At 36.2% G+C, this 57,718-nt stretch overlaps 4 protein-coding genes across 9 annotated transcripts; 1 reads left to right on the top strand and 3 right to left on the bottom strand.

Annotated features, from left to right (window-relative positions):
* Window positions 1-1,928: 1,928 nt before the first annotated feature.
* LOC107790192 (multiple organellar RNA editing factor 2, chloroplastic) lies at window positions 1,929-6,635 on the bottom strand. Its single transcript, XM_016612095.2, has 4 exons — window positions 6,080-6,635; window positions 4,466-4,563; window positions 4,306-4,371; window positions 1,929-2,324 (listed from the first exon to the last, which is right to left on the bottom strand). Exons 1-4 carry the CDS (start codon window positions 6,496-6,498, stop codon window positions 2,194-2,196), a joined length of 714 nt encoding a protein of 237 aa, XP_016467581.1. The 5' UTR covers window positions 6,499-6,635; the 3' UTR covers window positions 1,929-2,193.
* Window positions 6,636-9,228: 2,593 nt separating this feature from the next.
* LOC107790191 (peroxisome biogenesis protein 12) lies at window positions 9,229-17,021 on the bottom strand. Its single transcript, XM_016612094.2, has 10 exons — window positions 16,730-17,021; window positions 15,419-15,524; window positions 14,885-15,033; window positions 13,225-13,474; window positions 12,273-12,382; window positions 11,537-11,611; window positions 11,220-11,306; window positions 10,996-11,082; window positions 10,101-10,238; window positions 9,229-9,578 (listed from the first exon to the last, which is right to left on the bottom strand). Exons 1-10 carry the CDS (start codon window positions 16,835-16,837, stop codon window positions 9,507-9,509), a joined length of 1,182 nt encoding a protein of 393 aa, XP_016467580.1. The 5' UTR covers window positions 16,838-17,021; the 3' UTR covers window positions 9,229-9,506.
* A 12,075-nt stretch (window positions 17,022-29,096) lies between these two features.
* LOC107790190 (deaminated glutathione amidase, chloroplastic/cytosolic) lies at window positions 29,097-40,145 on the top strand. Of its 3 annotated transcripts, XR_012697946.1 has the most exons (10): window positions 29,097-29,324; window positions 33,544-33,680; window positions 33,986-34,114; window positions 35,072-35,130; window positions 35,519-35,631; window positions 35,707-35,799; window positions 38,446-38,548; window positions 39,023-39,365; window positions 39,483-39,565; window positions 39,845-39,883. XR_012697946.1 is itself a non-coding variant. In XM_016612093.2 (9 exons), exons 1-9 carry the CDS (start codon window positions 29,160-29,162, stop codon window positions 39,881-39,883), a joined length of 921 nt encoding a protein of 306 aa, XP_016467579.1. In that variant the 5' UTR covers window positions 29,098-29,159; the 3' UTR covers window positions 39,884-40,145. The 3 variants fall into 3 exon arrangements, 1 of the variants encoding a protein (XP_016467579.1); XR_012697945.1 differs by having other exon boundaries at window positions 39,023-39,565; window positions 39,845-40,145; XM_016612093.2 differs by lacking the exon at window positions 39,023-39,365 and having other exon boundaries at window positions 29,098-29,324; window positions 39,845-40,145.
* A 9,544-nt stretch (window positions 40,146-49,689) lies between these two features.
* Window positions 49,690-55,427, bottom strand: LOC107790189 (uncharacterized). 4 transcript variants are annotated; one of them, XM_016612090.2, is made up of 5 exons: window positions 55,271-55,427; window positions 53,139-53,434; window positions 51,182-53,033; window positions 50,882-51,088; window positions 49,690-50,278 (listed from the first exon to the last, which is right to left on the bottom strand). In XM_016612090.2, the coding sequence occupies exons 2-5, from the start codon at window positions 53,405-53,407 to the stop codon at window positions 49,964-49,966; spliced, it is 2,643 nt and encodes an 880-aa protein (XP_016467576.2). In that variant the 5' UTR covers window positions 53,408-53,434; window positions 55,271-55,427; the 3' UTR covers window positions 49,690-49,963. The 4 variants fall into 4 exon arrangements, with proteins under 4 accessions (XP_016467576.2, XP_016467578.2, XP_016467575.2 ...); XM_016612092.2 differs by lacking the exon at window positions 55,271-55,427 and adding an exon at window positions 54,102-54,739; XM_016612089.2 differs by lacking the exon at window positions 55,271-55,427 and adding an exon at window positions 54,210-54,739.
* Between the last annotated feature and the right edge of the window lie 2,291 nt (window positions 55,428-57,718).

The following is a 57,718-nucleotide window of genomic DNA, read 5'->3' as shown; positions in this document are numbered from 1 at the left end:
AGGGTCAATTAGGGGACTTCCCAACTTCGAAGTTAGGGGATAGTTTTACTCCTACTTCCTAGAAGGTTATTCCATAATAGCTTGCATAAAGTGGTCAAATACCCACCTACAACCCCTGGGTCGTGGGTTCGAGTCAGGTTCTAGTCACTAAAGGAGCAAAAGCTCCAACAAAGGGGATCAAAGAGTAATTAATAAAAAAAGTGGTCAAATACTGGGCTCTTACAAACATTATCTACCTTAACCTCTAGAGGATAGGAGATCAACTTCGGGATGAGAAAATATCGCTGAGAAAGCATCTTGACGAAGATAAAAGAGGTGTCGAATATCGCTGAGAAAGCATCTTGACGAAGATAAAAGAGGTGTCGAATATCGCTGAGAAAGCATCTTAACGAAGATAAAAGAGGTGTCGAATATCGCTGAGAAAGCATCTTGACGAAGATAAAGAGTTCGACACCTGAAAGAATCCCGAAACAAAGTCTATATTCCTCCTATACCCCTTATTCTTAGCATCTAGGATATTGAATAAAGTAACAACTTAGGGGATACTGATTTGAGGGAAGCATAGGAAGACACCAAAAGATTATACTAATTGTAAGACACCTAAGTTACCATTACCTTAAAAAGTTGGGAAAACACTAAAGAAATAGATGAGAAAATTAAGAAAGTTAGCGTTTTCAATACTAGTCATTCTTAAACAAGAAAAGATAGGAGCGATATCATTACAAGATCTAAGATTTTAACTCTAGGAAGAACTACTAGTCATTATACCTACTGCTTCTTTGTGATAACAAATGCATACTTCATATAAAAAAACCTTTGTGCAAACGCATTCGCCCAAGCATATTACTTTTCTTGCCTTGCATATCTTTGCAACATATAATTGACGTTTGACACAACTATAATTTGCAACGATGACGAGTTGGCTGGCAGCGAGGACAATGGATCCCTTTTTATTGGAACCCAAAACCGTTTGAATAAACTCAACCTTCAGATTTCAGTCACAGTGGCAGATCCAATATAGAAGCCACTGGTTCGATAGAACTCACCCCTTCCAACTTATGCGAAAAAACGCATATAGATATGGTTAGACATGTATTTCAGAACGTACATTTTCAACCTAGAACCCATGGAGTCTAAATTATGGACATGCTAAACCTATTTAGCTTCGATGGCAGTCTTATATTAGTCTTGTATTAATCCCCATTCGCCACATACCTGAGCGCCTCATTACTGGAATAGATCAGTCACCATATAATCGAACCAGAAGCCAGAAGGTAAAGGAAAAAGAATAGAGCAGAGAACAATTTCTATTCTACCTCATTTGACAAAGTATTGCTCGATGCTTCACTAAAATGGCTAGAGAAGTACATTCCTTCCACCGACTCCTGCTTGGAATTATCTCTGGTTTATACTTCGCCTTGTTTTTCCACTATTTTTGCTAATTTGACTAAGCAATGGCTTGAATACTTTACTGAAATGGTAACTGTGACTTCTGCCATGCACACGTTAATAGTTAAGACACACAGGATGCCATTGCCATATTAACTAGGCCTTCAAAATGTTCACAATTATCTAATTATTGTTTTCAGGCAAGGTCAGGATTGGACCAACAATCTAAGGTCAAGACCCCTTTCTATTTCTTTCCCCGAGAAATTTAGAAGACTTATACACAGACAGTGCAACAATTTTACACCATCAATGTATTTTGAGCTGTTGCAACAAATAGCCTGCTTTATTTTATAGGTCACTAATCTCACTTTCATGGACAGTGACTCAACTGTGCAAAAATTCTTTTACACTGTCTACAAGTTGCTGTTTGCAGAAACTCCACTACGAATATGAACCATGCACTAACAAATGATCATAGGAATTTGTGGCTATACCAGGATACGTTCAACCTACAAAATGCAAAGCCTTCCACACAAAGGTTTTCCTCGACAAATGGCATTAGCAAAGAGCCAATCATACTAGATTCTTAAAATTATCTCATAGTAGTATATACATCAGACAAATTCAAGTTTTAGTAACTGAGAAGATGAAGGACTACTGGTTTGAAATGTGAAATAGAGCAAATACAGAAACATAGCTTGATTGAAGACATGTCCAAATGCGGAAACAAAGTTAATAAGTTTTCTCTAACACGCGAATTTCCACACAACCGTGCTTACAACTCCAAGCCACCTGAACCTTAATTCATCGCATGTTATCTCTGCGCCTGTTATATCTATTGGGTCTTATTCTGTCGTTACGCTGAGGGACAGGCTCTACTCTCCTCTGTCGTTCAGGTGATCTCTGAACTATCTCTCCATTGACAAAAAGTTCAGCTGCAAAGAATTAGATAAGATCAGTGCCAGAGAAAAATCACACACATCCTTCATCAAATATAATGGAGTGAAAGAGCCAATAGAGTTAAAACTAAATACATTCGACGCATGAATCTCAGACCTTAGCATGGAAGGCATAGGAAAAATAATACTATAACAAGACAAAATCAAGGTCATCTAACAGATACAATTTTCTCCTATGAACCAAAAAGCAGTTTTAGTGGGTTTACTTTGTGTGTGTGTGTGTGGGGGGGGGGGGGGGGAAGGAATTTTCTATTTTTCAGAAGCGAGTCTGAACTCTGTACTTGTCTGTTGAGAAGCTAGCCACCTCAGAAGAGGAAATCCTGAAGATAGAGAAAATACTGAGCTTGAACTCAATGAAAGTATCAATTTAAAAAAAACACCTTTAAAAGCAGCAATTACATGGAGCACTCCGTAAAATCTAAAAGCTTCAAAATCAGAATGTTTCCAGGTTTTCACAAAATACTATCAGTTCATTAGTAGGAATTAGGAAAAAAGCAAAATCTTTTTTGGCAAGTCCAAAAGAAATATCACGGTTTGTATCGGTTTAGAGCAAATTTGAAATTGTTCTGGATTTAGGTGAGCACACAGCAAGTTAATTAGGGGGGAATGCAAATGGGTAAAAGACAAGGTATCTTCGCAATAACACTAATGCAATAGGGGATACATTAGTCACCCGGTAGATCCATCCTTCTAAAGGCACGTTCTACAAAGCAGATGACTGAGTTAAAGCAGAGTCTGTATATGTTGAATTCACACATTCTTGGAATTCTTTATATCATAGTGGGTCACTTTCAGGTGATGATTAGGAACCTCATGCTCAGTGTACCCACCCCCCCCCCCCCCAAAAAAAAAAAAAAAAAAAAAAACTTTCCCTTGCAACCGGTGATGTCGGGTCAACTTGTGTGCATCTCGACTATGCCACGCGGTATCTACTACCTCCGACCAACACATGAATCGGGTAACTATGGGCTTGGACAGATTGGAAAAAATCACCTAATATTTGTATTCTATACTAGGATCTGAAATATGGTCTCCAAAATTTGCACCCACTTCATTGACCATTAGAGCACACCCTTGGGTACTCTCCTTATTCACTTCACCTATTCATCCTCTTAGGTTTATCACGAAAAGATTGACAACTTTTTATGAAAAGAAATTATATCATGTGAGGATTTAAATTCAAACAAGAGGGGGTTGCTCTAGTGGTGAGCACCCTCCACTTCCAACCAAGAGGTTGTGAGTTCGAGTCACCCCAAGAGCAAGGTGGGGAGTTCTTGGAGGGAGGGAACCGAGAATCTATCGGAAACAGCCTCTCTGCCCCATGGTAGGGGTAAGATCTGCCTACACACTACCCTCCCCAGACGCCACTAGTGGAATTATACTGGGTTGTTGTTGTTGTTGTTGATTTAAATTCACAATATGACATTTTCTTTATGTCTTGACTTAGTAAGACGTCTTTGAAATTTCTCCCCGCTACCAATTATTGTCTATATCTCAAAGCAACTCATACATCCTAACCAATAAAATGTATATTCCTCTAATTTCTTTTAACGTTGTCAATGCCATTTTCCCTTGCTTAGCTGTCTTCACTATATAAGAGAAACCATGGAATCTTCCAACCACATTCTTCATCTATTTTTTCTTCAAATAAGCCAACATTAATCTCAGTTTGTTACCTCTGAATGCTCATGCTGGTGAAACAAACTATAGATTTTACAATTCAAATTACTGTTTGGATTATATTTTGGAAACAGTTACACATAAAGGACAAAGACAAGAATTTTAAGAAACAACTAGCAAGAACAGACTTCTTTTATGCATTTCTTGATTCTAGCTATTGGGTCATACTCCTACCTTAAGAAAAATGACCTACAGCTCAGAATCTGCCAAACAAAGAGCAAACAATTGCTCAAAGAATGTTTTGTTTTAATCAGCAAATAGCTAAAAGAATGTTTACCTCCATAGTCCTTGTACTCAGGATCAACATAGGAATCAGGCAGCACAAAGAGGACACCAGGCAAACCTATAGCAGAAAACATTCGAAGTCAATTCTTTGATATAAACTGATGACTATCACAAAAAACAATTCAAATGAAAGTAAATCATTTTCAACAGACCTTCCATTTTATTTGCAGTCTCCTCGTCAACTTCACACCCAAAGCCAAAATACCTCTCACATGAGACATTGTAAATCTTCTTTTTTGCTTCCTCTTCGCTACACATTCAAATGAGAGGCTACATGAGTAGGTATAAAAAACTACTACTATTACAGATCAATCCTAAACTAGTCAGGGTAGGTTATATGAATCCTCAATAACAACTGTGCTTCACGCGGGCCTTTTTCATTCTAGTACTTAATACACTTGAATAGCTACATGAACAGAAAAGCACAAATGAGTTATCTAGACACATTTATACTCCTCCATCCAAAGAAAACTGAAAGTGTTACTATTTGAAAGTCAAAACGATTTTCTTTTTGGATCCGGTGGTGTCCGGCTAACTTGAGCGCACCTCGACATTTTCGCTGGGCACCTGCTGTCTCCCACCAACACATGTGCTGGGTAACTTTACCCACCAAGTCTTAGGCGGATAAGAAGAAAGCACCTAATGTTTTTTTGACTCAACTAAGATTGAACCTGAGATCTCATGATTCTCCTCCTACTGCAGTGACTATTAGGCCACGACCTTGGGTGCAAGTCAAACAACTTTTAAAAAATATATATATCTTAAGCATTTTCAAGTAAAACAGACTAAGGTATATCTACTTTTATATAGGCTGAATATGCAAGTTCTATTCGGAAAAAACTGGAAACTACATCAGCTAATCTTCATAATCAAAGCTCCGTCAGTTATTAAAGAGGGAGTATTTTCTTATCACCCTCGCAATTCCTTTCCAAAATTTTAAGAGTCAAAACAACTTTTTTAAAACATACTCCCTCTGTTCCAGTTTATGTGAACCTATTTCCTTTTTGGTTCATTCCAAAGAGAATGACTCCTTTCTAAATTTGGAAACAATTTAGCTTAAAGTTCCAATTCTACCCTTAATGAGAAGCTTTTATAACCACACAAATACTTTGGACCCCTTTTTGACTTGTTTAGGACCACAAATTCCAAAAGTCTTAATTTTTTCTTAAAATCCGTGCTCAGTCAAACAAGTTCACATAAATTGGAACAGAGAGAGTATATCTTTTAAACATATTCAAGTAAAAAATATTAAGTTACATCTACTTCTTTTTTTTTTTTTGATAAGGGTTATATCTACTTTTATATAGAGTGAATATGTAAGTTTTATTTGAAACAACTGTAAACTAGATTAGTTAATCGTCACAATCAAAACACAGACATTTACTACACAGGGAGTATTTTCTTATTTCCCTGCAATTCCTTTTCAAAATTTTAAGATGTTTCTAACATTAATAGTATATATTTACATAGTTTCTACATATGTAAGCTTTATTTTTTTTAGAACAACTAATTACTCAGGCTGAAAAATAATGTCTGTAATCTCTCATGCCCTAAGCCGACCATTTTTTCAGGACGATAGGACTATGCTATTTTTGCCTTTTAAGGACTTTAGCTAGGGTGTTTTTATTACCTTCCGAGGACTTTAGCTAGGGTTTCAATGTAACAATACATCATTTGCTACATTTATAGTATATTTTACATAGTTTCTACACATAACTTTTTTTATAATTTAACAATTAACTTAAAAAATTAGATGTTTTCATTACCTTCCGAGGACTTTAGAGAGGGTTTGAATGTAACAATCAATCATTTGCTGTTTATTAGCGCCTTCTCCACCAGGTTTATCCATAACAATGAGCCAGTGCTCGTAATCGCAGCCCGGAAAGAGCGGGGCCATCTCGGTGGGAACCCGGTCGCCGGTCCCCGGAGTATAAGGCGAGTTACCGGCCCGGTTCACTCGGAACCTAACAGAACTGAGACTGAACGGTTTGAGGAAATTAGGGTTTTTGGGTAGAAGGGAGTGGGAGAGGAGAAATGACGGTTGAGGTGAAGATCCGACGGCTGGAAGAGGTGGAGGATGTGTAATTGACGACGAAGAAAAAGCGGAGGAGGAGAGGAAGCGAGAGTAGTGGCGAGAAGTGTAGAGAGTTCGAGTAATGGATTTGGTGATTTTAGAGGACGCCATTTTTGATGAATTTTTTGAGAGTTAGGGATTGTTGGAGTTGGAGGGTTTATATGATGGAGAGAAGTGAGGTGAAGACGAGGGTTTATGGGAAGGGATAGTCGGCTTTATTGTTGTTCCCTTTTTTTCTTCTTCTTTTTGGGGTGGGGGCGGGGGGTGGGGGAACAGCACAGGTCTTGAACTTTCACCAACTTTATACTTTAAGGTCTGAAGTTTTGAACTGTCAAAATTAAACTTCCGAAAGTTTGAAATTTAACAACTTTAGATCCGACGTTTGAAGTTTGAAACTTTCATACCCGAGATTTAAAGTTTGATTATGAAATGACTAAACTTTAAATATTTTAAATTATGGTTATTCTTTAAATGTGGTCTTAAAACGACTATTTGTGGATTTGAGTCCTGAGATTGAAAAAATGTGTGCCCGCTATATGGTTATAACAAAAAGTAAAATAAAACCACTGAATAGTAACAATATTTTTTTCACTTCATGGAGTTAGGAAGAGACAACTATATAGGGATGACAATGAGGCGGTGCGGGTGCAGGACGGTACGGGTTTAGACATATGCGGGGCGGTACGGGTTTAGACATATGCGGGTGCGGAGCGGGGCGGGACGGGGCGGGTTAAACTAAAGAAAAATATTTTTTCGCGGGTACGAGTGTGAGTTTAAATACTAATTTTTCACACAACTGAAAAGGAGTAGAAAATGTTTAATTTTAACAAATCCAATCTCATACACTATAAATTAATGTTCTTCCATTATGACAAAAACAATGAGGTCACTTGACGAATAAGTATAATACAAATCTCTACGGTAACTATATGAAAATATAGACTAAAAACTTGAACAATAACAGAAAATGAGAAAATTACTCGCTATTTTTTATTGAAATAAATTAAGATGGTAAAATATTTATTCTGACTATGTGTGTGTACATGCTGATCCCGCGTTCATTGATCGCAAAAATAAAATAAGACAATTGAAAAGGAAAAAAAAGGTGCGGGGCGGGGCGGGTGGACGCGGGTGTGGTGCGGGGCGGGTGGATGCGGGTTAAAAGAGCTATGCGGGGGCGGAGCAAGTTAAAATTTTGCGGGTTAAGAGAGAACCCGCACTGCTTGCCATCCCTACAACTATACAAATAGTTGTTTCTTGGCCAAATACCTAGACGACACATTAAACTTGGCTCCAGTTTCCATTTTAGCACTTAAACTCAGCCTAGTCCCTATTAAACACTCTAATTCAAATAAAAGTATACATATTAAATACCTCGTGACTAACTAGTAAAAATGGGATAATACGTGCACTTCAGACACGGTGACATAGCAAAATTAACGAATGACAAACAACCATGTGGCTACTAAGTCCAGCTAACCAAAAAAAAGAAGAGAAAGAATAGAAACCTCCCACTCACCCTAGCAGATCATCTTCTCACCAATCGTCTCCTTTCTCTACACCCATCATCATCATCTTCCCCCCTCCCCCCACCCCACCCCACCCCACCCCACCCACATACACACCATCACTAAAAGAAATATTATCTCAAATACTTCACATTCCACTTCACTTATTATTCCACAGGTTTTAAAATTCTTCTGCAATCTATCTTAAATGTCTACCCAATTTCATGGCCTACAAGAATAATTTGAAAATCCACAACATGCTACCCACCACTGTGACGCCACAACAAGTCGATTAACGTTTGACTGCTTCCAAGTTTTATTTTGATTTCGTCGGGCATGTTGTGATTCACGAAATTAAGCTTGAACACTTTTGAAATTGTTTAATTTTGAGTTGAATCATCCATTTTGATTTTTGAGTAGACAGAATTATGGGGTTTCTCTGCTGGGTTTCTCTCTTTGTTCTTTAATATTGTGGTAGTTTTGCCTCTGATTTCTGGGATAAAGCAGGCAATTTTGAAAAATTTCAGATTCTAGCATTTTAAGCTTTGAAATCTTATGTTTGAACCATGGTGAGCGACGATAGATAGGTGGTGAGGAAGAAGACAGTGGGTTTTATTTAATCGGATCTCACATAGTTGTAGGCTTGCAACTGATCTTTGGGGAAAGACGGTGAATAGTGGCGGTAGTGGATGAAGAGTGGTGGTGATCGGGTGGTTACACGGTGGATATGAGTGGCTGTTTCTTTCTTTTCTTCTCCAACGTGGGTGGTCGTTATATGTGTGGGGGAAAAGAAATGTTTTGAAACAAAAAAAGGAAAAGAAATGATCATTTCACGCTTCTAACTTAGGTGCATGTCACAGAAATATACCATATCATCATCTGTGTTTAATAGGTACACCTTTATTTGAGTTAGAGTTTTCAATAGGTACTAGGTTGAGTTTAAGGGTTAAAATAGAAATTGAGGTCAAGTTTAAGGAACGTCCAGGTATTTGGTCTTGTTTCTTTAAATGTGGTCTTAATCCTTGCGATCTCTTGATTGTTGTCTGATCCTTCAGTAGATACAAAATAGCCGTTTAACGAAGGGAGTACTTTTTATATTTGTTTCTTCAACTGGTCAAATCAATTTTGATCCAACAAGACTATTTTGTTTTGTACTTAATTTAATGACTAGTAACTGTAACTTTCGTCATTTCCTCATCTATGTAGAGTCACAAATTCTTTCTTACTTACAAATTACATGTCCTAATTATATCATGTATGTTATTCTGTTTTTACAATTTCTCTGTTTTCTCCTTTTTCCTTTTAAGTTTTACTATCCACTTTACATTGTGGGACTCAAATGTTTTTAACACTTTTTGCAGATGCCACAGAAGGGCTGAAAGATAACGGGGAACCAAAGAATTCTGGGGTAAACACAGAGATATTTTTTCCCCGTAATTAATTGCATTCTAAATTTTGAACTACAACAATATGGCAAAAGTAGAATACACTCAAGATTATTCACTGTAGAGGCAATGTGATGGATTAGTGCCTTGGAAAAAAGATCCACTTATAATCTCAACGTTTTCTGTAACGGCACGGTTATTCATCCCTTCTGATCCTGGAGAGAAATTAAACATCATCAAAAAGTCTTCTTATCTGGTCCACAGTTGCAGGCATAAGTGTCACAGGGCAGCGCTTATACTGCACAAAAGGAAAACAGAACATGAATATACAAAAAGAAAAGATATTTAAAGAAAAAAGAAATAAGTAAACACCACACATTAACAAAAGCCGAAAATATTTGCACACAGACTTAAGTTATATACACATGCAGTATAAAATTTTCTTACACTATCTGTAATTTATACTGTGATAAATGATAGGTTAGTAACCAAGTTTACAAGGCTAACAGGAGGAATCACTGATAAGTATAGATGAATCAGCTCCATGATTTTACTAACAGCTACCAAAAAGTAAAAGCAGTAGATACTAGATAGTCATGGGAATAGCTGCTTAACAACAAAGCATCTGAACAGAAAAAATATATATAACGATATTTCCACAAAATTATATAATTGTATTTGTAGTTTTCTTTCCCGGGGTTCTTTTTGCAATTAGCAGGTCAAGAGATTATTGCAGTACTAAGTATAAAGAAGCCAATTTAACATTGCCATCATGCGATTTAGTTTCCGCGCATCGTATCAACTAACTCTGAAATTTCACCTGAGAAACATATCTGAAAATGCAGGAATAGCAGAAGACAAATCCTGAAACTGACACTACTGATGGATTTGCACGCTTTTGTGAGCATAAAGGACATAGCGTTCTGTCTGAAGGTAGTGGAATTCCCTCTTTTGCAACCTGCTTAAATTGAAAAATGTTATACATAAGCATTGTTGCGGGAATACAAGAAAAAACTACTTCACTTATGCATAATAAAACCAGTGTAAGACCAAAACCTAAAAGCTTTTTCCAGATCCATATTTCACCAAAACAGAAAAAGGTTAGTAGTTGTTGTCTTTCAGAGGAGGCTCACACTAAACTCACTAGCTGAAGATTTAGACAAACCATGAATTTTCACCATCGTGGTCGCTTCCAATTTTTATTTTTTTACAAGTATCTTGGTCGCTTCCAATTGGTAAGTGGCTTAAATACTCTGGCCTAATTTATCCAAACTTCTTTAAGAATGCCAAAGCAAGTGAGCTTTTACATAAAATAAAAACTTCAATGGCATTAGTGCAACCATATGTAGGGAGAATGATACTCTTTATACACACGTAACATATAATTCATATTCGTATTACATCGTTAGCTCCAGCTCCTGTCGACTGCTTAAATGGATTGATGTAACTGACAAGTCAGAACACATATTAAAGCTTCAGAAATTATGGTTGACTTGCAAAAGCCAAAATGCATGCACCAGATCGCAATTTACTGAGCAAAGCACATCTAATTGTTACCAAGTATCAAATGTATTTGCTCATCCAATATGAATCATAAACAAAGAAAAAACATTCTTCATCTCCATTGAGCTAAGCAAGGCGTCAAAGTTGGAGCAGTATGGCTGCCAAAAATATCTTTCACATGTTCCAAAATTGCCAGTTGGAAATGTACTCACCTTTGGAGGTGGAGGAGGAGGTGGGGGTGGATAAACAGTCGGAGCTGACATCCTTTCTTCTGCTGATTGGTACCACCACTCCATCATCTGAGTTCATTGAAGAACATAAAGGGAAATATAGCTATAGCGTTGATACATGAGCATAACAAAACGTGAGAAGAAAAATAATCTCTCCAAGGGAATTACTTAGAAAATCTGCAGAACTTGAGCTAAAGAACACTTACTTTAAAGAAAAACACTGCAGCAATCAGGCCAGTTTGAGCATAGTCAAGAACTCCATATGCACAACTTAGTAAACCACTTTGTACCGCCTGAAATGTTAATGGTTTATAAGTATTAAAGCTCAGAATATTGACTGTGATGATAACTTCACACGACACTACGAAAACATCAAAGAGAAGGGCACTTCCATTTTTTGTTTTTCTATTGTTTTAACTACCGGGGACTCAATAAAGAAGTAAAACTAATACCAAGAAAGATATACATAGTCCCATCTAGTACAACAGAAACATGGAAAAGAGATCACGGGATGAACACAGACCTTTAGCCAAGGGGGTCCTCGTAGTCTCTCGCGTTCACGGCTTCTTATTTTAGAAATCCTTGAAGAAGTATCCATCTACCTTGACATCACATAAATGAAAATCTTAAATAACAACATGGTAAAAGAGGAATTACACAGTAAATAAGATCAATTGGTTGATAGACTAAATTGGACCGATTCAGATCTAAATTGCAACTTTTCTTGGTACAGATCTAAATTGGATAGACACAGATCTAAATTGGAACTTATACCCACAGATTCAAGGTAATAGGAGGGGGTACCTCAAAGCTCTTTGTTTTTATCTTTTTTGGATAAGGTAAGTATGAGAACCATTAACAAACCAGCACAGAATTAAAATTTTCAACTGAATTATCCAGCGTTCTAATCGTCAAAATAAAACTTCCAAGAATCAGAAAATTACACTATCCAATTGATCATTCACATACAGATAGTTCATGTCACTTGTTACACATTTAGATGACCTAACACGGTAAAATTAGTCACCTACATATTGAGTCAACTAACATAGTACTATTAGTTCATTAATCTTTCGGAAGTTCATGCAAGGGTGCCTAAAAGTTCTTGGAGATCATTACTGATTCATAGTTATCTTACTTGTATTTGAATACTAAATAGTACAGGCGCTACAAAATTCTCTAAACAAATTCATACTTTTTCAGAACTAATAACTTCTTCCAGACCAGAGAGACTAACAAGAAACTGTCTGCAGACATACCAGCTCCTGCCCTGTAGCCCGGCAAACATGAATACCAAGAGCATGAAGTCCTAGAGAGTAAAATCCAGTTGCATCCAGCAAATACAGTAGCTGGTAAGCAAATGAAAAACCTGCAAGATTATCGGGCAGAAATAAGTGAAGGATGGTATCAGGACCTGCTAAAAGATCTCCATTGAAGAGGTGACAAGTTACTTTATACTTTTGAACTATGTTGCTCAGATCCTTCAAAAATATCGCCGGGTGTGTGTTAGATCCTCTAAAAGGTATTCATTTTTTGGAGGATCTGACACGGGTGCGGCGTCATTTTTAGAGGATCCGAGCAACATAGCTTTTAAACGTGAAGCCCAAAAAGATACAAGGTGCAATGATTCAAAGACGGAATTGCAAAGGTTTCACCATGAAGGTTAGGGTCCTTTTCACATTGTACAGGTGGTAAGACCATCTAGAGGTGTTACAAAATGAACCTAGACGTACTTCTTAGCCATGTACACAGGCCATATAAAGATAGCAGATTTACAGGATTCTTCTTTTGAGTATTTCCTTATTTGGACTCGAAGTACATGTATATATATCTTGTACTTCTTGCGAAGATATACAAGAGAAATTCCTCCATTACCTTGATACTTTATAAGAGGCAACATGAGTGATTAATGACCAGAACGAATAGGAAAATCTTCGCCATCTCATTTCAAAAAGTGAAACAGAATGAACAGTACACACACAAAAAATTAGTATATTCTTAATCACAAATGAGCCTCTGTTGCTATTTCAGTTTTATTGTCTCTTTTCATCTTCTTGTGCTGAGGGTCTATCAGAAACAACCTCTCTACCCCCACAGGGTACGGTAAGGTCTGCGTACACAGTACCCTCCCAAGACCCCACTTGTGGGATTATACTGGGTTGTTGTTGTTGTGGTTGAATAATCACAAATGAGGGATTAAGCCCTATTTACCTTCATTTCCAGCATGTATCCATGGGTAGAAAGCAGCTACAATCTTTCGAATTTTCTTTCTCAACCGATCTCTAACTGATTCTTCTGCATCTGAACTGCTCGTTGAAACTATGGAGTTCCCAGCTCCATCAAAATAGTCCGTGTCACCAAATCTCTCACCTTCATGGCCCCATAAAGTAGCTTGAAGCACAACCTCTCTTTCTTTATTGTAGATTGAATGCAATTTTGATCTAAGATATGGCAATATGACCTAAAACACATCCAAATTATGTCGTTGCATTTATCAAAAGCTGTAAATTTTAAAAGGCAAAAACTTGATACAGCAATCATTTTTGAAGTCATGGCTTTACACATATTGACATATATTAGATGCTAAATTCGTGGGTGAAGTTAGCAAATAAGAAAAAGAGCCAGAAGACTTCCGATTCCTACTAACAATTCTAGGCTTTTCCTCCATCCTATTAGATGTTTCAAAAAAGGGGATTGCAGTAAGTTTCTGCAAACGAGGTGGCGTGCGGAGAATCCTTCTTTTCTATAGTGATGGTATCCATGAACACACCTCGACTATTTCACTGTACTTGCTACCTCCCACCAGTACAGGTATTGGATAACTTTGCCCACCAAGACTAAGATAGATGGGGAAAAATCACCTAATATTTTTTCTCTAATGGGATTTGAACTATGGTTTTCATGATTTTCACCCACTTCATTGATTGTTATGTCACACCCTTGGTGATGGTATGGAGACAATCTTCTATGCGACATTCAGAACATCTCAATGTTTCTATTAAAAAATCAGCAAGTACTGCAGAAATATACAGGGAGCACGGAAAATTCAACCTAGTATTCAAATCTAAGGTCTTACAGCCAGGGAGATATGCATACTCTTATTTTTCAGATATGCAGATATTTCTGGCCTTCATGATTATAGAGATGGAAAGGAAAATACAGGAGTTTATTCACTGTTGTATCTTTTACAGAAGGCATAGCAGAATACGCTATTTCCACATTCTTCAAGTGGACTCGAATGCAACGGTTGAAGTGGCCTTTTGGTGCGGGGAGAAATTCTTCAGCAGAAATCCTGAGAAAGAAGAAAGAATTGAACACAGAGGAGGGTGTAAATCACTTATTCACTACCAACTGCCTTTCAATTGTGGACTGAACTCGCTTGGGGTGGAAGGGGTGACGCCTGTCACCGATAAACCCCTGATGCTGAGTTGGAGGCCTTTGTTGCTGAATTGGAGGATCAGACAGAATATGGGAGGGGTAATCGACATGAGAGTTGGCACCGTTGGTGCTTGTGTGGACAGCTTGGAAAGAAAGGAACAGAAAGGTTTTCAGGGGACTGAGAACTCTCCTAATAGATTCTTGGAACTTTCTTTTTTATGTGATTCTGGAGCACACATGAAATCCCTACATGAGTAGATGATCGACTGCTTTTCATCGACATGTCTGTGTTAGACTTTCTTTTTTTGCAAACAGCATTTGTACAAGATTTCCCTTTTTCGTTATCAATAACATTTATAAATGAAAAAGTGTTTCAACAAGAATAATCAAAGTTTAGTACAGCAAGATAACGGTGATTTTGCTCCACGAGATCAATCAGAATATGAGAAATTTATGTTACGATATAAGTGAGTTATCAAGTGCAACAAATTACCAGAAACACAACTGAAAGAACTTTTTGGCGCTTCTCCAGACCAGTGTGATTAATTTCCTCTCCCACATCTGAACCTTTGTTATCACCCTTAACTTTTATCTTAACTGCCCTTCTTCGCAGGCCATATAAAGATTCAGCAAAAGACCCATCTGAGGACAAGTAAAAAGTAATAAATGTTAAAGCTAAAGCAAATAATTAGTTCTACCATTTGACCAGAGACTGCAATCGTACCAGAGCATTTCACACACGACTGGATGAAAAAGAAAATGCATAGTCATATACGAATTACAAATACTCAGCATTACCCCTTGGGGAGTCAAAATTTTGTCATATATTTTTAAAAATATGTTTTAAACATAAAAAATGTGTAGTATTTGTATATAGTTCCTACATATGTAAAAAAAAAAAAATTATACAAACAATATTAAGAATAATGTCTAAATCAAGACAAAAATTAGAGAATTTGAGTCTCGTACTCCAAACTGGTCATTCTGTTTGGTACCACAGAGTATCTGGATAGATAAACACGCATACCTGTAGTTCGTAAGCTATGCGTTTCAAGAACTAGCATAAGCAAAGCGAAGCACTCATCCTCGTAATCTAGAATTTTGTGGATGAAAGGTCTTCTTAAAGCTAAAACCTGCAATCAAGCAAGCAATGATTAACATTACCCAACATACATCACATAACTACAGCTAAACAACAACAACAATAACAACAATGCTTAACAAAAAAAGTTCGATCTTGTGAAACTGTTGTGTAGGCGAAACTTGGCAGCCCGCCAAGAGTTTGCAATCAAGCAAGCAATGACTAACATTACCCAACATACATCACATAACTACAGCTAAACAACAACAATAACAACAATGCTGAACAAAAAAAGTTCGATCTTGTGAAATTGTTGCGTAGGCGAAACTTGGCAGCCCGCCAAGAGTTTGACCATCTCTGCTCCTGGAAGGAAGCCCCTGCTTTTCTTCCTTCCCCTAGGAGGCAGTAACAGTGTAACACTAGGAGGAAGTGGGGAAGATTAGAACTATTTTCATCTTGAATCTAGCACCCTCGCAAGTTACTATTCCTCATAAAAGAATATTATGAATGCTGGCACCCTTGGTGTGTGATAGCTACGTAATATCCTTGGTGTCATCCTTTTTAAAGATACCAATGATGCCTCAATTCCAAAGTAGCTGTCCATAGAGATAAATCTTCCATATCCATTCCGCTCAACATTAATAATTCGTCTTTCAAGACACATCCACTAAGTACATCCGCACAACAATAATAACAACTACGCCTCAATTCCAAACTAGTTTAATTCCACTAACCCTCCACTTTGAACCTTTTTATTTCAATACTTATAATTTTTCTTTTAAGGCACGTCTAATAAGCACAGTTGCACAACAATAACAAATACTAAGCCCCAATTCCAAACTAGTTGGATTCCGCTATATAAATCCTCAGTATTCATTACATTCCACTTGGACCTTCTCATTACAATACTTATTATTTGTCTTTAAGATACATCTAATAAGTACAGCAGAACAGTAATAATAAAAACATCACCTCAATGCCAAACTAGTAGAGTTCCGCAAAATAAATCCTCAATATTCATTACACTCCATTTTGACCCATTTCATTCCAATACTAATAATTTTTCTTTTAAGAACTAAAATACATCTACTAAGTAGAGCTGAACGGTATTAACAAAAACTACGCCTCAACTCCAAAATGGTTGAATTCCGCTATAAAAATACTAAATACTACCCATTACACAATCTATCTCTTATGAGTTATAAATACAGCTGAAATAGATGAATTAGAAATCAGAAACCCTAATTGGTTACTTACACCGAGGGAATAAGTTAAAGCGGCTCGGAGACTAGAAGGTAACTGCTGAGCAGCTGCCATTTCGAAGAAGGTGGGACGTGTCCCTTGTCCTCCCACTTGAAACAACATCTTTTCTTCTTCTCCAAACAATATTTCTGCTATTCTCTTCTCTTCTCTTCTGTTTTTTTTTTTTGTACTCAGTGAGTTTCAGTTTGTTGGGAAGAGGAAGATGATAAAAGCAGTTTTCTTCTCTTTCTTTCCTTTTTCTGCTCTTGCATACTCTTTCATTTATTTTTCACAAAGATAGATATATTAGAGGTTTCTTCATAAGTTTAATAAATAAATACCCAATGATTTGAATATAAGAATTTAAGTATTGATATTGCACTGCCACCAACAATGATTGTGGTGGAATGGTAAGTACTAATTCATCCTTAACCAGAGATCGGATTCGAGTCCCTAGGTATGAAGTCGCCTTTGTTAGGAATTAGAATTTCGTCGGGCCCCAATATGGATACCGGACACCGGATGAGAAACAAATAAAAGTATTGCACTGTGATTTTATACCATTGTTATAATTTAATTTAATTAATATTTATTAAATAAATTTAATTGTAATATTTTTTAATTTAATTTAATTGTGCGATTTTGTTTACGTCAATAGTGCATAAAAATACTCTATGATCATGTTTTACATGACATTAGTTCGTATTCTCGTACGATCCACAACATTTTGCATCATTAAATAATTTCAACTCATTATATAATTTAAATTTGAAACATTAATATGATTTGTTGTATCCAACTTCTTCAACAACTCATTTTTGTGTGTGGATAATACCACTAATGTAATGTATAAATCATGTTACTATATCAAAGTCGCATCAAATCAAATACCATTATGTAACATGAGATGATGAGTAGAAAACAAATACTCTCATATTTCGTCACCCTCGTGAGATGGAACCACCTCCACTAATATAAGCTCGAGTACTTTTGCCAAGTGTTCAACTAAAAATTTAAAGGCTTAAACTGCAAATAAATTGCACTGAATTGAGTAACAATTTTATTATGTCTTTTATCCCCATCCTCAAGTGTGTGTGTTACTTCTCAAAAATAATTTAGAATAAAAAATCCAATATAAAATAATTATTATTAGTACCGCAAAAACGAATATATTGATTGTATATTTAATTAATCACTAAACTCTTATATTTTTATTTAAAATATTAAAGATATAAAATTTTATTTTATAATGAGTTTAGGTGTTATTTTGGAATTAGTGTATTTGTGGCTAAATCATATTACATAGCTATTTATAATACTTGTGAGCACCTAATTTTTGACTATATTTAAATTTTTATCACCTTCTACTATGTAAATATTTTATGAAATTTAATAAATATTGTTTTAGCTTTGTTACACTATATATATATCTTTGTTACACTTATACATATATATATAGAAAAAATTATTAATAATTTAAAAGGTAAATTATTACTATTAGTATTATTTTTATTATTATTTTTATCTTTATTTTTAAATAAAATGAATTAAAAACCGAAAATAAATAAAAATTAATTTTTTTTCAAAAAAGAAAAAAGAAAATTCGGATGGGAATTAAAAAATAGGAAAAGTAGAAATATAAAATTAAAAAGTAAAAGTAAAAGTAGGTAGAAATTGTTTAATTAAAAAAATTAAAAGAAAGTGGAAAATTAAAAAAATAAAAGTAAAAGAATGTGGAAATTTAAAAAATAAAAAGTAAAATAAAGTTGGAATTAAAAAATAAAAGTAAGGGTATCTGATTTTTTTTTAAAAAAAAAAGTAAAAGTAAGTGGGAAATAAAAAAAGAAAAGTAAAATAAGTAGGAAATAAAAAAAGAAAAGTAAAAAAGTGGGATTTTAAATATATTAAAAGTAAAAAAAGTGAGAAATTAAAAAATAAAAGTAAAGGAAAGTGGGGAATTATTTTTAAAAAAAAATAAGAAAAATGGGAAGTGAAAATTCTTTTTAATTAAAAAAAAAAATCTGAAAATTTTAAAAAAAAAATTCTATAAATAGAAGAGAAATGTGATGAAAAAAAAGAGAGAGAGAAAGGAAAAAATAGGAGAGAAAGCAAAAAATAGGGAGGAAGGAATTGAGAAAAAATTATTTTCTTCTTCTAGGATAAGGAAATTTCTACTCGTGTCATTCTTTCTTCGGCTTTCTTTCAAAAAATCCAGCAATTCATCACCTAAACTCCAGCCCCAAACCAACTGGAAACCAAGCTAAAAAGCACCACAAAAACGAGCCGAAAATCCAGTGAAACAGTCCCTTTTTGTATAGAAAATAACAGCTCCAAAGTTGAGTCGTCGAGTTCGAGCTCCATTTGTCGATTTTGGTCGAGGCTCCATTTACATCCTTGTCCATTCTCCGAGCTTCAAAACAGTCTTGTAAATGTCCATTTATCTCATCATTGTTTTATTAAGACATTATGCTTGAATATAGATCTTATTTAGATTCATGAAGATTAAATTTTTATTTTTTTTGTATTAATTGTTAGGTCTCATTAGCTTTTGTTAAATTTTGCTACTTTCTTGATGATTAACATGAAGATTTATAAAAAAATAATTTTTGGACACATAGTGAATGTTTGAACTTTGGGGATAAAATCTATGTCTCCTAGTTGAAATTAAAAAAATGAGGGTTGGACTTAAAAAAAAAATGATTGGGCCTGGTGGTTGGGTTGTGCTTAATGAAACATATACTACTGCAATTGACTAGTTAATAAGGGAGTAACTTGATGAACTAGTATCTGGGCATACTCATTAATTGGCTTTAAAGGGCAAATTGTACAACGATCCAGTTTAATTTATCTGGTCCAAAATAGTTTCTGTCAGGCCCAATTTAGTAAGAGCAAAAGCTGACCCATTTTTCACAATTAATTTTCATAGCTCTTGACCTTACACAAATCTCAAACCCGTAAGGAAAAACAAATCATGAACATGTGCTAGTTGCTTTAGGCACGATTAATAAATCATCATGACTATGGGTATGCTTCCTGTGGCATGGTCACGATACGTACACCCCAACTCAAGTGCGCGTTTCACGCGACTTGACTTCAACTTCGAATAATAATAATAATAAATATGTTGTAAATCGCGGGTGCGTTTTCACGTGACGCGGTTCGCAATATATACAAAAACAAATGAGCTTGCGACATCGCGACTTGTTCAAATAAGTTCCATAAATATTAAAAAGCGATAAAAGACAAAAATGCACAATAGGTTTAAAACATGTAATAAATCAGATAATTACGCTAAATATTAATTGTTAAGCGACCGTGCTAAAATCACGGAACTTGGGAGTGCCTCACACCTTCTCCCAGGTTAACAGAATTTCTTACCCGATCTTCTGTGTTCGCGGACCAAAAATAAGAGTCAAATTTCCTCGATTTGGGATTCTAAAATAAACCGGTGACTTGGGACACCATAAATTATTTTAAGTGGCGACTCTGTATAAATAAATAATTTCATTTCGAATAATGTCACTTAAATTGAAAAAACTCCCCTATCCCCTCGGGAAAAAGGAGGTGTGACAGCTCTAGCGACTCTGCTGGGGAAACGAACCTAGAATCTCTGATTCAGGGTTCAGAATTCGAGCTTAGAATAACTGTTATGCTTGGCTTTCTTGTGATTCTTTAATATTACATGTTTGGGCCCAATGTGCTAAATGTCGCTTTTTACCGCTTTGATATTGATTGAACTGTATATAAACTATTACGAAACCCTATTCTCTCTGAGTCTTCTGAATCTTCTGGGAAGCGTGCGCTTCGCGTAGCTTTTTTTCTGTTAGAGTCATATCCTAATTTTAGAGCGAGGTACGGACAAGTTGCAAAGCCGGTGAAGCTTCTGTTGCCCCCCTCCCTCCCCCTCCGGCTCGAGTTGTCTGCTCGGGTAAGCCAAGTCTAGAACAATACACCCAGGATTTAAACTTAGAATGACATAACCTCATGCTGGATCCCTAGTAGGTATGCTTGTTTGCATCACGTGCATTTGACTTTGGGGACTCAACACATGGGTTGGGTCCGTCTAGGACAAGTGTACCCAAATCAAAAAATCATCCTGATGCATTGTTACGTGCTACTTGTACATTTATTTATTTCGGCTTGCATGTTGACCTTCTTCTATAAAAGGGAAAGAAAATCAAGAAAAACAAGAGTGATGCAAGAGAGAGAAATTTACCCGATTTCTAAAAATTCAGGTATTTGAAAATCCCCAAACTCTGCCAACATTTTGAAAAAAAAATCATTTCCTAATATGCCAAATATTTTTAAAATAAAAGGTCATGCTTTTCTTACCGAACTACGCGGGTCTGATTCTCACCGGATGTGAGATACGTAGGCAAACCTCATCGGTTCCGGCCCCAATTTTCAAAAATTCAAAAATATTTTCCTTTGATTCCTTCTTTATAAGTTTTTCTTTGACACATAAAATCCAAAACTTTTCCTTCTTTTGTAGAAGTTTTTCTTTTGGAAATTTTAAAAAAAAAGTCAAAATCCAAAAATATTTTTCTTTAATTCATTCTTTACAAGTTTTTCCTTAGAAAATCCCAAATGAAAAAAAATTAAAATCAAAAAAAAAAAAATCTTTATAGAAGTCTTTCATTTGAAAAAAGAAACAAATCAATTCAAAATCCAAAAATATTTTCTACCTTTTCTTTTTAGAAGTCTTTCTCCCAAAATATTAAAAACAAAATCCAAAATAATATTTTCTTTCTTTTCAAAAATTCTCAAAAAAAAAAAAGAAATCGAAATTAAAAAAAAAAACTTTCTTCTTTATAAGTCTTTCGAAAATTAAAAAAAAAATCAAAATCCAGAAGGAAAAAAAATAGTTAGTTTATTTAGTTTATTCCTAATCTTTCTGAACTACGCAAGATCTGATTCATGCGGCGTCATGATACATAGGCAATCCGCATCGGATTCGATCATTGACATCAAATAAGGTGAGTGAAAAAAAAAAGGAGAAGAAAGAAAAGAGTGACAAAAATAACCAAAAAAAAGCGAAAAAAAAGAGCAAAAAAAAAAGAAAGAAAGAAAGAAAAAAGCAAGAGTGAAAAATCCAAAAAGAGAACTCTATGTCCAGATTGACAAAGAAAACCGCGGAATATTTTTGTGAATATATTGTCATATGGCACGAGCAAGCCGCCAAGGGAAAGCCTCCAATGGACGAAACATAAATGGTTATGGTCTTCCTACAGGCCCAAGAGACGAACTACTTCCAGAACATGATGTCTGCAATGTGTAATCCGTTCGTCGAGGATATCAAAATTGGGGAGATGGTCGAAAATGATTTTAAAATGGGCCAAATCTTGAGTCATACTGCCTTTAAGGCCACATCACATGCCGTTCAGAGTGGTTCGGAGGGTTTGATGAACATAAATTGGAGAGATGAGGAATTTGATACGGCATTGAAGGCCCTTACAACCCTTTCCGAGACAGAGGAAAAGCCAAAAACGGTCGCCAAGCCTGAAAGTTCCCTATTAGACGGGAGTGTCAGTAGCCAGTCTTGCTTTCCTTTCTGCGTCCGGATTATCTCAGGGTGTGATCCAGATGTTTTACTTTATTGTCTTACTTTCCGGTGTAAACCCATCTATCTTTAAAATTCAAAAAAAAAAATCAATTGAAATCAAAAAAAAAAAAACAGAATCAAATGAAATTAATATTTCATTGTCCAGGAATGTCACTTTTGTCACTTCTCTTATTCTTTTTTCAGTTCAGTTAAATGCAGATTTCAATAACCTTACATGCTTGCGGATTTCATGCCCCGATCCTAAAACGCTGTCAGACTTCGAAATAATGAATCAAGAATCAAAATGCAATGAAGATAGGTTTAAGGAAATAAAATAAAGAATCAGAACAGCTAAAGAAAAATTGGCTTCAGGTTGGAAAGGTCCATACATTGCACAAGAGTATTGCCAAAAGAGAGCGGTGTACTTGGAACACATCGAAGAAAATGTCCCTGAAACAATTGTCAATACAGGTGCAGTCAAAAGGTACTATGTTGAGTCCTTTATATAGCATTAATGTTCTACGGTTGGGATAAAGAATGCTTTCTTTCTCACTATCCAAATATTTAACCCTTTGCAAACCCTTTTGAACCGGCTCCCATTCTTTGATTACCCTCATTGGAACCCGGAAGTCATTATTGAAAAATAAAATGAATGAAAAAAAAAAGAATAATACAAAAAAAAGGAAGAAAAGAAAAAGAAAATGAAATGAAAAATGAAAAAGAAAAGAGAAAAAAGGAAAGGAAAAAGAAAGAGAAGAAACTAAAACAGAAGAGAAAATCAAAACAAAAGAGAATCAAAAATAAAGTTCTCGTCCTTGAACTACGTTTGACTTGATTCCGAAAGGATAGGTAGGCAGCCTCTCTCTGGGGTTCAGTCACACCAAAACAAAAATCCAAATTCCCTCAAAACTGAAACGGGGGCAGATGTTATAATAGTTTGGCGATGGTTTTGTCTGAAAGGTTCTAAAGTTGTAATTCAATCCAAATTCTTTTCAAGTCCTTCCGATCAATCGGCAAAGAGATTCAAAATGGGAGGATACAGTTACTCGGATTTGATACAACAAAATAAGAGAAATAAAATGAGAGAGTCTTACTGGTGAAAACCTCACGAGCACCATAAGGCGATGATAAGCAGAGAAATTTGAAAATGAGAGAGTCTTGTTAGTGAAAACTCATAAAGAGCACTATAAGGCGATGGTGAGAAGAAATGAGAGAGGCCAGCTGGTGAAAACCCGCAAAGGGCGCCACTGATCGAAAAGAGGATCCTCACAGTCACTGGCATCGACACAGTCCTGGGCAAAGTTTCTCAGTCTCAAAGCAAGAGTTGTGATGAATTTATGAGAGTTGGACGGTTTACACAGATCAGGCATCTAGTCCAAGAGGCATGTCATGTTCATTGAAGTCTGTATACACTCCAGATAAGTCCTTCTTTCTTTTCCCCGAAAGGGATACCTGTTGTCTAAATTTATTTGTCCATTCCATTGTTTGCTTTTCTTTGAATCCTTTTCGGTTTAACTCTGTTCTGAAACTAAGACAAAGAAGGGAAGGCAGGACTGATTTACAGGGTTCTCACTTGATACAAGCCAATGTGCAAAAGAAAAGGCACCCAATCTCGGCAAGGGCATCAAGTTGACTCCAACTGGCTATGTTGGCCAATGTTTCGAAATCAAAAACTGTTGAAAGAGGAAATTCAAAGTCAAATGACCACAAAGGCAAAATAAAAGTTGAAAAGGTTAAGTCCCACGTGACTAACCATAATGGCAAAGTCCGGAAAAGCCAGAGGTTCTCCGAGGTTAGAAATGCAATCGATATTCAGGATACAACCAGTTGCAACTAAAAGGACCGAGACCAAGTGACTGAAACAATCAAGGCTACAAAACCAACCACCATTTCAAACTGACAAATTGTTCTTTGTTTGAAAAAAAAGAAAAGAAATGGAAATAGGTGCAATCCAAAAGCAACCTTGCAAGAATCAGGTGCAACCAAAACGAAATTACGCAAAGGCTAGAAACAGTTTTGCAGCAACTACTCCAAAAGGGAAGTCTTCTCCAAACTCTTTCCCGCATTTTACTCATTATCTTAAAAAATATATGAAATTAAAAAGAAAGAAAAAAAATCATGGTAGTATAGGGCTTCCACTCCCTAGTCTGCTTTTGCAACATAGGTTCTCCACTCCCTAGTTGATGATTATTTTAGACATAGGGTCTCCACTCCCTAGTCGCTTTTCCAACATATGGTCTCCACTCCCTAGTTGATTTTATTTTAGACATAGGGTCTCCACTCCCTAGTCGCCTTTTCCAACATAGGGTCTCCACTCCCTAGTTAATTTTATTTTAGACATAGGGTCTCCACTCCCTAGTCTCTTTTCCAACATAGGGCCTCCACTCCCTAATTGATAATTTTAGACATAGGGTCTCCATTCCCTAGCCTGCTTTTCCAACATAGGGTCTCCACTCCCTAGTTGAAGTTATTTTGGACATAGGGTCTCCACTCCCTAGTCGCTTTTCCAACATAGGGTCTCCACTCCCTAGTTGATGATTTTTAGACATAGGGTCTCCACTCCCTAGTCGCCTTTTCCAACATAGGGTCTCTACTCCCTAGTTGATTTTATTTTAGATATATGGTCTCCACTCTCTAGTCGCTTTTCCAACATAGGGTATTCACTCCCTAGTTGATTGATATTTTAGACATAGAGTCTCCACTCCCTAGTCTCTTTTCCAACATAGGGTCTCCACTCCCTAGTTAGTCGCTTTTCCAACATAGGGTTTCCACTCCCTAGTTGATGATTTTTAGGCATAGGGTATCCACTCCCTAGTCGCTTTTTCAACACAGGGTCTCCACCCTCTAGTTGATTTTATTTTTAGACATAGGGTCTCCACTCCCTAGTCGTCTTTTCCAACATAGGGTCTCCACTCCCTAGTTGATTTTATTTTAGACATAGGGTCTCCACTCCCTAGTCGCTTTTCCAACATAGGGTATCCATTCCCTAGTTGATTGATATTTTAGACATAGGGTCTCCACTCCCTAATCTCTTTTCCAACATAGGGTCTCCACTCCCTAGTCTCTTTTTCAACATAGGATCTCCACTCTCTAGTTGATGATTTTCCAACATAGGGTATCCACTCCCTAGTTGATGAAATTTTAGACATAGGGTCTCCACTCCCTAGTCTCTTTTCAAACATAGGGTCTCCACTCCATAGTTGATGATTTTCCAACATAGGGTCCCCACTCCCTAGTTGATGATTTTTAGATATAGGGTCTCCACTCCCTAGTTTATTTTCCAACATAGGGTCTCCACTCCCTAGTTTATTTTCGCAACATAGGGTCTCCACTCCCTAGTTGATGTTATTGTAGACATAGGGGCTCCACTCCCTAGTCGTCTTTTCTAACATAGGGTCTCCACTCCCTAGTTGATTTTATTTTTGATATAGGGTCTCCACTCCCTAGTCATTTTTTCCAACATAGGGTCTCTACTCCCTAGTTGATTTGATCTTAAATGCAGGGTACACCATTCCCCGATATCTTTGCCAATATAGGGTATCCCATTCCCTGGCCACATTTTTCCAACATAAGGTACATCAATCCTTAGTTGAGACATCCTTTTGACAATAAAAGAACACAATCCAAAAAAAAAGAAGAAGACATTTTCAGGGTACACCACTCCCGACCTTTTATTGCTTTCAATAAAGAAGTAGTTTATAATTTTGTTACAATAACTCACGAAATTTTCCTAGTGCAAATTGGGGCAGAAAAATTTTGTTCGATTGTTTGTTTTGGTGTCTGAGTAGGTTTTACCTCGAGGCACAGGGTTCGAGATGACCAAAAGAAGAAGTCTCAATTCAGAATAAAAGAAAAAAAAAAGTGAATCCAAAATGCAAAAGCAATTGAAAAGATGTGGAATGCTAATGCATGACCGAAGCCACGAGCATTGGAGTCCCAGTTTGATTAGAAGAAGCTATAGAACAATGAACTAGAACCTACAGCTAGCGAGCATCAAGGTTTAGATCAGAGTCTGCATGAAGAACCAGTCAAGACTCAAGATCAAGTTTCTGAAGACTCATACATAGGAATCTTGTAACTCATAATTGATAGGCTTGTTTAGTTTTTATTTTTATTTTTGATATAATAGCAGGACCGTGGACCGGAGCCTCGACGGAACCTCACTCGACTCCTTAACTCATCATTCCACTATTCTCCTTGAACTACACGCGACCTGATTCCCCTATAATCCGGGATATGTAGGCTGTCCAAAACCAGGACTCGGTTGAACCTTATCTTTTATTTCTTTTCCTTTTGAATAATGGTTTGGTCAAAAATTAGTCACGTGGCTCACTAGTCTTTGCCTGAAAACTCTTCATGTTTCCAAGCAAAGAGGGGCAGCTGTGAGCACCTAATTTTTGACTATATTTGAATTTTTATCACCTCCTACTATGTAAATATTTTAAGAATTTAATATTTTTTTTTAGCTTTGTTACACTTATACATATATATATAGAAAAAATTATTAATAATTTAAAAGGTAAATTATTACTATTAGTATTATTTTTATTATTATTTTTATCTTTATTTTTAAATAAAATAAATTAAAAACCGAAAATAAATAAAAATTATTTTTAAAAAAAAAAGAAAAGAAAATTCGAATGGGAATTAAAAAATAGGAAAAGTAGAAATATAAAATTAAAAAGTAAAAGTAAAAATAGGTAAAAATTGTTTAATTAAAAAAAGTAAAAGAAAGTGGAAAATTAAAAAAATAAAAGTAAAAGAATGGGGAAATTTAAAAAATAAAAAGTAAAATAAAGTTGGAATTAAAAAATAAAAGTAAGGGTATCTGATTTTTTTTTTAAAAAAAAGTAAAAGTAAGTGGGAAATAAAAAAAGAAAAATAAAATAAGTGAAAAATAAAAAAAGAAAAGTAAAAAAGTGGGATTTTAAATATATTAAAAGTAAAAAAAAGTGAGAAATTAAAAAATAAAAGTAAAGGAAAGTGGGGAATTATTTTTTTTAAAAAATAAGAAAAATAGGAAGTGGAAATTCTTTTTAATTAAAAATAAAAAAATAAATAAAAAATAAAAATCTGAAAATTTCGAATTTTTTTTTTCTATAAATAGAAGAGAAATGTGATTGAAAAAAAGAGAGAGAGAAAGGAAAAAATAGGAGAGAAAGGAAAAAATAGGAAAGAAGGAATTGAGAAAAAATTATTTTCTTCTTCTAGGATAAGGAAATTTTTACTCGTGTCATTCTTTCTTCGGCTTTCTTTCAAAAAATCCAGCAATTCATCACCTAAACTCCATCCCCGAACCAACTGAAAACCAAGCTAAAAAGCACCACAAAAACAAGCTGAAAACCCAGTGAAACAGTCCCTATTTGTATAGAAAACAACAGCTCCAAAGTTGAGTCGTCGAGTTCGAGCTCCATTTGTCGATTTTGGTCGAGGCTCCATTTACATCATTGTCCATTCTCCGAGCTTCAACACAGTCTTGTAAAGGTCCATTTATCTCATCATTATTTTATTAAGATATTATGCTTGAATATATAATTTGATCTTATTTAGATTCATGAAGATTGAAATTTTTTTTTTTTGTATTAATTGTTGGGTCTCATTAGCTTTTGTTAAATTTTGCTACTTTCTTGATGATTAGCATGAAGATTTATAAAAAAAATAATTTTTGGACACGTAGTGAATGTTTGAACTTTGGGGATAAAATCTATGTGTGCTAGTTGAAATTAAAAAATGAGGGTTGGACTTAAAAAAATAAATAATGATTGGGCCCGGTGGTTGGGTTGTGCTTAATGAAATATATACTACTGCAATTTACTAATTGATAAGGGAGTAACTTGATGAACTAGTATCTGGGCATACTCATTAATTGGCTTTAAAGGGCAAATTGTACAACGATCCAATTTAATTTATCTGGTCCAAAATAGTTTATGTCAGGCCCAATTTAGTAAGAGCAAAAGCTAACCCATTTTTCACAATTAATTTCCATAGCTCTTGACCTTACACAAATCTCAAACCCGTAAGGAAAAACAAATCATGAACACGTGCTAGTTGCTTTAGGCACGATTAATAAATCATCGTGACTATGGGTATACTTCCTGTGGCATGGTCACGATACGTACACCCCAACTCAAGTGCGCGTTTCACGCGACTTGACTTCAACTTCGAATAATAATAAAAATAAACATGTTGTAAATCGCGGGTGCGTTTCACGTGACTCGATTCGCAATATGTACAAAAACAAATGAGCTTGCGACATCGCGACTTGTTAAAATAAGTTCCATAAATATTAAAAAGCGATAAAAGACAAAAATGCATAATAGGTTTAAAACATGTAATAAATCAGATAATTACGCTAAGTATTAATTGTTAAGTGACCGTGCCAAAATCACGGAACTTGGGAGTGCCTCACACCTTCTCCCAAGTTAACAGAATTCCTTACCCGATCTTCTGTATTCGCGGACCAAAAATAAGAGTCAAATTTCCTCAATTTGGGATTCTAAAATAAACTGGTGACTTGGGACACCATAAATTATTCCAAGTGGCCACTCTGTATAAATAAATAATCCCATTTCGAATAATGTCACTTAAATTAGAAAAACTCCCATATCCCCTATCCCCTCGTGAAAAAGGAGGTGCGATAATACTTTGTTATTTTTTATTTGGCTAATTTATCTTCACAATTTTAGAAATATTTTCACCAATCAAAATAATTTATGGTACTAAGTGCAATTTTAAACATATATATTTCCTTTTAAAAAAATAAAACCCATGTCAAAATTTTGACATTACCGTTTCTTTGGGACGAAAGGAATATTAAATAAAACTTTATGGTACTACTGTCTAGCTTCAGAAATATTGAAGAAACACAAGTCAATTTACAATAGACAAGCTGACGTCAGCGTGATGAATTTCTGTCTGAATACACAATTAAGCACCCGTTACAACTTCACAGTGGCATCTGCCGGAAAATCCATAGCCATGGCCAACTCCGTCAGAATCGCCGCTGCTCAGATGACGTCCGTTAATAATCTCGCCGTTAACTTCGCTACTTGCTCTCGCCTCGTTAAGGTATGTCCTTCGTGTTCATACATTTTTTTTCGCATTTTAATTTGATATTTATGTACACATGCCGTGTATTAGTACGTATATTTACAGTATTAGTTTGCTAAAACAAGTAGAGAATTTTGTATTTTACATTGGTCATTGACACGTCATCATATTTGAAGTTGGTCAACGATGGTTGACTGTATATCTTAGTTCATTCTTATAAGGCTAGTAATATTCAAGAGCAATTTTTCATTGAGAGACGTATTCAACCCTAGCACGTGATGAGTTTAAATGGAGTGACAGGGTAATTGAGGATTCATGTAGCGGAGCTTGATTGAGACTGAGACGCAGTTGTTGTTTTGTTGTTGTAGACGTATTCAATCCTAAGATTTGCAGTCTGATTTTCGTGAGACTGAGGAGCTTGATTTTGAGCTAATTTTTGGTTTAGTTTATATCCATAAGTTGCAAAACTTTGTTAGAATTAAATTTAGGAGCAAAATGATTTGGCAATGTTGGTCAACCATTGACTTCTGTTCTTGTTTAATTCTTACAAGGCTAGTGATATTCTAGGAGCGACTTTCCTCCTCCCAGAGCAACTCATGCTTCACGAATCACAAGTATATGCTTGTCAATCAATCAATCAATTATGCTTCAATCCCAAATCATTTGGGATCAGCTAGTTGTGTGTGTGTGTGTGTGGGGGGGGGGGGGGGTAAGCGGAATTTTGCCTTCTTCTTTTTTTTCCTTATTTGCACAAAAGAAATCCAGAACGGAATGGCTATTGGGTTGTCCGGAAAAAGGATGGTTAATTGTTGTGAGTATAGGCTGAAAGTAGTAAAACAGGAAAACCTATATAGCACGAGGAGGAGAAGAAGAACATGGAGGGACCCAAGTTTTTATTTAGACACGTTATGGACTTCTCAAGCTTTTACATCCAACTTTTTATCTGATAACACTACAGATATTTAGAACTTGGCATATTGAACTGGAATGTCCAACAGTGCAAAATCACAAATATACTTTTTCGAACTGAGAAGACTACTAGGCGAAGCAGAACTAGCATAGTTAATTCATACTTGTTTTGGGGCAAAATGTGTTCTCAATTGATTTGGGGACCATCTATACATTTTATTTTTAAGCTTAGAGATGGGTTTGTGTGCTCTGGACGTGCTGTCGCTACTGCATCATGCTTTCACAATGATGTTAGGAATATAAAGAACACTAATGCATTGAATATAGCCATTTTTTTTTCAACTTAAGAAGTATAGTTTGTTGAAATTTAAAGTCGTTCCTTCATATATTCATGTGTTCTCAATACTTGAAAACTTCAACCACTCTAGTCATTGAGTTGGCACTAACTCTTGTGGAAAATAAAGCTTCTCACATGACCCAATACAGACTGATTTATGTGAACAATATCTTTATCAGCTCCTAACAATTATGGCGGTTTGTAAAAGGTGGCCTTATTTTTAGGTTTTTTATTTGTGAGCCATTTATTTAAGGCCTTGTTGGCCAAATAAATGGCCTTGTATTTCGAGAGTATGTGGCCAATTGTTGGTCAAGCATTTCTTTCTTGTTTTCCTATATAATGAGGACTCTCTACTCATTTGAAAATACACCAACAAGACTTGAGTCTTCATTTCTTGTTTCTTCCTTTATTTTTTTTTGATAAGGTAAATTGTATTAATCAAAAGGGAGAAAAAAAGCTCCCGCATACAAGAAGTATATAAAAAGTAGAGAATTTACATCAGAACATGATTCTCTACAAATGACGCCCAATCTTCTACACAAGTAGGTGCTACATGTGTGCACCAAAAAGCGATCAAAGATAAAAGACTATTCTTAAGATGTGAAAACGGAGACTCAATCCCCTAAAAAACTCTCCTATTTCTCTCTCCCCAGACTAACCACATGAGAGCTAACGGGGCGAACTTCCACGCCTTTTGCTTGCTTCTTCTACGGAAACCGGCCCAGCTATATAGCATTTCCTTTACAGTGTTTGGCATCACCCATTGAACACCAAAAAGATTCAGGATTGCCCTCCATAAACCCCAGGACACAGGGCAATGCAGCATAAGATGATCAATTTCTTCCCCTGAGTTTTTACACATGTAGCACCAACTAACATGTGTAATTTCTCTCTTTCGCAGATTTTCAGATGTCAAGATCACTCCCCTCGCTGCTAGCCATGCAAAGAAGCATACCTTCGTGGGCGCCTTAGGAATCCAGATCGATGAGTATGGGAAAGTAGCCTCCTGTCTCACCAACATACTCTGGTAGAAGGACTTTACGGTGAACAAGCCATCATCACGCAACCCCCATCTCCAAGAATCATAAGATGGATGGGGCATATCTTGCCCGTATAGCAGTGCCAACAAATTTTGGAAGAGGACGGTGGAAAATAAACTTTACCTGAAGCAGAAGCTTTATACAATTCGTATGGGTGAAGGTACCTCTATTCTCTCTCATCTTGACACCTTTGATTCCATTCTTATGGATTTGAGTAATATAGATGTTGAAATTAAAGATGAGGATCAAGCCGTGTTACTGTTTTGTTCTCTACCCCCATCTTTTAAGCATATAAGAGATACTATGCTTTATGCAAAAGATAATATCTCTTATAAGGATATTAAATCTATCTTAAAATCAAAAGAACAGATAGATAGTGATATTACTGGGGAAACTAGTGGAACTCAAGCGAAAGTTGGCTTGTTTGTTAGGGGCAAATCCGACTCCAATTCCAGATACAATAATTTAGAGTGTCGCTATTGTCATAAGAAAGGTCATATTATCTCTGAATGCTATAAACTGAAAAATAAAGAAAAGCATAAAGAAAGAAATAATGAGCACAAAAATACTGATACCGCCGAAGCTAGTGTAGCAACTGATGAGATTGAGGGAACTATATTTTTAACAGCTGAAACTAGTTTCAGATTAGACAATGAGTGAATTTTAGATTCCGATTGTTCATATCATATGTGTCCTAGCAGGGTCTTGTTTTCTACATATGATCCAGTTGCAGGTGGAGTTGTCCAACTGGGTAACAATGTTACTTGTAACGTTATTGGCAAAGGTACAATTCGGGTCAGAATGCACGATGATGTGGTGAGAACTCTCACCGATGTTAGATATGTTCCTGAGTTGAAGAAAAATCACATATCTTTGGGCACTTTAGAATCCCCTGGGTGCAAATTCACTGGTGAAGGTGGAGTTCTGAAAATTTTTCAAGGTGCTTTTGTGATCATGAAAGCACACAGATCTGGTTCGTTGTATACTTTATTGGGATCCACTGTTATAGGCCCTACTACAGTTTCGGTATTAGACAACTTGTCTGATTTTGATGGCATTAAATGTTGACATAGGTCCATTGAGGCTTTTGCGGAGAAGGTGAAGCAAGTTTACTATATCAGCCAAAATTAGGCCAAGGTGGAGATTTGTAAAATGTGGCCTTATTTTTAGGTTTTTTATTTGTGAGCCTTTTATTTAAGGCCTTGTTGGCCAAATAAATGGCCTTGTATTTTGAGAGGATGTGGCCAATTGTTGGTCAAGCATTTCTTTCTTGTTTTCATATATAATGATGACTCTCTACTCATTTGAAAACACACCAACAAGACTTGAGTCTTCATTTCTTGTTTCTTCCTTTCCTCCTTTATTAAGAGTGTTTTGTATGAGAGTTAGTGTTGTGAAGCACTTGTGTGAACCCTTTCTTTGGAGTGATCTTGTGAGGTTATTCTCTTAGGGTATTTGGGATTAATTAGAGTGTTTACTCTAATTTTGTACTCTCTTTTATACTCTTATTGTTATAGTAAATTGCTCATCTCCGCTTGTGGACGTAGGTTACTTTGACCGAACCACGTTAAATTTGTGTCTTCTTTATCTACTTTAATTGTCGTTGTTATCAACTTCCATTGTCTTTGTTATTGCCATTATACCGTTGTTTGACTATATTCCGCACTACCCAGGTTCCCGATCCTAACACGGTTGCAGAAATATATCTTGCCGTTACTAAAAGTGAAAAAACTTAAAGAACAATTAACTCTCTTTTAGTTTTGATAATATTTCATATTTTGCACGCTATCATGAGTGATGAAGTCACCAACATATCTGCCCCCCCTCCCCGCATGAAAGGTGGAGAGAGGTTCACGCTCTCTTTCATTCTGAAATGTTGTTTTCTATACTTACTGTTGATTGGTACTGATATCTTGCACTATTTTTTGCTACATCATATCTTCTATTCCAGGAAGCAGCTTCAGCAGGGGCTAAATTGCTATGTTTTCCTGAAAATTTCTCTTTTGTGGGAGACCTACAGGGAGAGAGTCTTAAAATTGCTGAGACCCTAGATGGACCTATTATGAAAGGCTACTGTTCTCTTGCAAGGTGTGACCATGAGAGAGAAGTTGGCTTCTCTCCATCTAATGCACATTATCCTGTTTTTAGAAGCACTAATACACGTTGTCCTAACAACTTGTTATCTCTTTTTTGTGACATTTTTCAATGCTTAATGACTATGTGATCAAACATACTGATTTACTCTAATAATCTATTTCTCTCTCTCTCTCTCTCTCTCTCTCTCTCTCTCTCTCTCTCTCTCTCTCTCCATGATAGCTAGTGGGTGATTCCTGAACTTGAAATGAGTGCTAGTGGATTCTGTCAAATGACATCTTTTCTGCCATTACGGACAGGGAATCAAATATTTGGTTGTCGCTAGGAGGATTCCAAGAAAAAGGGAGTGATGATGCACACTTGCGCAACACTCATGTTCTCATTGATGATAATGGAAATATTAGGAGCACGTACAGTAAGATGCATCTGTAAGACTTTTAAACTTGACTTTGTTGGACATTGGACTAAGGTTGTCATACTTAAGTTAATTCAATACTTTCATACTGTTTGTAATGAAACAATATTGTGTTTCTGTTTTGATCATTAGTCATTACCTTGTGTTTCTAATGTGAGGTGGTAAGACAAGAAATAATGTTAGACATACCATGTGAGTGTAATATGAGTGACAGAGAATTAATGGGTTTTGTTAGAACAGGTTTACCAATTTATGACATAATGCAGGACAATTAAAGTTGCTTACTATCCAGGCAACCCTACAACACCATTAAAGAGCTACATGTCTTATGTCATATTCTGTGGGCGTTGAACAATTTACTACTCTATTAAAAACACCAGATATCATTTGTTTTTTTAGAAATATGAAGCCCTTGATAAATTAAATTATAGCATCATTTTCTAAATGTTGAGTTATTGAAGTATGTGTGTTCTGTGAATAAAGAATGCTAACATGCATATAGTCAGTTAGGATATCCAAGTACTGTTTAACTTTGTATCTCCTTATTTTTTTTATAGTACTTTGAAATGGAATATGTGTTTCTATATGCCTACTGTTATCTACCACAGTAAGAGCACTTATTATGTATTTGTTATGTAAAACATTTGACTAATTATTTAAAGGACAAACTTTCCGGGGAAAAAAAATATGTAGAGGACAAACTTTCGTCTGGTAATTGTGAGACAAGGTATGATAAACAAATAGGATGATGTATTTGCTAAGCAGTTAACTATTCAAAAAAGGATGTGAACTTAATGACCCATGAAGGGCTTTGCAGGCGATGAAAGTATATTTAAGTCCTATTCTGTTAGGTGTGTTTTTCCAAATTTCGGTATATGAGTCACTGTGAAACAATCTGAACGCAATATGACCCCTTGTTGCTCCTTGATCTAACCTGGAACACTAATTGTGGTTTCTGCTGTATTTATAGGTTTGATGTGGATGTTCCTGGAGGTGCAGTTTATAAAGAGAGTAGTTTCACTGAAGCTGGTAGGAAACTCAATATGACCGTGCTAACATTTATTTCCCTTAGACAATGACTGGACTTAGCTTCTTGAAAATTGTTTCCTTGTATGAGAAAAACTTTCTGAGTAGTAGTTGTTCTTAATGGGTTTTATTGAACCATATGCAACAAAAAGATGTGCAATTTTTACCATTAGGGTTTGCAGAAACTTTTGATAGATCAGTATCAGTGGACCAAATTGAAACATGAACTTTCTTCTTAAATTTATTATTGTAGCGTTTTCCTTGTCTTAAAAGTTGCTTGGCACTGGTACATTCTATTGGTCGTTTCTTCTAATTAATCATGTCTTAGAATTTAATAATCGGCATATTACATTCTTTTTCCTTATCAATTCCTACTGACTAATCTTCATAGGGAAGGATATTGTTGTGGTGGACAGCCCCTTCGGCCGTCTGGGTCTCACTGTTTGTTACGACTTAAGATTCCCTGAGGTGTATCAACAACTTAGGTTCAATCATGATGCACAGGTATTACAGGTTACCCTCTTGTTTCTCTTTGTCCAAAAGAAAATTGTTAGTGAAAAGACTTTCATATGGTTTCAGGTTTTGTTAGTGCCTGCTGCTTTCACAACGGTGACTGGTCAGGCACATTGGGAGATTCTTCTCCGCGCTCGTGCAATTGAAACACAGTGTTATGTATGGTCATTATCTGTATTACTTCAAATCTGACCTTTTCGTTTTAGCACCATTTGGTTGTTCATGACATTTGCAAATATTTAGTTAGGCAATCTTAAAACTCACGGAATCAAACAATTTGTTGTGTCATCACATGCAACCATTCAATTTTCTTTCCTTGGATTGACGATTTAACTTCCTTTTTGCTGGTTAATCTAGCTGAATTGTTGTTCCTGATAAGAGTATCATGATCAATCAGTTCCCTTTCTTTTCAAAGTTTTCGTAAATATCCTCCAGAATTCACAAAGCATCAAAAGAAAGTTTGGATGAATGTGTGAAGTGCCTTTAAACAATACTAGAGGCCGAATCTGTTTACAAAATTTTGTCCATAGTCTCCTTCGTAGGATGTACTGTTTTGAATGGGGACAATCTCTGAGCCAAAGTGAATTTGTTGGGAACAGGCAGACTTTAGATGCTACTTTGATTGCATGAATTGGTGGACAATGTTAATGTTGTCCTAAGAATAATGCTTTGAATTTTAATTTTAACATTTCTGGTGAGAGCGTTAGTTAGAAATTTCTTGGTTAAACATTAAAGTCATCTAAGAAAGGAGTCTAATATTCAGTGGAGGAATTTCAAGGGTGCTTTGTTTCTTCATTATGTTTTTTCACTTGGTTTGGGGGCACATTCTCATAGCTGAAAATCTGAGAAGTAAGATAACATACGTCAGCTAGTACTACATGTGCAAACATTCCGGGGAGACATGGATCCCCATTAATAAATTGCGAGGTTGCAAGTCAACTATGGTAGACGTCCTAAATCTGCTCAAGATACAATGTGCAGTGTCGATGTGATGTTCGGTTGGGCTTTCAGGAGAAGGAAAAAAAATTGAAGTGTATCTGTGTATGTATGTAACTCCTTTGCCTCTTATGTGGAAACTTTTAAGGGAAAGGAGAGCCTTTGAGGGGACAGAAAATGATTTTGTATAGATGTATTCCTGATTTTGTTTAAAAAATGATTTTGTATATATAAAGGCTAGTTTTTGTTCTAGTACGTATTTGGTGCCATGAGGTCTTGTTCATATAAATTTCATATATCTAGGACTCCAGTGTTTGGTTCAACAGTCAAAGTTGTACAACTGTGGATGTGTGGTAAACGCGTTTCACGAGTTCGAATTTTAGCTGGTGAATCAATTCTGGTATTTAAATAGAGAATGGTAGAGGGGCAAGCCCATCAACAACCACGTTTTGAAGCTGGAAATAGCGGATTTCTCGGTTATCCAAAAAAAATGCTTCCAGATTTGTATAGAACAATATTTTGGTGTAGGCTCTCAACTTGTTGTATACTACTTGTAATTTAGGACTTAAATCCCACAACATCAATTAATTATTGCCTTATAAAAAACCCTTTTTTTCTTTGTCTTACTGTGGTTGTAGACTTCTTGGTATTTCAATTTGAATGCTTCCTGAGAAAAGAGTCTCTAGTTCTCATCTCTAAATTTCTATCTCTACGATTCTTTTCTTCTCTGATGATGCAGGTAGTTCTGAGGAATTCTCTGACTAATCTTTTAACTTTTTTATAAGTGCTACACGTTACTGCAGTAAATGGACTTAGCTTTTGCTTTGTAGCTTATCACCCCACAGCACTCACTTGATGCTGATTGTGATGAACAACATACACTTATTAAAGAGAACTGCTAGGCTTAACATTGATATGTCAGATGGTGATCTAACCAGTTTCATGCTGTTTAAATCCTGCTCTATGCAGCTGCAGGATTTTCAGTAGCCCTACTTTGGCTCTCTGTTAATGACTTAAGGGGAACTTTTAATTTTAAAATTTTGTGAAAAACAGGAATTCTGAATCCTGTATTGTCAGAAGCAGTTCTGTTTTCTTTTTCTTTTTTTTCTTTTTTTTTTTTGGGTGGGAGGACAGGGGGAGATAGTCTGAAGCAATGCTGCCATTATCATTTAGATGGGTAGGGGGGCTCTGAACTTCCAATTTTCTTCACTATCTATGCGGCACTGAGTTTTAGAAGCTTATTCTTTAGTCACCTTTCAAGTGTACCGTTTTCAAATCTTAAATTTCTGAAGCTCAGCAAGTTTTGTGTTGTTTCAGTTGGAAAGTTTGTCACTCATTTCATGCAAGCACAACTTCCTAGAGCTTGTACATTGTAATTTTCATTTAGAGCACCAAAACACATCAAAATGATGAGATTTTGCATGGTCTGAGGTTCATATTAGCTTGAATATTCATAGTCCTTTGTAGTCTTGAAAGGCATTCTTCAAATTGGTGAATAATGTGCAATAAACGCAGGAAATGTAACTTTACTAATTTTTGCATTAGCTGTTTTTTAGATTTATTGGTAGTGTTTGTCCTTCCTAAGAAGGTGGAAGTTTATTTGCCATCAACTTTAGGGATATGGTTGTAGTAAAGAGGTTAAAGCTCTTTTGGATGGGATGACAGTGATGCATTAGATGTAGTTAAATTATCAGATATTCCAAAAGCAATATTTCTTTGATTTATGGCGTTCATAACCTTCTTCCCTAATGGTCGAACAGTAACTCCCTAGAGTTAATTCTTATTTGTTATTAATCTCTCTTTTGATACTTTTTTTTGGCTACTTCACTTTGTATCCATTGTGGATACTTATGATTAACATCTTAACAGGTCATAGCTGCTGCTCAAGCAGGGAAGCATAATGAAAAAAGGGAAAGCTATGGAGATACCTTAATAATTGATCCATGGGGAACAATAGTTGGTCAATTGTCAGGTAACACTTAATCTAATCACTATTTAGGTACTCATTTCTTGTAATTCTTTGTTCTGTTTAATGTCTTGACACTGATTTTATCCCACGAGCAAGAGACTAGCTCTTAGATAGCAAAAGGGAAAGTTAACTTATGATCAAGTTTTTGCTGATGGTTTTGGCTTCACCAGTTGGACTTTCTTGGAAATTCTTATTGTATTCACGGACCATTTCTTTTAGATAGTTGCTTCAGGTATATTGTTAACATTGTTATCCGCGTTATAGGAATAACACCTGTAACATGTAATTTTGAAACTTTTTTTTCCTGATGGCTTGTAATTTTGAAACTTATTCTTCTTTGTATTTCTTTACTCTTGTCCCCCCTGCCCTCCTCTTCGAAGTCTAGTTTTTAATGTGAAGCTTTTAGCGCCTATGTTTATAAGTTCTGGAAGTCTAATGGAATTACGAGGGAACCTCATTAAGTTTTTTGCTTCATAGCAAAATATGGTGCGTGGAAGGTTTGCTTAGGTTAACAACATTGATGGGTAATTACTCTATGCATCACATATGATGCAAGTTGCAACTACGCGTGAACACTGATGGCCACTGCCTTTATTGGCTGAAAATGGAGTGCATAATCGAACTTGTGGATCTGTTTCGACTAAATGGTCTTATATGAGGAATGAAGAATAGACAATGCACTGGAGTTAGATTACCAAGTTCTTTTTGTTGATTACACTTCTGAATGGTGTATGGTTTGACGATAGCTCCAACATATCCACCTTAGTATTTTGAAAAGGAAAATTCCTTTTTTTTTCATGGTGATAAAAGCACTAAGCTGGTAAATCCATCTTCTGCCTTCTTTCTTTAATGACATGCTTTTCCTTAATGCTTTTGTTCAAAACAGTCAGAGAATCAAGTATACTCCATTGACAAATTCATTTTGTTTCGGCTTCAGATCGATGGTCAACAGGTATTACTGTTGCAGATATTGACTTCTCATTAATAGATTCAGTCCGAACAAAGATGCCAGTGTCTAAGGTAAGAAAAGTTTGCTACTGTATATCAGGTATTGATATTTGTTTTCATCCATTTGCAGAAATACAAGATGTTTTCTTCTTTTGCAATATATTTATCTGTGTTTCTTTTGGACTTGATTCTGTGTTTCTTTTGGACTTCATTAACTTTAATCGTTCAATTTGGAGTTTCCCGTTTTCATCTCTATTTGTGCATGTCTATCACAACTCATTTTTTGTCATTAAAACACGAGTAATTCGTTATTCTTCCTTTCACATAGCTTCAAATCTTTTCCTTTTTCAGCATCGCAAGCCTGCTGAATTCTGGAATCAGCATCCTTGAGTTAGCGGGTATGTCATTCTATAGTTGTTGTATTCAACCAAATATTGCCGCCAAACTCTGGTCCGTTCATATAAGCTGCTTACAGGGAGCACTGGTCATGTGGTTCATAACATATGTACATGTACATTAGACGTAATATCCCTTGTCTACCAGTAGCAGCTACTAATGCTGAAGTTTTTCATGTCTCCATTATGAATTAAAGTTATCCTTCCTTTTCATTTATATTCATGCCCGCGGGACATAACAACTATTGCAGTGCTGACCCTAGATCTTGTGCACCTAATACGTACTCGAGGGGAAAAGGAAATATACTTGCAAAGCTAGTAGTATAGAGAAACTGAGCATGTATGGTAGGGTCATAACGTCTCTTTTGTTATTTTGTTTGGAGGGGAAAAGAAAGAAACCCCCCACTTATCAGAGTGATATGTTCAATAACATTTTCAAACTGTACGAACTTTAGCATTTGTCGAAGTTTTATAATTTATACATTTGAGAAACCTAACTTTGAGTCCGCTTGCATTTACCTCGACTATTACATTGGGTAATTGTTGTCCCCCGCCAGCACATGTATAGGATAATTCTGGCCATGCAAATATGAATAACTGCCCGTTCTTGTTATTATGGTTGTATATTATAGCAGTGACGGGGCTTGTCTCCAAGTTATGTCAACCAAGTAAAGCAGTAATAACATCGGAAGATAGTGGAGAAATTGAGCATCGCAAACAGCGCCTTATTAGCAACAAGTGGCTGCCGTTGAAAATTTAAGTTGTCAGTTCTAATGAGTCATTTGTATCAATAATTTGGCATATAAAGGCCATCAAGGGAAGTCAGAATATCGAGGGACGTCACCAACTTATCCGCTAAAAAAATAAAGGCAAAATACATAAGTTACCCCCTAAACTATAGACCAAATCCCTATTATACACTTTCTGATCACAAATTATTTTACACACTCAATTTTTTCAGAGTGTGTCTAGTACACACCTGTTTAGTTACGTGGCACGCGAGTATTTTACACTCAGAAGAGGCGAGTGAATAGTAAATTATTTTGTTTCTAAAGCCTTTTTTGGAGCCTACGTGCATAGCCTTTTCATTTTCTTTCTTTTTTAATCATCTTCTGTACCTTGTTGCCGGCGAAGGGACATAGTATCCTACTAAGTCCACTGATCGGTGGATCCCCTGATTTTTATGGCTCTCTTGCTTTATCAAACAGTTTCCAACTCAGGATTCTTCATCTTCCTCTTCTACACACAATATATAATCAGCTGCTTCTTCCTAATTCTCTACATCCGTATAATTATTTTAGCTTTTAGCTTCATCCATGGCAGAACCACCATTTAAAGTGTTAGTTTGTATAGGGTAGTTTTGGTGTTCTTAGTTATGGGTTTTTCATTTTGCAGCTAATAGTTACACCTAAATCCACCCTCTATCGCCAAAAGTCAACATCAGTGACTTTTGTCAAGAAAATTATTAATTGGGTGGTTTGCTGGTCGGAGAGGATGTCGGTGAATCGGGCAGCCATAACATCTTTTCTGGTTTGGAGTTTTGGTTTTTTTTTTTTTTTTTTGTGTTAGATCTGAATTTAAAGTCTAAAATTTGGGACTAAATCTAATTGGGCTCCTAATTTTTGGTTTGAAATCGGAAGGTGGTGGTTCTAGTACAGTCGGCATCAATGGAGATGCAAGGGAGGACAAAAGGAGATGGAAAAGAGAAGGGTTCAGGATAATTTTAAGTATTTTATTTTCTAATAAAAATAAACACACGTATCATGATTTTATTGGTGCATGACATCACACGTGTTTTGACAAATGGTCAAGGAAAAAGTGGGGTGTCTTTGATACACTTTCGAAAGGTTGAGTGTGTTGTATAATTTTCGTGGTCAGAAAGTGTGTAACAGAGATTTGGTCCATAGTTCAGGGGCTAACTTATGTATTTTGCCAAAAATAAATAACCAATGGGTTTAACTTTTACATTTGCAAATACTCAAATTGGGGGTTCCTCAAGTTTGGGAGACAAGAAATTCTCTCAAAAGTAATCATATTCAAGAAGTCATAGATAATATGGATATTATCCGTCAGTTAATTCATTTTTATCCGTATTAAATATGGGTCAGGTCGGATATTTTATCTATTTTTGACCCGTCCATATTCGACTCGACTCGCCCATTTGCCACCCCTCATCGATATAAGGATATGATAGGATTTTTTTCTCTTTTTCTCTAAGTATATTTAGAAGGGATTAATCGATCAACTCTAGACTAAGAGAGTACTTCATCATTATGGCCAAAAAGTACATGGCTGGGACAATAAAGTATATAACTATATTTCTTGTATCAAAAAAAATAAAATTGCCTTACTCTTTCACCTAATCGATGTAGTAAAGTCAGTAATGGATTCGGTATATTATGCAACTTGATTATAAAATGCGGCCCCAAATAAGCCAAAGCTCTTTTTATTAATTTCTTTTTCCTTTCTGCACCTCTGTAAAGAAAAATTTATCGTTCTTTCACTTGTATTACAAAATCTAAGCAAATCTATATCTTAGCAACGAAGAAGTGGTCTACACTTAGATCAATGAATTTAATATGCATAAATTATCCCGCCGGAACCACCGGAACCACCGGATAAAATTAACCAAATGGACGTGCAAGAAACCACAATGCACTCCTACAAAGAAATGTTACTAGATAAATAAGCAACAAGCCAAGCCGAGTATTATGAAGAGGAACTCCCCTCAAACAGTAAAGATGATAGGGGCAAAGTAGTTGATGGTCCAATAGCCTTATCCTAGGAAAACAAGAAACGTTTATACCATCCGTGGTGATTTTCAGTAATCATAAAGGTCTTTGGTCGTAGAATGCCCACCATTATTTCCGATCTAAACTAATTGACCTCTGTAAACCATCTAAACAGTTAATCTTGATTGACTTAGGATGAGACTTCTTCATAGTCAAGTTTAGTTTGGAGGAAAACATCGCTAAGACTCGACACCTGGGTCCACGGATTATCTATGGAAACTTCCTATCAGTACATAAATGGGAACCACCAAAGTTCATTCCATAGGAAGCTACCCTATCTTCCACTACAATCTAGATTCGCCTACCACAGTTGCCAACAAATTTTTATGATAAAGAAATTCTGGAAAAGGTAGGCCTAAAGCTTGGCAAATTACTTAAAATTGATACCTGCACATTCTCCACTCTGAGGGGTAGGTATGCACGCATATGTATCCAAGTTCCACTTGAGATTCTGGTGGAAGCATCATTCATTATTGGGGACCATAAGCATGCAATGATCTATGAAAGGGAAGGAACCTTATGTAAAGGTTGTGGTAGAATGACACACTTCTAAATCTTGCACGTACAAGCAAGAAAGGACAACACCATCACAAGAAGTCCCAGAATGCTCTAAAGCGTGTAGTCCTAAAGAAGACAAAGACGAATGAAAAACGGTAACCTTCCCATGAAGAAGGAAAGCAAATCAACAATCCATGCAGGCACGCAGCAATGAAGCAGGAATTGCAAACCATTCTGAATAAAGATAAAAAAAAGATACATGTGAAAATGTTCAATGCAAATTCTAGTAAGTTTCTGGAAACACAAACTTTTCAATACAATTCTAAATCTAATATTAACCGGGCTACTAATCCTAATCGTCCCATTAATCTTACTAATAAGCACAAATCCAATTCCCAAACTATGAGAGCCCACCCCACAAAGTCTCAGCCCAAGTGCAACGCAAAGAGGAAAGCGGGACCGGGGTCTGAAGAAGCAGGCATGGAAACAACTAATGGCCTCACCCAAGCCCAAGTTGTACACAATGAGGCCCCCATCACAAATCCAAAATCGGGTATTGGCCTACATGCAAAGATGGATTGGGTCACCACCTCCCAACCAAATCCACTACCAGGGACCATCCCCAATCGGAGTGTTCTAGCCCAAATGATTATCCCCACCTCAGTACCTACATGTCCCCTACTCATCCCCTATCATAGAAATCTGCAGGAATACCTTTACCATAATCCAGGGATACTCAAGTGCCTTGCCTGAGAAATCACCCAAACTAAGGTGATATGACACTTTCCGTTCACTCAAACATATTCACAATTAATTCCAAATCCACGGATTAGATGCAAATACCAAGGCTCAAATTGTTGGGTCTGATTTGACATGTAATCCTAATTACCACATTATGTACCAAACGCCTAACTTAATCCCAATTTTACCCAAAGAGGCAAGGCTAAGAAACACAAAAATGAAAAACCCCCAACAACCACCCACCATCGTGACCTCCCTCCATTTGTCGTCAGACCACATACCGGCGTCGTGACTGGAACTGGCGCTACAAGGACAAGGACTAGACTACAATTTCCAACTAGGGAACCAGCCAAGGGCCCTAATCATCCAAAACCATGCTCATTTAGTGAGGGTAACAGTGGAAGCCTTGAACAAGGCCTTGGCAGCCTTTGGCCCAAATCTCTGACAATCGATGACTCTCAATGGCAACATGCATCCCATTATAGAACCCCCAATGATCAATATCTTGATATCTCAAGTCTTCCAATCGATCCCCTTCTTCCCAGACCTAGCAACGGAAGACCCAACGACAAATCCTCAATTTGTGACTATCCAACCACCATCCCAACAAGTACCATCTTTTTCAACTCCAACACGAAGAGTCAAACACCACCACTAGGGAACTTAACAAAAGAAATCAACTGGGCGCTGGAAATATTAAAGGGGAAAACAACCAAGGAAGTGGAATAGAAAGTCTATGGACCACTATGAATGGACTCACTCCTAATAGACTCTGTTAGGGCGATAGAATTCAGTGTAGAGAGCAGCGAGATCCTAGTTCTTCTGTTCCCCGGGACCTTTACCAAGTGTGGAGTGGGTCAGGGATCTCATCAAAGTCAAGGTGTGATCAAGCCTCTGTTGACATTAAACCCTATTCTAAGTATGAAAAACCAGGAGAAGAGGAAATTAGTGATGCCTTCTCAGGGGACAGAGAAGGCACAGAGAACAGAATCCCCAACCGAACCCACCCCCTCATAAATTACATCATATGAAATATTAAGGGTAGGGACAATGCTGAGGTCAGAAGGCATTGTCTAGCCATGGTTCAAATGCATAAACCAGTCATGTTGGTGCTGTTAGAAACTAGAATGGCTGATCACAAGAAGCTGGCTGAAGAAATGCATTTTGACATGCTAATTCAGTTCCCAACAATGGGCCTTTCTAGAGGGATTGTCATGATGTGGAAGGCAGATTCTGTGCAAATTGATGAGGTGTCTACTACTCTCCAAGGTGTGTATGCCATAGTTAAGATATTGCCCTCTCATATTCCCCGGCTATTTTTAGCAATTTATGCTAGCAATTTATTAACTGATAGGAAACTGTTGTGGGAAGACTTAGTTGTTATCTCTAGGAACTTTTCTGGGAATTGGTTTATATGAGGTGACTTTAATGAAGTCTTGAAAGCTAGGGATAAGTTTGGGAGTAATACCATCAACCCTAACAGAAGTAATCTCTTCTGGAACAGTCTCAATGAATGTAAACTGGTAGACCTAGGTTACAAGGGTAGTAAATACACATGGACTAACAAAAGATATAAAAATAGGAGCAGTCTAATCCTAGAGAGAATTGATATATATTTTGCTAATGACTGCTGGATATCTCAATACCCTGAGGCATGTGTATCCCACCTACCTAGGACCCACTCTGATCACTGCCCATTGCTAATAAGGCTAAAGGGGGAATATGTCAATACCTCTAATAAACCCTTTAGGTTTGAATCTATGTGGACTATCCATCCAACTTTCCCCAATCTCAACACTGAGACATTCCCTCCTAACTCTCATCTAACTCAATCAACCTAGCTCTTTAAAAACATAATCACTTAGTGGAATAGACATACCTTTGGCAACATATTCCAAAAGAAGAGAAGAATTATGGCCAGAATAGCTATAATCCAAAATTCACCAAACTACCAGTTTAGTGACTTTCTCTTGAACCTAGAAGGCAGACTAATTAATGAGCTTGACTTTATCCTCAAAAATGAGGAAGATTTCAGGAAACTAAAATCAAGAGTCAACTAGCTAACTGAGGGTAATGCCAACACTAGGTTCTTTCACACTTCTACTCTCAATAGGAAGAGGAGAAACAAAATCTTGTCCTTAAAATATGAACCTGAAAATTGGCAATATGAGCATGAAGAAATCAAAGAATCCTTCCTGAACTATTTCAGGTCCCTCTACACCTCATCCCACACTCAAGCCCATCTCCAAACAACCAGTCCAGTTGGTCAGTCTCACATACTTTACAACTCTCAAAGGGACAACCTGGACACACCTTTAAGGGAAAGTGAGATTAAAATGGTCATTTCTCCTTCAAGCCTTTCAAAGCTCCTGGGCCAGATGGCTTGCATCCCTTCTTCTACAAAAAGTACTAGCACATAGTGGGGAAGTCATTGATTGATTTCTGTAACTCATGTTTTGCCACCCACACTATACATGATGCCATGAATAAGACCCTTCTCTGTCTCATCCCTAAGTTCCCTCAAGTCACAATGATCAAAAACATCAGACCCATAGGCCTCTACAATACCATATCCAAAATTGTCATAAAGGTCATTGTAAATAGGATTAACCCCCATCCCTGACATAATTGGCCTTAGCCAGGATAACTTCTTATCCAATTGAAGGGCCTTTGATAATGTCATTATTGTCCAAGAATACATCACTCACTTTTGCAAGATGAGAGGAAATCAGGTTAACATGATCCTCAAAATAGATTTGGAGAAAGCCTTTGACATGCTGGAGTGGTCTTTCATTAGAGACACTCTCTAGGCTTTCAATTTCCCACCTGGACTAACAATGCTAATCCTATCATGTATCAGTTCCTCCTCTATCTTTATATTAGTGAATGGTGGCAAAACTGACACCTTCAAACCAACCAGGGGAATTAGACAAGGAGACCTTATCTCTCCATATTTATCCATCATGTGCATGGAGAGACTCTATAGGCTAATTGACATTGCAGTCTATGATAAGCAATGGCTTTCAATCAACATCAGTAGAATTGGCCCCAAGATATCCCATATTTTCTTTACTGATGACCTGACCTTTTTTGCAAAGGCTAACATCAGAAACTGCAGCAAAATCACCATCATTTTGCAGTCTTTCAATAAAGCATATGGGCAAAAGTTCAACCTCACAAAGTGTAGGGTGCTTTTCTCCTCTAACTGCAAACCTGACACCATGAAAAATCTTACTAGTGCACTTTCCATTCAAGTTACAACCTCCTTTAGTAAATATCTAGGCTTCCCAATATTCCACAAAAGACCTTCCAATAGTGATTTTCAGTTCATAATTGACAATATGCAATCCAAGCTGGCTAGAAAAAAAATTATCTAAACATGACTAGTAGAGTAACATTGGCCAAAGCTTCCCTTAGTAGTATACCAAGCCATGTCATGTAATTCATCAAGCTACCCACCAAAACAATCAAGCTAATAGACAGAATACAAAGGAACTTCATTTGGGGAACTACTCTAAATAAGAAGAAAATACATCCGGTTAACTGAGATAGAAACATTATTTAGAAATGTCATGGGGGTTGGGCTTGCAGAAAGTGGACTACAAAAACAGGGCTTTCCATGCGGTCCTTGCCTTGAGAATTTTCCATAACACTCTTGCCTTTGAGCAAGAGTCCTTATCTCCAAGCACTGTAACTGGAATCACACAAAAAAAAATCAAAATCTCCAATCTGGCAGAGTATCCTTAAAGGGTGGGATACATATAGGCAGGCCAACAAATGGGTTGTTCATGAAGGAAACGGGGTAAGCTTCCTTAATGATGCATGGATACCATACAATTCAGCCATCAGGGACATGATTGAGGGTCCTCTGACTCACAATGACCTTAATGCCAAGGTGGATACTATCTATAATTATGGAGAATGAAATACCCCTTCCATATCCCTCAATCTCCCTGATAGTATCATGAACTTGATCAAATCCACCTTCATCCCTACAAACACTGTCAAGGAAGACATGCTGATTTGGGGTCTGACACAAAATGGCATCTTTACTACCAAATCAGCCTACACATTCCTTAGCAACAATGGTAAGCCTTTCAAGAATGGGGATGGGGATAATTTTGGTTGGCTATGCAAGTTACGGGTATCCAATAAAATCAAAACTTTCATCTGGTTGTTATCTCATGAAAGGCTTCCAACTGGAGCTTTCCTGCACAGAATTGGGGTTAACTGTAACCCTGCCTGTTGTTTCTGCTCCTCAATTCCAGAAACAAGCAACCATATTTTTTTTGATTGTCCAAATGCCATATTGTTCTGACATGATCTAACCTCAAAAGACACAGATGAAAGCCAGCAAATGAACCCAAACTTCACAACCCAACTTTGGGCCATACATGGAACAAACTTAGGAAAACGCCTTTCAATAATACTATCTCCTGGGAGGTTATCCTTCCCTTCTGCTTTTGGCATATTTGGTTAACAAGAAACTATAACTTATTCAACAATAGGAAACATCCCATAAACACTGTGAACACCATTACTAAAGCCATTGAATTCTACATAGTAGCAAGCACAAAGAATGGAGTCACTACAAGCTAAATACAGATGGGGTAGCTAAAGGTAACCCAGGAGTAGGGGGAATTAGTGGGGTCTTTAGGACATCCAGTGGAGACTGAATCTTTGGTTATTTGGAAAACATGCCACACACTACCAACACCCTCGCGGAACTGACTGCATTGCTAAGGGGACTTAAAATTGCATAGCAGAATGGCCTAACCCCACTGAAAGTAGCCACAGACTCATCAGAGGTAATAAGAATGTTAATCATAGGGAGTAACACTTATGATTCTATTATTTGTGAATGCAGATTGTTGATCCAAAGGATGACCAGAGTAGTAGTGAAGCACAACTACAGGGAGCAGAATAGGGTGGCGGATGTGTTGGCAAAGCAAGGAGCAAAAACCAACTTTTTGGGAAGAATAACAACGATGTGAGTTCCTCGGGTATTTGCAAATGAATTATTTTCCGCATCCTAGGAACTGAAGTAACTAGAAGTATTTTGGCTTGTAATATTGACAATTTGGAACAGAATTTGTCCGACACAGAGGGGTTACCGTATTCCCCTAACAATCAGTACTCGGCAGTGTAATTATTGTTAATATATATGCAATCCCCATGACCAAAAGAAATACACATCAATACTTTAAATATTTAATGGAAATGTTTGGTACCTGATAAATATTTGTCAAAAAAATCTCAACGAGCTGGTATTTAATGGAAGACTGAAAATATAGTCATAAATACTAATGCAAAATTTTGAAGATAATTTGTAGATCACGTGAATTTCCTAAATTGATGGAGCTTATCAGTTCTTTTAATGATTTTAGTTTTTTCTTATTGGATTTCTTAATAATTAATCAGGTTGATCCCATGTATTGTCCACTGTCTATGATTGAAAAAAACAATAAATATATCTTTTGCATCATAAGACTTTATATGGATCTCTGAAACATTGACCTCTAACAAAATAATGAGTAAAGTTGCAAATCAGCATTTCACAGTTTCTTTCCATTATTTATTTACCTCCTTATTTACTTATTCTCCGTGGAGATGACAACAACAATGTACCTAATGTATTTCCACAAGGGGAGTTTGGGGAGGGTAGTATCCCTACCTTGTGAAGGTAGAGAGATTGTTTTCGATAAACCCTCGACTTATCCATGGAAATGGGACTTTGGAATTTTAACAGCAAGAGGTTAAAGCAATCTAATTTTCCTATGGTCCTTTGCCAACTATTATTCCAGAAAAAGGCAGCCAAATACTTTACAAAACCAAATGAAGGTAAACAAAAAAAAAATACAGTTCACTGTCTTGATCACAGATTCACAAGTAAAAGAAATGTTTACAATTGAATTGAGGATTCAAAAGGGGGAAAAAGAAGCAAACTTTCTATTTAACAAGTATGCAACGAAAAGGAAAGGGAAAAGGAGTAAAACCAGAAAGTATACGAGAAGTATGAACAAAATCCTTTATTTGGCCATCGATCACTCCAACAGAAATTCTCTACTAGAATCATGACTTGCAAGAAGGTCGAAAGGTTTGCTCATCGAGTCCTTCAAGATTGTGATCTCACCTTCTTTCATAAGAATGTCTTCGTCGAGAGCCTCTACCTTCTTTTTCAACATGTTGATCTCAGAGTTCAACAACATGTTCTTCTCACTGCAGTTCTTAACTTCCTCCCACATTACATCTCTCTCCTGAGATACTTTTGGTAGTATCCCCTTCACGACGCTAAGTTCCTTCATACATTCTTGCAATTCATTTTGGAGCTGATTGATATTATCATCCTTCATTATCATCTGCCAGAATCAACCATAAAGAATAAAAAAGAGAGAAAAAAATCATGAACAACATTTCATTCAGCAATATACATCAAACTCATAACCAAGAAGTTCAAACAAATTCATTAAGCAGTTCTACATGCTTAAAACAGAAGAAAATATCTTGAACTGTTAATTCACAGTATATTACTTTTTGTGAACTTGTCCAACTATTTAATTCATATGAAAGAGAGAACTTCAGGCAACAGTACTTTACCACATCAGAGCACAATCAGATCAATGGATATAAGGATATCACAAAGATTGTCATGCTCTTGTTTGGTATAACTGATTACACACTGCCCAACCCAGTGATGAGCATTACTTCCCTTAGATTAATTCTCATTATTTACCACAATGGAGTCAGCGGGTATATTCACATGCCAGTAACTCATGTATGCAATTCCACCAAGAAAACCCTGATTTTCAGATAGAACAAAGATGAACCTTAAAAGAGAAAAAGCCAAAGAATAGAAAGCCTACGCAGAGAAAGTAACATGCAAACAAAAGCTCCTAAGCAATCCAAAGCTGAAACAGAAAAAAAAATTCCCTTTGCTGCAAGATCTTAATACGCTTGCTTACCTGAAGCTCGAGATCTTTCATCTTGTGTTTGGCACAAGAAAGGGTATCCAGCGCATTTTGCACTTCACATTTGAGGATGTCTTTACCTCTAACTGCTGCTGCCAGATCAGCCTGAAGTTGCTCTATATCCATCTCTTTGGAATAAAGCTTTTCCCTTAACACAGTTGTCAGCAAAGTCTCTGATTTGAGCTCTAATTGCTTCATTTCCTAAAATGAAACAAAACAAAGAGGTAGCAAGATTAATCAACAACACATAAATGAGCATGATAAGCAGCTTGCAAAATAATAGCACCAACTTACAGATGGCTGAGAATCTGAATGCACTGGGTTGGACTTCTCATTTATCACAGACAACACTGTCTGCAAACTGCTAGTCAGAGTCTCAATTCCCCTGTTAAGACCCTGGATTTTGACATTGCATTCGATTAAAAATTGACCATCAATTCCCCCACTTTGTCTGACATTCGCTTTTGTGTACTCCATTAGCTTTCCACAAAGCTGGCTGCTGTCCCTAAGCAAATTGAGCCCCTGATTTTGCAAGCAGCAAACCCGATTGCACAATTCCTGATCAAGCTTAAATGTTGAGAATCCACCCTCCTTTCCATTGCCTCTTAAACGATTCAATAAGCAAATGTTTTCATGGCGTAGAGAATCAGTTTGAAGCCTATAAGACTCCACCTCCTTCCTTAGAGCACGCTCAACACCTACCAATCTTATTTGCTCTACTTGCAACTTCTCCAACTGGTTGTCATAGTTTGCTGGACTCTTCTTGCCAACATCCTCACAAAATCCTCGTAGACCATCGATTGTCTTCTCTTGTTCATTGCAAGTCCTTTGCAATCTAGCAATAGATCTGTTCAGGTCCTCGCATTCTTTAACCTTTTCCTCATAGTTTTCGCGGACATAATCTCGATCATCTTGAGCTACTCGGTATTCCTCTTGTAACTGAGAAAGCTGCTGCTGTAAATTTTGATTCTCCTTTGACACTTCCTCTATTCTTTTAGTCAATTCTTCAAGTTGTTTTTCTGAAAATGATATCTTGCTTCTATTATCAACCTCCTTCTCATTAAGTGAAGAGACTTCCCTTTGTAGAGAAACATTCTGCTCTGCAATCTCCCTCACCCTTTCACGGAGTTTATGTTCTCCAACTTGGTATTTCTCAAGTTTTAGAGACCACTCACTTGATCTTCTATCCAACTCCTTTTCCAGTGCTGATTGTAACTCATTCTTTTCTGTCTCCAGTCTTCGTGTCCATGAATCTAATTCTGCCTTTAGTAGTCCGGCTTCTTCCTTAGAAGAAGCCCTTTCAGCAACTTGATCCCGTAGAATGCTCGAAACATCAAAAGCCATTTGTACCTTCTCCTCTGTCAAGCTTCTAATAGTCTGAATCAACATTGGAACACTAAGGCCTCTGCCATGAAGAAAGTTTCCCTCTTCAAGCTCTTCCGAGAGCAACATAGCACGATCCTCAGCTTCTTTAAGTTTTCTCAGTAATACCAAATCTGAATCGTCTTCCATCCCCAAATAATTTCTCTCACACAGGACTGGAATCTCTTCATACATCCTACCATTAGACTCATTTGCAGAACTACTCTTCCGGGAAACACCATCAGAACATACACTTGGACATCTACTTAAATTTCCACAGTAGATATCTTCAATAGTAATTGGACCGTCAGCATCAAAATCTTCTGAACTTATTTTTGCCATCGACCGAGACTGAGAGAGTCTCTCAACCACCTTCTTCGCTAGTTTTCGCGGAGACGCATGCTCAAAACCAATCTCGTCCATCTCTCCAGATGTAAAACATAGTTTAGATGCTTTTGCTTCTCTGAAAGATTGAGATATTGGTCTCTGCTTCCTGGCATCGGGTGGCGAAGCAGGAGCAGTATAGTGAACTCTTGGCGGCAGCTGTCTGCCGGCGTATCCAATCTCGACATGATCTTCCGTAGGATAGTGGTTAGCTGAGGCACTTTTTTCCTGCTCTTGCTCTCCATCTATATACCGATCTAAAACTTTGCTCGAGACATTACTGGAGCAATAAGAAGAGCTCTCTGATGGATCATACTGTGTTCTGAAATAACCATTTTCTGTATAACATGCCTGAGAGAAATTCTCTGGGGGCTGCCTCTCAGGAGTACGAGTACGACCACTGACAAAAGTAATGAAAATATGTGTCATTAGTTTGGAGAAGCAAATGCAAATTGAAACATCACTGTAAGTGTGAAAAATCAGCTACAGAAAATGAAATACATACCGGCGGCATGGATCACGACCTGATTTCTTAGGATGAGCTCTCTTACTGTGACATGGAGATCTGCTCGGATCCCTGAAATTCCTTTGTCCTAACCCACTGTCATAAAAGGATCCAGATGACAATGAAACGCTCCTTCTAAGACTTGGAGAAGAAACTTCCTTCTTGCTTTTTGATTTGTCGATGTTGTCTGATGATTTGTCCTTTGATGGTGGTGAAGGGATGTTGTTTACATCATTAGATGATGTTCGGAAAAAGAAAAACTTCTTCATCTCTATGTATGGACACTGCACATGAATCTGCACAAACAAACAAGTCCATGATATTTCAGGGGACAAAGAGCGGAAAAACACACTGTGTTCCAGGCCTTGAGAATATACTGCAAGATTAATTCGGAGTTTACAGAGATATTTTATCCTAAACTTGACCCACAATCATCAATCAATAAACTACACCTCAATCAGCTACATTAATCCTTTATATCAAAACAATCTTGTTCACGCTTAAAAACACGACATATAATTCCAAGGCACATCACGATAAAGAACAGTTTCCGATTGTAAAACTGATACCTCAAGTGCATTTCAAGAAAACCACCAGAAAATACTCATAACAACAACTCACCAATCAGCAATTCATGCAAATATTGCAGCTAACTAAAACTTTGAAAAGAAAGTAAAAGATTTCTCTTTCTACATGGTTCTTCTTCAACATAAAAGAATCTATCAATCTGACAAAGAAGCATTATTGAACCCACCAAAAAGTAATTTTTTACCTGATAGGTCTGAGGTACAAGCTGATCAATTAGTTTTCAAGAACTAACAAACTTATTTTCCTGAGTATCTGACCCTACACTCTCAGAAGGCTAAAAGAAAACTAATCGGCACAACTCAAAGCAGAAAATGTAAATCACATCTACTTGTTGTGTGGTATAAAAGCTACCATGAGGGCAGAGTTAACCGATACCTATGCTGGTGGAGGTAGCATATATCCAATGGAATTAGTAGGTGCGCACAAATTGGCACTGACACCAACGTTATAAAAAATAAAAAATAAAAATAAAACTGAAACTACCATGAGTTTTAGCAAGGGAGAAGCAAATGGAGCATTTATTTCACCAACCCTTTCATTAAAGGAAGAAACATTTCATGAGAACCCCATAAAGAATCAATCAAGTTGTTTCTTACTCCTGATAAAAAATCATTAGTGTCAGAAACAGTAATGAGTACTCTCTGTCAATCTAAGAAAAATATATCATAATCTAAAAGACCAGACTACCCCTATTCCTCTTAAACCCAAGAAACACACCTTTTATTATTCATATCCACCTGGGACTATTAACTATATACTGATAATACAAGAAAAAGAAAAAACCTTCACAAATTTATCAATTATTACATCAGAATACTAAATCAAGTATTAAATCAAAGACAACCAAGAACAAAACATAAATTATCACATCTAATTGAAAGAAAATTTTAAAAAAATAACATAAAAAACAGAAAAGATGAATAAACCCTTTTCAATAAACCTTAAGACAAGAAGCTAAGTGTCTTAACTTGTCAAAATCACCTTCTTTTTTTAGCATTGAAGTTACTGTTAGAGACGAATATATAAAAAAATACCCACAAACAAACAGCACAAGAACAATTCAAAGAGCTTCATAAAGTTACCAAAAGTTACTCCAAATCCTTCTGAAAAAAAAAAAACAAATAATTAGTCTACAACCATTTATGGCAAATAATTAAATTTTTTTAAAAAAAAGGAAAATCCCACCTGGAGGGTTAAATCCAAATTTAATTCTAATTAACTTTCTTAACTACTTTCTCCACAAAATCACAAGGAAACACTTGCAGGATACAAAGAACAGATATACCTACATGTAATTAAGAGAATTGCATAAATGTAAAAACTTGAAGCAGAGACGGCTCCAGCTAGAGCCTCAAGTTCAGAATATATATATATAAAATTGTCAGAACACAAACACACACACACACACACACACACACACACACACACACACACACACACACACACACACAAAAGAATGTATATCCACTCAATTTAAATCAAGATCCGCATGTGCTGAAAAAATACAAACTTAAAAAAAGGAAAATGAAAGAAAAAGAGATTACTGAATCAAAAAGTTGACAGGGTAAGAGCCGGCAAAAGGGTGTGAGAATCTAACTTGGAAGAATCAAAGAATAATTCAATAGAGATTTTTTGAGTATGAAATTTTTGTGTATGTATGTATATGATGATGAGGGCAAAATGCAGGTACTGTTTATTTGGACTAATAATAAGGGATTTAAAGGGAATTAGATTGGATGAAAGGGGTAAATATGTCCAAATGAAAAAGATTTAAAATTTCAATGTGGCGGAGAAAGCGGGGGCCGGAAAAAAGGTAACGTTTCATTTTCTTCCTTTTTTTAGTTGGATGGGCTTATGGCAGTGGGCCTCAGGAGCGGACTTTCTTTTCTTTTCTTTTTTTCATTTTCTTTTATTTTTGTAATAGCCAAGTACTACTAATATATTAGGAAAGATATATTATACAGCATAATACTTAGCGATAAAGTTATTCAAGGATTATAATTCTAATTTTATTATCCCACATTCAATGTGGGATAATAATTACTACCACAATTTTGATATAAGATTTATATTGATATTAGCTAATACCTATAATATTCAAACACTGAATAAATGCAATAAATGATCCCTTAGTTACATTGTTTGAAAAATTAAAACCATTATCAATAAATAACCATTTTGAACATGTGTGTGTAGGGTAGGAATTGCCTTTTCTGCTAAATCATTAGACAACTCCACAAATAGGCGTGCACCAGAGGTGAATTTTGTGGTTTCTACGAGTGACTATACATATACAATATTTATCAGGTAAAAGTTAAAGTAAATAAATAACATAATTAACGATTACTTAGAAAATATGTATAAGAAAAACATGTGCCTTGCATTAATTGGATTGTCATTTGCGAATAAATTAATTTTTCTTATATTATACTCATATAAGCACACACTAACACATTGTTAAAGTAGAGTTGTATAAAATTTCACACACACATATATATAATCTATGTATATCAGCTAGAAAAAAAAAATAAAGAATATGACTGGCTATTTGTATAAAGATCTTAAAATAATATGTGATTGTTTATAGTAATCTTAATTTGGTAACATAGAAATTTAACTAAGTAATCTGCTATAATCAGTTAAGATATATATATAATGTGAAAATTATTTACAATGTTAGTATATAATAATTAAATTCGATAAATAAAGGGACAAACTAAGAGCAGTTCACACTCAAATATATTCATTTCCAAGAAACATGCAAGAAATTAAGTTTCAAAAGATTATAAAGAAAGATAATTAAGGTAATGGGAAAGAGCAATAAGCAATCATGTTTGTTCATTCTTTGTGACGCATAATGATGCACTCCTCTATAATTGAATCTAATGACTAATCAGCTTTTGCTTTTTCCCAACTAAGATCGTATCCGTTATCAACGTAAGACTCTCCTCAACTTTTTTCGAGTAAATATAAAATTGTCTTTGTGTCCCGCGGAATAAAATTTATGTATAAATTCAATAAAATTGTACTAAATAGTAGATATGAGCTTATAACTTTAAAAATATAATGAGTTCAACGTTAAGACCTTGAAGGCTGAACCAATAGAGTTTAAATTCTGAATCTGCATCTGCCTATAGGTCACTGGTTCGAGCCGAGGAAGCAGTCACTAATGCTTTCATTAGGTTAGGTTGTCTACATTATACTCTTTTGAGTACGATCCTTTTCCAGACTATGCATGAACGTGGGATGCCTTATGCATCGAACTGCTTTTTTAAAGTGATATTTGGACCATTTGCGCGTATTCTACTATTCCATCAGAGTATTTGCTATGCTGTGAACAAGACTGATCCAATTAGGACTATTCGGCCAGGACCTAATTTAAAGAAAGGTCAAGGATTAAATAACCGAATAGAATATCGGGAAGTTATATTTGGGATCCAGGAGATATGCCGGGCATGCAAATACTGTTGAAAAAAATGTCTGAGTCCTCTCCTCCCCAATTCTAAGTCTAGCTTCTCATCCCTTTATTTGGTTCTATTCTATATTACTTAGCTTCTGCATTTTGTATTTTCATTACTGTTGTTCTACTTTATTGAGTTGTAATAGTTAGATACTACCATCAATATAATCTGTATTTTGAAGTTGTTACATTGGTGCTTTCATCCAGAACAGGGGCGGCTCAATAAATATGGAGGTCTAAAGCAAAAATTCAATGAGAGACCCTTTTTTTATATAAAAGAAAAAATTCATATATAATTTCATTTAAATTCTGTATTTCTAGTTTTTCATATGCAAAGTTATTAATAATTTTATCTAATCCATTTAATTTCTCTTGAGATATGCACGTTGTGGGACTGTATTAAAGTTTTAACCTTTTTGAGTTATGAATTAATAATCGAATCCTTTATCAATTTATGGTCTAGAGAGTGATTCCCAAAAAGATATTTTTTCTCAATTTATGATCAACAATTTAATCCTACTTTTTTACTATA

The sequence above is a fragment of the Nicotiana tabacum genome, chromosome 13, assembly GCF_000715075.1.
Source record: "Nicotiana tabacum cultivar K326 chromosome 13, ASM71507v2, whole genome shotgun sequence".
Lineage (NCBI taxonomy): Eukaryota > Viridiplantae > Streptophyta > Magnoliopsida > Solanales > Solanaceae > Nicotiana > Nicotiana tabacum.
The sequence above is the reverse complement of the archived record's forward strand: the minus strand, read 5'-3'. Positions and strand labels throughout refer to the sequence as shown.

Coding starts and splice junctions, on each gene's coding strand:
- LOC107790192 (XM_016612095.2), bottom strand. CDS start 6,498: ATGGCGTCCTCTAAAATCACCAAATCCATTACTCGAACTCTCTACACT. Junction 4,564..6,079: donor CTCTCTAAAGTCCTCGGAAG/GTAATGAAAACA, acceptor TTGAATGTGTAG/CGAAGAGGAAGCAAAAAAGA. Junction 4,372..4,465: donor GACTGCAAATAAAATGGAAG/GTCTGTTGAAAA, acceptor TTTCTGCTATAG/GTTTGCCTGGTGTCCTCTTT.
- LOC107790191 (XM_016612094.2), bottom strand. CDS start 16,837: ATGTTGTTTCAAGTGGGAGGACAAGGGACACGTCCCACCTTCTTCGAA. Junction 15,525..16,729: donor CTTTAACTTATTCCCTCGGT/GTAAGTAACCAA, acceptor GCTTGATTGCAG/GTTTTAGCTTTAAGAAGACC. Junction 15,034..15,418: donor GCATAGCTTACGAACTACAG/GTATGCGTGTTT, acceptor ACTTGTCCTCAG/ATGGGTCTTTTGCTGAATCT.
- LOC107790190 (XM_016612093.2), top strand. CDS start 29,160: ATGAATTTCTGTCTGAATACACAATTAAGCACCCGTTACAACTTCACA. Junction 33,681..33,985: donor GGCTACTGTTCTCTTGCAAG/GTGTGACCATGA, acceptor CATTACGGACAG/GGAATCAAATATTTGGTTGT. Junction 39,566..39,844: donor CAAAGATGCCAGTGTCTAAG/GTAAGAAAAGTT, acceptor TTCCTTTTTCAG/CATCGCAAGCCTGCTGAATT.
- LOC107790189 (XM_016612089.2), bottom strand. Junction 53,034..53,138: donor GGTCGTGATCCATGCCGCCG/GTATGTATTTCA, acceptor TACTTTTGTCAG/TGGTCGTACTCGTACTCCTG. Junction 51,089..51,181: donor ATTCAGATTCTCAGCCATCT/GTAAGTTGGTGC, acceptor GTTTCATTTTAG/GAAATGAAGCAATTAGAGCT.